This window comes from Tachypleus tridentatus, chromosome 6 (assembly GCF_004210375.1).
Source record: "Tachypleus tridentatus isolate NWPU-2018 chromosome 6, ASM421037v1, whole genome shotgun sequence".
Taxonomy (NCBI): Eukaryota; Metazoa; Arthropoda; class Merostomata; order Xiphosura; family Limulidae; genus Tachypleus; species Tachypleus tridentatus.
Genome location: NC_134830.1, coordinates 148,777,208 through 148,840,440, shown reverse-complemented (window position 1 = coordinate 148,840,440; position 63,233 = coordinate 148,777,208). Strand labels below are relative to the sequence as shown.

Below are 63,233 nucleotides of genomic sequence, written 5' to 3'. Positions count from 1 at the left end.
AAACCGTTACAGATAATATATCTTCATTGTTTACATACCTAAAACCGTTACAGATAATATATCTTCATTGTTTACATACCCAAACCGTTACAGATAATATATCTGCTTCATTTTTATCATACTCAAACCGTTACAGATAATATATCTTCATTGTTTACATACCCAAACCGTTACAGATAATATATCTTCATTGTTTACATACCCAAACCGTTACAGATAATATATCTTCATTGTTTACATACCCAAACCGTTACAGATAATATATCTTCATTATTTACATACTCAAACCGTTACAGATAATATATCTTCATTGTTTACATATATTCCAAACCGTTACAGATAATATATCTTCATTATTTACATACTCAAACCGTTACAGATAATATATCTTCATTGTTTACATACCCAAACCGTTACAGATAATATATCTTCATTGTTTACATACCCAAACCGTTACAGATAATATATCTTCATTGTTTACATACCCAAACCGTTACAGATAATATATCTTCATTGTTTACATACTCCAAACCGTTACAGATAATATATCTTCATTGTTTACATACCCAAACCGTTACAGATAATATATCTTCATTATTTACATACCCAAACCGTTACAGATAATATATCTTCATTATTTACATACCCAAACCGTTACAGATAATATATCTTCATTGTTTACATACCCAAACCGTTACAGATAATATATCTTCATTATTTACATACCCAAACCGTTACAGATAATATATCTTCATTATTTACATACCCAAACCGTTACAGATAATATATCTTCATTATTTACATACCCAAACCGTTACAGATAATATATCTTCATTATTTACATACCCAAACCAAGTTACAGATAATATATCTTCATTATTTACATACCCAAACCGTTACAGATAATATATCTTCATTGTTTACATACCCAAACCGTTACAGATAATATATCTTCATTGTTTACATACCCAAACCGTTACAGATAATATATCTTCATTATTTACATACCCAAACCGTTACAGATAATATATCTTCATTATTTACATACCCAAACCGTTACAGATAATATATCTTCATTATTTACATACCCAAACCGTTACAGATAATATATCTTCATTATTTACATACCCAAACCGTTACAGATAATATATCTTCATTGTTTACATACCCAAACCGTTACAGATAATATATCTTCATTGTTTACATACCCAAACCGTTAAGCAGATAATATATATCTTCATTGTTTACATACCCAAACCGTTACAGATAATATATCTTCATTATTTACATACCCAAACCGTTACAGATAATATATCTTCATTATTTACATACCCAAACCGTTACAGATAATATATCTTCATTATTTACATACCCAAACCGTTACAGATAATATATCTTCATTATTTACATACCCAAACCGTTACAGATAATATATCTTCATTGTTTACATACCCAAACCGTTACAGATAATATATCTTCATTATTTAGATACCCAAACCGTTACAGATAATATATCTTCATTATTTAGATACCCAAACCGTTACAGATAATATATCTTCATTGTTTACATACCCAAACCGTTACAGATAATATATCTTCATTGTTTACATACCCAAACCGTTACAGATAATATATCTTCATTGTTTACATACCCAAACCGTTACAGATAATATATCTTCATTGTTTACATACCCAAACCGTTACAGATAATATATCTTCATTATTTACATACCCAAACCGTTACAGATAATATATCTTCATTATTTAAATACCCAAACCGTTACAGATAATATATCTTCATTATTTACCTACTCAAACCGTTACAGATAATATATCTTCATTATTTAAATACCCAAACCGTTACAGATAATATATCTTCCTTATTTAAATACCCAAACCGTTACAGATAATATATCTTCATTATTTACCTACTCAAACCGTTACAGATAATATATCTTCATTATTTACATACTCAAACCGTTACAGATAATATATATATCTTCATTATTTAGATACCTCAAACCGTTACAGATAATATATCTTCATTATTTACATACCCAAACCGTTACAGATAATATATCTTCATTATTTAGATACCCAAACCGTTACAGATAATATATCTTCATTGTTTACATACCCAAACCGTTACAGATAATATATCTTCATTATTTACATACCCAAACCGTTACAGATAATATATCTTCATTATTTACATACCCAAACCGTTACAGATAATATATCTTCATTATTTACATACCCAAACCGTTACAGATAATATATCTTCATTATTTAGATACCCAAACCGTTACAGATAATATATCTTCATTGTTTACATACCCAAACCGTTACAGATAATATATCTTCATTATTTACATACTCAAACCGTTACAGATAATATATCTTCATTATTTAAATACTCAAACCGTTACAGATAATATATCTTCATTATTTAGATACCCAAACCGTTACAGATAATGTATCTTCCTTATTTACATACCCAAACCGTTACAGATAATATATCTTTCTTATTTACATACCCAAACCGTTACAGATAATATATCTTCCTTATTTAGATACCCAAACCGTTACAGATAATATATCTTCATTATTTAGATACCCAAACCGTTACAGATAATATATCTTCATTATTTAAATACTCAAACCGTTACAGATAATATATCTTCATTATTTACATACTCAAACCGTCACAGATAATATATCTTCATTATTTACATACCCAAACCGTTACAGATAATATATCTTCATTATTTAAATACCCAAACCGTTACAGATAATATATCTTCATTATTTACATACCCAAACCGTTACAGATAATATATCTTCATTCTTTACATACCCAAACCGTTACAGATAATATATCTTCCTTATTTAAATACCCAAACCGTTACAGATAATATATCTTCATTATTTACATACCCAAACCGTTACAGATAATATATCTTCATTATTTAGATACCCAAACCGTTACAGATAATATATCTTCATTATTTACATACCCAAACCGTTACAGATAATATATCTTCATTATTTAGATACCCAAACCGTTACAGATAATATATCTTCCTTATTTAAATACCCAAACCGTTACAGATAATATATCTTCATTATTTACATACCCAAACCGTTACAGATAATATATCTTCATTATTTAGATACCCAAACCGTTACAGATAATATATCTTCATTATTTAGATACCCAAACCGTTACAGATAATATATCTTCATTATTTACATACCCAAACCGTTACAGATAATATATCTTCATTATTTAGATACCCAAACCGTTACAGATAATATATCTTCATTATTTACATACTCAAACCGTTACAGATAATATATCTTAATTGTTTACATACTCAAACCGTTACAGATAATATATCTTCATTATTTACATACTCAAACCGTTACAGATAATATATCTTCATTATTTAGATACTCAAACTGTTACAGATAATATATCTTCATTATTTAGATACCCAAACCGTTACAGATAATATATCTTCATTGTTTACATACCCAAACCGTTACAGATAATATATCTTCATTATTTACATACTCAAACCGTTACAGATAATATATCTTCATTATTTAGATACCGAAACCGTTACAGATAATATATCTTCATTATTTAGATACCCAAACCGTTCCAGATAATATATCTTCATTATTTACATACTCAAACCGTTACAGATAATATATCTTCATTATTTAGATACCGAAACCGTTACAGATAATATATCTTCATTATTTAGATACCCAAACCGTTCCAGATAATATATCTTCATTATTTACATACTCAAACCGTTACAGATAATATATCTTCATTATTTAGATACCGAAACCGTTACAGATAATATATCTTCATTATTTAGATACCCAAACCGTTACAGATAATATATCTTCATTATTTAAATACTCAAACCGTTACCAATATTTCCGGCCTGTTTTTAGGCCTCATTTTACATTTTTTTTATTTAACCTTTTTGGGAACATAAAATTTAGGTTTTGTATTATATTATTTCATTTTTAACTGTTGTTAAACGAAATTTTAGTAAATAAGATGTATGTAAAAATTTGTTATTGATTCTTGAAAGAAGCTGTTACGTCACTATATGGTAAATACGAATGAAGTGCTAACTGAGGGGACACAACCCACGCTATATTTGAACCATCGATTCTTAGTTATACGTTATATTAAAGGTTTGGTAATTGGAATAATTTATTTTCAGATAAGAGTACACCACAAATTGAACCTTTTTTATTTTAAATACGTCTGTCTCTTTGTTACTTTCTTCCAAACTATTAAATCATTAATTACTCGTGAATACTTTACAACATAAAATAGTGGAAGTAATTACAATTATTCTTCTGATTGAACACTGCTTTCTTATTAGAATTTTTTGCACTTTTTAAAAGCGTAATTCCATTATCAATACTTTGTTTTTTCACCACTAGATGGCAGGGTAAAACATTTGTTAACCAATGACCGAATTATTTTATACGTGTGCCACATGCATACAGATATATCAAACAGTTCGTCTGCTATATTATATCAAATAATATATTAGGCACAATGCCATAATATTATTCGTGCGCATAAATTAATTTAGGTTACTATGAGGTGAATTAAAAAGGACTAAAAGAACACAGATCTTATAACGTTCGAACTGGTTTTAAAGGAACTACATATTTCTGTTTCACTAATCATATATTTGACAACTCCTCAAGAAATGGCTTCAAATAACTGTTCATTGTGGACTGTCAGTGGCTGTAGTGTTTTGAATGTATATTTTTAAACTACAGTTCAAGTGCTAGTATATTTTATTCAATAAAGATAATCGTCGCAGTTTTCGTACTCGGAATTTATAGCCACGCCTAATGAGATCACATAGTAGTTCCTGTTGTTAGTTTACAAACACTTGAGATTGCAGCTATTAAAATAGGTGTTGGCTTCACTCAGGGACGTGGATGACGTACTGGTACATGTAGAACTATATTGTTTAACATATTCCCAAAGACGCGTTAGCTCAAACGTTTCTTTGTATCGCACCTAAGCAACGGCCTTTGTGTCGATATAACTCGAACACTGGACACACTTTGTTGAGAAATTTTAAAGAATTGTTTTAAAAGAACTTTCAACAAAGTTATCTGTGTCTTACGCATTTAGATTTGGGTTTCCATGGTTTGTTAGAATTAGATTTATGATTGTTATGGTTTGAGCGAACTGTCTCAATTTGTCACACGAGACTTGTCAAAGACACGAACACTAGAAATAATTTTGTGTTGTTAAAGTGATCCACCTGTGACTCTGCCGTTAACTTTATTGCTTATAACGCTAACATTCGAGGTTTGATCCTTGCGATAATACAGCTCAGGTAGACCTTCTTCGAAGGTGACCGAAGAAGGTCGAAACGTTGTTCGTTCCTCTATATTAAAAAAAAAGTTCTCAACCCAAACGAGCCGTTTTTACATATATATTTTTCTCTACAAGCGGGTTTTCTCGACATCACTAAGTTCTGTAGGTTATTTATACGTTCAACCACTGGTCGTCATTCATATTTTTATGGTTGTTTAAAAAACATCACACAACCTCCAATTTGCCCCTGCTGTTTTCCTGAAACTTAGAGTTATTTGTTTTTACTTTGCTGTTGAGAATTGGTGAAGAGAAAGACAACAAGGTTCGTGTTGAGTCAGACCGGTTACTTGACCAATAGGCGAGTTGATGGGTGGTCTAGTGTCTGCCGCCTGTTTCCTGTTGGTTCATATCCATACGTTTACCTCCAATCAAATCATTGTCAACGATTTGAAATACATAATTACTGAACTAGGAGAGAAAATATATCCAAATGATGATTACTCGTCACATTTCACTGTTTATACAGTCTGTAAAAGTTCCCCCACACCATCAGTAGCAGTTACAAATATGTAACCACAACTAATAGAATAAGTGAGTACTGCCAAAATATAGAATTAATATACACATAACAACAACCCAACTAGTGACTTTCACAAAATTAACAAAATACAAAAAAGAACAGAACACTTCTTCAGACTGCTACATCCGATAAATTACTCGGGTTAACATTTTATTCAAAACTAACCTGGATAAACCACTTAAATAATATTAGAACCCAAATATGGCGAAGAACAAACTATAGTAGTAGTCTAACTGGTAAAAACAATGGAGCAACAGCCGACAACATATTAAAAATCTACAAAACATACATCCAACCTGTAAATAAACATACAGCCCCAGCATTGGTAGACGTAACAAAAAATAGTAAAAACCAAATTACAAAGAACACAAACCACATTACTTACAACAGTCTCCAGAAATTACTTCTTCTGATTTTATACACAAATATTGAAACACAGAAACTGTAACAGATAGACTACATTAAATTATTTCGATAAAAATTGTTGAAAAACTGACTTATTATGTGAACTAGACAAACACGGCATACATAATAAAGGTAATGCTGAGCACTTTTCTCCAGTGAATATATGTACAAGAAATAAAAATAGGCCACCAACGTAGTGAACTAAAGTCCACATTAGTTTTAGACTTAATTAAAAATCATTGTAGGTTATTTATGTAAATGTTCTTGGTTTAAGTCCATAACTACTGAAAGTGTAAAAGATTACGGAACGTTTGAGAGAAGTGATAGCTTTACATAAATGTATATCAAGATAATACATGAAACATGCCCTGAGAGGGGCCTAAGTTAGTGCGGGTTACTCATGCATTATTTATAAATACATTTATCAGAAGCTGTACTAGAGATCAGGTGAACCTGACCCTTTGAGTCTTTATACTGACAAAGATAGCAAGAGAAATTGTTTATGTGAACGATTATATCAGATACAAGCTAACCATACTGACGAGTTGTTTAACATATAGTACAAATAAGTTGTTTAACAGATAGCAGCGACGAGCTGTTTCATTAATACACAGTTGTGGTTAGTTGTTTAACAGACAGTAATGGTAAGTTATTTACCACACAGTAGTGACGAGCTGTTTAATTAATACACAGTTGTGGTTTGTTGTTTACACACAAGTACCACACAGCAGTGACGAGCTGTTTAATTAATACACAGTTGTGGTTTGTTGTTTACCACACAGTAGTGACGAGCTGTTTAATTAATACACAGTTGTGGTTTGTTGTTTACCACACAGTAGTGACGAGCTGTTTAATTAATACACAGTTGTGGTTTGTTGTTTACCACACAGTAGTGACGAGCTGTTTAATTAATACACAGTTGTGGTTTGTTGTTTACCACACAGTAGTGACGAGCTGTTTAATTAATACACAGTTGTGGTTTGTTGTTTACCAGACAGTAGTAACGAGCTGTTTAATTAATAAACAGTTGTGGTTAGTTGTTTAACAGACAGTAATGGTAAGTTGTTTACCACACAGTAGTGACGAGCTGTTTAATTAATAGACGGTTGTGGTTAGTTGTTTAACAGATAATAATCGCCATTGGAAATGGAATACGCTGTTTTTTTCGGCATCTAGAATACATACAAAGTTATATAAATTAATGTAACTGTAATCTATATTTAGAGTGAACATTAAATACATGTTACACATGTTTATTGTTACTCGTACCATGATTTCTCACAGGAATTCTTGGAAACTTTCTATTAGTTACCACATCCACAACACAGTTAATAATGGTTACGTAGACTTGGTTGTCACTTTGTTCCTGTCAGAACTAACTTGCAGAAGACGTTAAAAGGGTTGAGGTTGTTGACAAAAAAAAAATCACTTTTCTACCATCTCAAGGCAAGACTGTTTTGGTAGGTGGGGTGGAGATTATACGAGGGACTACGGGTTGTCTCTGGTAAACGTAGGGTAAAAAAAACAACAACAAAGATCGGTAAGAAGTAAACAGATGCTGTGCTGTTCTTATCCGTCCTGTAAAGAATTCTAAAATATAAAACTAAATATTGAATTCTTACATATTAACACTTAATAACTTTTAAGTAAACACCTAAAAGTTGCCACTAGTTTTACAAATGAGATTATGTTTATTTCATAATAAATTGCAGTTTTGGAATCAGGCGTTTCTTTTAGTGGTTATGAACAGTTTTTATAGTTAAGAAAAGAGGTGCTTTTCGGACATAAGAGCAGAAACACAGAGGCTTGAGCCCAACTCACCCATTCCCTGTGTCTTTCAGTGACGTAAGCATAAATCAGTTTTCTCACGTGAGGACCCCCTGAGTTCTGTCTGTCTATACGTTCGTGTCTACAAATAAAATGTAAGCTAAAAAAAAATTATTACAACTACATGTCGGTGTAAAATAAAGGTATCCAGTAAGTTCTTGTATTACGTGCTATCAAACACAGTAAAAATAAACACACCGATAATAATTACACTTAACTGAAATCAAATACTTGTTTTTGTAGACCATTCAGAAGAGGTATTTTGATAGAAAATTACTTCACTTGTTATGTTATACTGGTCTTTATTTATATTAGACACGAACATGCTGACCTTGTCAACTTGATATTTGTCTCAAACTTCTTGCTATTTGTTTAAAGACTCGATAAAGGACGTTTATCATAATTCAAAAGGTAAAAAAAGACCTTTATTATAATTCATGATTAGGATGCCTTTATTGTACTTTATGTGCTTGTTTTTTAACTGAAATTAAAAAATATGTAACTCACGTCAACGTTCCATGTCTAAGACATTGGAGAAATGTTACGTGGAAACCCTATAATCCATGTACAGTATTACCCTTTAAATGGGTGTCTGTTAGAAAGATAGTTTTGGAATGTAATTCGTGTCTTACGACCCAACGTGGCCTAGTGGTTAGCGTGCCGGGATGAGAATCCCTGAGCATCGCTCCACATTTTTCAGCTGTGGGTTCGTTATAAGAGTGACAGTTATTCGATTCAAAGAGTTTGGATAATGTCCTTTTGGCCATATGTCCGGCTAATCGCCTAGTGGCTACCTTCTCTCCTATCAATAGTCCGGAGTCCAGAGTGTAATCCAGCTTTTAAAATACAAGCATTTTTAGGTTATAAAAAATTTAAAATTACATAAAATTTTCAGGGAGTAGTTGTATTACATACCATTTTCAGGGCTAGCAGTGTGCTTATTTCTCAACTGAATAGCTGTCGTTTGTTATCAACACTTTACAAAAATATGGTGTCGCAATTTGTTTTCTTCAAATACCAGGCTGTTGGCTGAGAAATCAAGATATTGTTTTCGTTTTTCTTTGTGGCTGTGTTGACAGTAACTTTACAACAGAGCAACACGAACTGTTGTTATTGTATACAAGTCGAACAAAGTTCACTGTTCGTACTATGCGCGACAACATGTGCGAAAACATGCGTGACCACAACACCAAAGTGTACAGAGTGAGAGGTGTATGTTCACATTCCGAAACAGGTTCACACCCTGTAGTCTGGATGCCAGGTATTAACTTGTACATTTCTCAAAACTGTCGTCCTGTGTAAGCTTTATTTTTTGGGATTTACTAAATCGAAATGTTTGATTTATAACAATAACTTTTAGCCAACTACCTTTAAAACAAGACACACACGGATAGCAGAAAGTAGGGTTACGATGTTGATACCACACATGCGTAAAAATATGAGAATTTAACCCTAACAATATATACAACAAAGATAGAATATATGGTTTGAAATTTAACATTCCACTTTAGTTAAGGTGTGAAATTCTACACCCTAACAATCTACATACTAAAGAGAGACAGAAAGTAGAATTTCAAGTTTAACACCCTCGAGTTTTGTTTGTTTCTTGTGATAAAAGTTTTATTCCATATTGAAGAGAATAAATATATGTACAAAACTGAAAGAACATTTACGTTCGATCATTTATTAAAACTTCCACAGATCGGAATATAACCAACTGTAATTTGACCCCAATTGGGCCTGGCATGGCCAGATGGGTTAAGACGTTTATCTCGTATTCTGAGGGTCGTGGGTTCGAATCTCTGTCGCAGCAAACATGCTCGCCCTTTCAGTCTTGGGAGCGTTATGAAGTACGACCAATCCCAGTATTCGTTGGTAAAACAGTAGCCCAAGAATTGGCGGTGGGTGGTGATGACTAGCTGCCATCCCTCTGGTCTTACACTGCTAAATTAGGGACGGCTAGCGCAGATAGCCCTCGTGCAACTTTACGCGAAATTCAAAACAAACAATTGACCCCAATTTACTTGCTGTTGTACAGTACGTATCACTCAATAGTTTCCGAATGAATCACAGCTGTCAGCCTCGTGAAGTAGCTGTACGTTTACCGGCACGTGTCGTTTTCTGAAAGTACTTAACTTACCCACTGCCCCACAACTGTGGGCTGCAACTCACGTGGGCTCCATTTAAGGGCGTTTCCGTTCTATTTGGTTTTGTTAGATCTAGTAATTGATTTAATAAATTGCTCAATTATCACCCTACCATTACGACTACGACAGTACATTTATTTTTTGTTACACCAGTTAATTTAATCGACAAGTACTGCTATCAGTGAAGGAATCTTAACTGAGACGTTTTAAAGTCTTCTCCATTTCAGTTATCACATAAACACCAGTTTGAGAACTGAAGACTTACTAGTACCATTGAAACCCCACATGTAGTAGAATGAAAGAAAAAACAACAACAACAACAACAAAAAATCTGAATATGGCTTCCGAGACTGGGACAACGTCACGGTAGGGGTGAGGAGGTAGCATGAGCCACCTCAGCTATTTTGTACCTCCCTTCCAATTTTTCCACTGAAATTTACAACCTACAGAATAGCGTGGCACTGGCGGCATATCACCTGTGGGGTGACATGTGGTCTTTCAGGCGTTTTTGGTACCCCTACCTACTTTTTATAGTCTGGTGATTACAAATATATAGCATACCCTCGGGTACCAGGCAACTGTAGACGAGAGAAAACCCGCACATTGAAATCCATCAATGTGATAACTGCCACGACTTCTATATTGGAGAAACAAGTAGAAAAATGGAAACCAGATTCAAAGAACATAAAAAGTCACCTTCACACGTTTTCGAACACTGCGAGTCAAATAAACACAACATAACCATAGAAAACACTCAAATACTAAATAAAGAAACAAACATAAACAAACGCAAAATTAAAGAAGTCTTACTTATACAACAACTTAAACCCAAAATAAACCAATACAAAGGAACACCTTTATACCTATATTAATATAATAAAATAAATAAAATTATATATTCAAACATCTAATACCGCCCTCTACATTCCGACACTCAGTTACCCAACCACTTTCAAACATGTGGTCAGTTACCAGTCAGTTACCTCTTTCTTTCTTTGTGAACCTGACGATGACCGAAGAAGGTCGAAACGTTGTTCGCTCTTCTATGTAAAATATTTTCTCAACCCAAATGAGCCGATTTTACATATATATTTCTCTACAAGTTGGTTTTCTCGACATCACTGATTATATACTGTTTAGTTCTGTTCTCTTTTGTTTTGTTTTTTATATCAGAGTAAGAACCGAAAATGTTTGAAAGCTGCTTATTGTGAGTGACCATGGTAACATTGAGTGTAATAAAACAACCGAGATCATGAAAATATTCTGAATCAGATAGATATAATAATTTTAGAGATACTTGATTTATCTTTCACGACTATCTGCTTATCACTTTCAAAGTAAAGTCAAGACGTTCATTATCCTCTCCCAGAAACCCGTCCGTCTGTCATCGTTTCCCGCTCCTAGGATGACGTGACGTAAGTGCTAACGAGCATTACGTATAAAATGTGTTAATGCGCATAGTATTACAGTGAGTAATATGTTCGTCTTCAGTTAGTAGGTGGGATATAACAGCTTGGTTATGTTCTCTCTTCCCTCTCTAAAAAGACATGATTCGAAAGTAAAAACAGTAATATCTGCATGTATTTAGTATTGACTAAATCTGCAATAAAAATCGTTTAAGAGTTCTTTAATAACGGCCACAAATCACAAATATTTAGCAGATTGGTGTACGTTTCACAGATCTAGTTACTCCGTAAGAGACTCGTCAAACCACGACATAGCATAAAAATAGGATTGCACCAGAAAATTAGTTTACGTCAAAAGACACTACAATGTTATTGGGTGGGATCACGCTAGAGAGAGGACTAACAAAGACGGGTTGTGAAATAGGCTTAACAATGATGAGTTGTAAAGTAGGTTTAGTGACGACGGGTTGTGAAATAGGCTTAACAATGATGAGTTGTAAAGTAGGTTTAGTGACGACGGGTTGTGAAATAGGCTTAACAATGATGAGTTGTAAAGTAGGTTTAGTGACGACGGGTTGTGAAATAGGCTTAACAATGATGAGTTGTAAAAGCAGGCTTTAGTGACGACGGGTTGTGAAATAGGCTTAGCAGTGATGAGTTGTAAATGAGGCTTAGTGACGACGGGTTGTGAAATAGGCTTAGCAGTGATGAGTTGTAAATGAGGCTTAGAGACGACGGGTTGTGAAGTACACTTAACGAAAACAGGCTATGAAGTAGGATAAGCGGAGATTGGTTATGAAGTAAGATATTTTGAAAGTAAAGATAGTGAAGACATTGTAGAATAGAACTGTTAAGTGGTAAAGCCAGAACTGATGTCTTATATTGCAGTATATTGTCAATAAAGGAATGTGGCAGTGTAGGGCTTTTGAAGTTTTGTCGTTGTTTTATTTTAAATATATATATATAAAACCATAAACTGTGCAATGGGCTGTCTATACTGGGTCCACCACAGAAATCGAAATTAAAGGTTTAGCATTATAAACCTCTCAGCTTACCATTAATCTACCCGGGAAGGACGTGATTTTAAGTTTAAAAATGATAAAAAACATAAATGTTTCCGAACCTTTTACATAAAATGTAATTGTTCACCTGCTTCTTATTTTTAACAGTATTTAACTTAACGATGGTTGGTTTAGAATTGTACTGATTTATTTAATATGGTTGGGAGTTAACATGTTGTAACCGGACTACTGTCCTGCTCTTGGTTGATCATAGACACCGAATTTTTCTGTTTAGAAGCGGGTGAAAAGTATTCAGTTGTAATGCTTTTATTTGTTTTCCGGTTCATCTGGACAACTCTAAATCTTGTGAAATGATGAACTCGTAATAGCACTCGTATTTCATTTACTTAACTAGGCCTACAGTATCTCACTTCCTTTACTAGGGCTACATTCGTGAAGTATCTCGGTTACTTTAGTAGGCCTACATTCGTGAGTATTTCAATTATTTTACTAGGCCTACATTCGTAAGTATTTGAGTTATTTTACTGGGCCTATGTTTGTGAAAGTCTTCCACGTCTAACCTCGCTACCTTTCTCAACAATAAATTTAAGATTAACTTGGAATTTTTTTTTTTATTCTTGTGTTTCTTGAATTTTTTGTCTGCGCCATTTCGTGCGAGTAGTAACATTACTGACTAGTTTATCAAATCTGCTTTAAATTGGTATTGAAAATTTAGTTTATAATCTTATGTTTGTACTTGAACTGATACGTGTGTTTGGATGCTTCAGGTTAGTTTTCTTCCCTTTTCATGGATAGACAAACAGATAGAAAATGAAACGGATGAACTGTGATTGAGGTAGACGTACAAACATATATATAGATGAGTAGGCGAAAGATCACAGACAGACACACGGTAGAAGTAGAACAGGAAAAACAAACATTTCAACAGATATAAAAAAAAAAAGAACAGGTTACACTATGTAAAGGCTTAACCGAACCTCTGTCTTACTGTTACACAACAGGAAATTCAGCATTAATATACGCATATCATTTATGTGGTTTCGATCCCGTCATTATCATCCGTACAAGTTGTTGAAGTTTCGAGTAACTGAGGTATAAAGGTATAAGACAATCCTGAAAATGTAACGTTTCTATTATCGGGTGTTAACCCTTGCCTGGAATAAAACATTCATGTTGCTTTGTAATTCGTGTTGGTGTGATACACGCTAATAATGGTTTGAACGAGCAGAGAAAAGTTGACCTAAAGAGACGCGTATTTGATGTCGCTCTGATATTTCTAATTTACTTTCGATAGATATTTGAAAAGAGAAGTGATACTGGACGTATTGCTTCGTGACGTACGTGGTAAAACGTTGTATTAGACTGTACAGTAACAAAACCTAAACCATGAGCAGGTGAGAACGGATTGATGGCAGAGAGGGCCACCTGGTGGAGTTTTATATTAAATTCGAATTAAAAGAAAATAAAGGTTTGATTTTTTGTCTAAAAACTACATTAAGACTCTTGAGATATATAGCGAGGCAAACATATATATATGTGTGTGTTTATACACAAATGTCGACATGTATACAGTTATATAGAGAGAGCTGATTTAAAACAACTTGTGTCAAAGACTGTTCATGTGGTGGAATACGATACCTTTTGTGGCTATCATCGATTCTATCAACTGTGTTGCTGGGTGTGACCGGTGAGTTTGAACAGAAACGTTGACCGATCTGGTTCAGTTGAGGTCACTTTGATTAAGTAAACATGATCTAATTTATTGACTCTGTTAAGTACTGTTTGTTTAGTTTTAAACTGTAAAAATCAGGGCTATCATATCTTACTTGTTCATAACCAAATATGAAGCTGTCGTAGGAGGACCGAGTACATCGTAGATCATTGGACGAGTTCACCCGAGATAGTCACGACGGCATGTCTCGTCTGACTTTAGTACCTAGGTTTGTTTTGTGATGTCGGCCTGTGTTTGAATGAAGTTTGTACGGAATGAAAGTAGAACAGTCTTGTGTCGATAGGCTTAGCTGTAAACAGGAAACCAGATGGATGTGACATCGTGTTCTGCTGGTGTCAGAGGCCCATCACATTAAACAGAAATATGGCACTCATGACGTCACAATACATTCAGTTGTGGTAGTTAAAACGCGATACTGGTGTGTAGCGGTTATTTCAAAATGACAGACAGAAGTGCCACGCTCGTGACCAAATATGATCATTTGTAATTAGTGATTTAATTAATAGAAGACTGTTAGCTAATGATACGATAATTTAGTCACGTGATCATATTTAGAGAAATTAAATAAAATGTTTGTGGTGGCTACAACCATGCATTGACATTAACTGAAAGTAAGTCGTATTTTGAAAGTGACGTCATTAACCGATGATCCAGTCGTATCTAAATAATGACGTCATTATGTGAGTGTCAAATCATATTTTGGTATTAACATTGTTAAGCCACAGTTGCGCCCAACCTGCACCAAAATGTGTAATATCAAACACTCACCCTTAATTTTAAGTAAAGGTTGTGGAATATTTTTCCAATATTTTTCAAGAAAATAATTATCTCTGTATCCGTCCATTCCTGCCCATCCTTTATCTGTTTCTTTTCATCCATCTCTCCATCTATCAAACCTCTATATCCGTCTATTTCATCCGTGCACCCATATTTTTATCCGTCCATTTATTACTATCCATCTCTGCGCATTAGATGTTCTCAGTATCTCTACATATTTGTCTGTCCGTCTGTAGTAATGGAAGTTACTTGCATATGTGTAGTCACTTAGCAACAGTGTGTAGCATAATGAAACAAACGGTTCCATAAATACAACAGTTTTAACCGTAATTCTTACGTCATCCACGTATAATACCGTGCTATGTGAGACGCTTGGTAATTAACATGCGTGCTAATGATGCTAAAATTATTCGCCTTCTTTCACGGAAGGAAAAAAAAAAGAATCTGAGGTTATTCGTTGAACTCTTTCGTTTTGCACGTGGACGAACATCCGGGAGCTTGGTTAGAAAGTTTTAGCCTTACATGGATAACATGTTTGTTGCGTCATTGTCCTTACGGCTCCCTTCTGCGCTTAAAACTGCAATTCCGCCTACACGAGATGCAGAGCTCGTGCTCTCATTGTCAGTCACTACTACATTTAAGGGTAAAAATAACTAAATATCTTAGCTAACAAGCTGAATTAATTACTGTTGTTACCATGACAACGAGTCAGACATTTAAAAAAATAGGTGGTTTATGTGATTTAGTTAGTTTTTGATGGAGCTTTAGTATATGGTTTACATGATTTCTTTAGCACGAAGCTACACGATTATCTATCTATTTGCACTGTGCCTACTGTGAAAATCGAACTCAGAATTTTATTGTATAAAGTTTTCTGTAAAGCCGTCTTTCTTAAATCACTGAGTTACTGGGGGAGGAGATAGCATAAGGCTTCGTTTGTTTGTGTAACTGGACGTATGAGTTTGAAAATTCCGGGTTCGCGACCCCTTGTCGAAAAAAGAACCGAGATCCATGGGTGCGCTGTTGTATTAATGGTCATTTTCCATTACTTAATCGGACGCCAGTAGCCCAGAAGAGTTGGCAGTGGATGCTATTGACTGGCTAGCTGCTTTCTCTTTTAGTAAAAATTAGAAACGTTCGATAACTGTTATGCAGCCTAGCTCACGAGGTAGAAAACAATATTTCTTTCATTTTGCAAATGTATAGTTTATAAAAAAATCTAGTTTGCCTCCGTACTCTGGCGTTCAGTTTGTGTTTCATTCTATTTATAATAAAGAGCTTTTACAATAAAATATAGAACATAATAAGTAACGAGTACTCATCCAAAGTTATCTTATGTTTGTTGTTGTTTCTCGATAAAGTAAATATTTACATCTTTATAAGTGAAGTGACCAGTAAGGAAGTTCAAACTTTGTAAAGTGTGAGGAACAAAGACTTAATTAGGGTTGACCAGCAAGGTTCGGACATTACGTTCCTCTTCAGGTTATGACCTCTCTCTCACTTTCTTTGTTTCTTTTACTTTTTAAACGGATGCGTAACATTTGACTTAACAGATAAAAAATTTAAACGAAATTAATTGAAATTCCAGACATTTTTGTGTTTGATGTATTAAATTTTTAGTTGTAGTGGTTCGTTCTTTGATATAGTTCAGTACTTGTTATTGGTGGAACTACATTCACTGTACACGGTTAATAACCGTAAAATATTCGGAATATGTGTTCGTCTACATATTAGCTATTGGCTACCACATAGAACTGCTTTTGGGTGTTAGGGTTTGGGTACCAAGCAGAGATCTACTTATGTATAAAGACTTGGCTACTAAACAAACATCTGTTTATGTGTAAAGACTTGGCTATTAAACAGAGATCTGCTGTTTATGAATAAAGACTTGGCTACTAAATAAACATTTGTTTATATGTAAAGACTTGGCTACTAAACAAACATCTGTTTATGTATGAAGACTTGGCTACTAAACAGAGATCTGCTTATGTGTAAAGACTTGGCTACTAAACAAACATCTGTTTATGTATAAAGACTTAGCTACTAAACAAACATCTGTTTATGTATAAAGACTTGGCTACCAAACAAACATCTGTTTATATGTAAAGACTTGGCTACTAAACAGAGATCTGCTTATGTGTAAAGACTTGGCTACTAAACAAACATCTGTTTATGTATAAAGACTTGGCTACTAAACAAACATCTGTTTATGTATAAAGACTTGGCTACCAAACAAACATCTGTTTATATGTAAAGACTTGGCTACTAAACAAACATCTGTTTATGTGTAAAGACTTGGCTACTGAACAAACATCTGTTTATATGTAAAGACTTGGCTACTAAACAAACATCTGTTTATGTATAAAGACTTGGCTACCAAACAAACATCTGTTTATATGTAAAGACTTGGCTACTAAACAAACATCTGTTTATGTGTAAAGACTTGGCTACTAAACAAACATCTGTTTATGTGTAAAGACTTAGCTACTAAACAGAGATCTGTTTATGTATAAAGACTTGGCTACTAAACAAACATCTGTTTATGTGTAAAGACTTGGTTACTAAACAAACATCTGTTTATATGTAAAGACTTGGTTACTAAACAAACATCTGTTTATGTGTAAAGACTTGGCTACTAAACAAACATCTGTTTATGTGTAAAGACTTGGCTACTAAACAAACATCTGTTTATGTGTAAAGACTTGGCTACCAAACAGAGATCTGTTTATGTATAAAGACTTGACTACTAAACAAACATCTGTTTATGTATAAAGACTTGGCTACCAAACAGAGATCTGCTTATGTGTAAAGACTTGGCTACTAAACAAACATCTGTTTATGTGTAAATACTTGGCTACCAAACAAAGATATATTTGTGTATAAAGATTTGAGTTCCATATATAGATATATCAATGTGTTTTTATATGTATTTCATGTGATGTATATCTTATTCCGTACAATTACACGTAAGTACTGAAACTATAGTTCGTATTAGAATCTGTATTTTATTTTCTGGACATAACTACCTATTAGCAGGTTTCACATGTTATTTCCTGCTTTTCTGCAATTGAAAGGCAAAATATTTTTTTGTGTAGACAGAATATTTACCATTTGCTTCTAGTCTACAAAGAGAGCGCCAGTAACAATCAGCTATACGAATGTAGTTTGACCTTGTTGTTGGCTTCTTATTACCCACCCCCTACCCCCACATGCTCCCCCTTATTCTCAAAACTTAGATATGTAAGAGATAATTGCAACACTTTGATTTTCTGTTGTTGTCGGGAGAGAACAGAAACATTTTAAATTTCTTACCAAAGAGTTTGTTTTTCAAATAAAAGTACAGATGACCTTGGATTGAATGATAGCTCCAGTTACCTTTCTCTTACAAGACTCTGTAATGTGTTTCTTCTTCAACCGAGTAAAAAAAACCCAATAAAACGGGGTAATGCCACATGCACAGTCTCTCTTCTTTCCACCCATTATGAGGGGTGAATTTTTTTCTCCAAAATTTAAAACAGGGAGTAGGTTTGATTACTTCGTGGATAGACCATCATGTCCTCACCTGGAGATCATTTTGTGCGTATGAGTTTGTTTGTGTGTGGAGATGATGCCTATAAAACTACCTCCATCCATCCCCCCAAACAACATACGATGTTTACCTGTTTCTGCACTCCGCGTAGTTTACACTCAACGTTTTAAATATTTTCCACGTTTTCTTATATATGCTGCGCAGAGCACAGTAGCCATTTGTGTAACTAATAAACAAAACTTTCTGGAAAACATTAACTCGGAGTTTTTAAAAACTACTATGACGAGGAAACCTGTATTGCAAAAATACAATGTAACAATATAGTAAAATTATAATACTTCTAAATACAATGTAACAATATAGTAAAATTATAATACTTCTAAATACAATGTAACAATATAGTAAAATTATAATACTTCTAAATACAATGTAACAATATAGTAAAATTATAATACTTCTAAATACAATGTAACAATATAGTAAAATTATAATACTTCTAAATACAATGTAACAACATAGTAAAATTATAATACTTCTAAATACAATGTAACAATATAGTAAAATTATAATACTCTAAATACAATGTAACAATATAGTAAAATTATAATACTTCTAAATACAATGTAACAATATAGTAAAATTATAATACTTCTAAATACAATGTAACAACATAGTAAAATTATAATACTTCTAAATACAATGTAACAATATAGTAAAATTATAATACTTCTAAATACAATGTAACAATATAGTAAAATTATAATACTCTAAATACAATGTAACAATATAGTAAAATTATAATACTCTAAAATACAATGTAACAACATAGTAAAATTATAATACTTCTAAATACAATGTAACAATATAGTAAAATTATAATACTTCTAAATACAGTGTAACAATATAGTAAAATTATAATACTTCTAAATACAATGTAACAATATAGTAAAATTATAATACTTCTAAATACAATGTAACAATATAGTAAAATTATAATACTTCTAAATACAGTGTAACAATATAGTAAAATTATAATACTTCTAAATACAATGTAACAATATAGTAAAATTATAATACTCCTAAATACATTATAACAACATAGTAAAAGTACAGTGACAAGTTTAGTCTCAGCTACAAACAGAAACACACTTTATATTGTATTGGTACAGTTACAAGTTTAGTCTCAGCTACAAACAGAAACACACTTTATATTGTATTGGTACAGTGACAAGTTTAGTCTCAGCTACAAACAGAAACACACCTTATATTGTATTGGTACAGTTACAAGTTTAGTCTCAGCTACAAACAGAAACACACTTTATATTGTATTGGTACAGTGACAAGTTTAGACTCAGCTACAGACAGAAACACACTTTATATTGTATTGGTACAGTGACAAGTTTAGTCTCAGCTACAAACAGAAATACACTTTATATTGTATTGGTACAGTGACAAGTTTAGTCTCAGCTACAAACAGAAATACACTTTATATTGTATTGGTACAGTGACAAGTTTAGTCTCAGCTACAAACAGAAACACACTTTATATTATATTTATACAGTTACAAGTTTAGTCTCAGCTACAGACAGAAACACACTTTATATTGTATTGGTACAGTGACAAGTTTAGTCTTAGCTACAGACAGAAACACACTTTATATTGTATTGGTACAGTTACAAGTTTAGTCTTAGCTACAAACAGAAACACACTTTATATTGTATTGGTACAGTTACAAGTTTAGTCTCAGCTACAAACAGAAACACACTTTATCTTGTATTGGTACAGTGACAAGTTTAGACTCAGCTACAAACAGAAACACACTTTATATTGTATTGGTACAGTTACAAGTTTAGTCTCAGCTACAAACAGAAACACACTTTATATTGTATTGGTACAGTGACAAGTTTAGTCTCAGCTACAAACAGAAACACACTTTATATTGTATTGGTACAGTGACAAGTTTAGTCTCAGCTACAAACAGAAACACACTTTATATTGTATTGGTACAGTTACAAGTTTAGACTCAGCTACAAACAGAAACACACTTTATATTGTATTGGTACAGTGACAAGTTTAGTCTCAGCTACAAACAGAAACACACTTTATATTGTATTGGTACAGTGACAAGTTTAGTCTCAGCTACAAACAGAAACACACTTTATCTTGTATTGATACAGTTACAAGTTTAGTCTTAGCTACAGACAGAAACACACTTTATATTGTATTGGTACAGTGACAAGTTTAGTCTCAGCTACAGACAGAAACACACTTTATATTGTATTGGTACAGTGACAAGTTTAGTCTTAGCTACAGACAGAAATACACTTTATATTGTATTGGTACAGTTACAAGTTTAGTCTTAGCTACAAAGAGAAACACACTTTATATTGTATTGGTACAGTGCCAAGTTTAGTCTCAGCTACAAACAGAAACACACTTTATATTGTATTGGTACAGTTACAAGTTTAGTCTTAGCTACAAACAGAAACACACTTTATATTGTATTGGTACAGTGCCAAGTTTAGTCTCAGCTACAGACAGAAACACACTTTATATTGTATTGGTACAGTGACAAGTTTAGTCTCAGCTACAGACAGAAACACACTTTATATTGTATTGGTACAGTGACAAGTTTAGTCTTAGCTACAGACAGAAACACACTTTATATTGTATTGGTACAGTTACAAGTTTAGTCTTAGCTACAAACAGAAACACACTTTATATTGTATTGGTACAGTGCCAAGTTTAGTCTCAGCTACAGACAGAAACACACTTTATATTGTATTGGTACAGTTACAAGTTTAGTCTCAGCTACAGACAGAAACACACTTTATATTGTATTGGTACAGTTACAAGTTTAGTCTCAGCTACAAACAGAAACACACTTTATATTGTATTGGTACAGTGACAAGTTTAGTCTCAGCTACAAACAGAAACACATTTTGTATTGTATTGGTACAGTGACAAGTTTAGTCTTAGCTACAAACAGAAACACACTTTATATTGTATTGGTACAGTGCCAAGTTTAGTCTCAGCTACAGACAGAAACACACTTTATATTGTATTGGTACAGTGACAAGTTTAGTCTTAGCTACAGACAGAAACACACTTTATATTGTATTGGTACAGTGACAAGTTTAGTCTCAGCTACAAACAGAAACACACTTTATATTGTATTGGTAGAGTTACAAGTTTAATCTCAGCTACAAACAGAAACACACTTTATATTGTATTGGTACAGTGACAAGTTTAGTCTCAGCTACAAACAGAAACACACTTTATATTGTATTGGTACAGTGCCAAGTTTAGTCTCAGCTACAAACAGAAACACACTTTATATTGTATTGGTACAGTGACAAGTTTAGTCTTAGCTACAGATAGAAACACACTTTATATTGTATTGGTACAGTGACAAGTTTAGTCTTAGCTACAGACAGAAACACACTTTATATTGTATTGGTACAGTGCCAAGTTTAGTCTCAGCTACAAACAGAAACACACTTTATATTGTATTGGTACAGTGCCAAGTTTAGTCTCAGCTACAAACAGAAACACACTTTATATTGTATTGGTACAGTGACAAGTCTAGACTCAGCTATAAACAGAAACACACTTTATATTGTATTGGTACAGTGACAAGTTTAGTCTCAACTACAAACAGAAACACACTTTATATTGTATTGATACAGTAACAAGTTTAGTCTCAGCTACAGACAGAAACACACTTTATATTGTATTGATACAGTTACATGTTTAGTCTCAGCTACAGACAGAAACACACTTTATATTGTATTGATACAGTTACAAGTTTAGTCTCAGCTACAAACAGAAACACACTTTATATTGTATTGATACAGTTACAAGTTTAGTCTCAGCTACAAACAGAAACACACTTTATATTGTATTGATACAGTGACAAGTTTAGTCTCAGCTACAGACAGAAACACACTTTATATTGTATTGATACAGTTACAAGTTTAGTCTCAGCTACAAACAGAAACACACTTTATATTGTATTGGTACAGTTACAAGTTTAGTCTCAGCTACAAACAGAAACACACTTTATATTGTATTGGTACAATGACAAGTTTAGACTCAGCTACAAACAGAAACACACTTTATATTGTATTGGTACAGTGACAAGTTTAGACTCAGCTACAAACAGAAACACACTTTATATTGTATTGGTACAGTGACAAGTTTAGTCTTAGCTACAAACAGTAACACACTTTATATTGTATTGGTACAGTGACAAGTTTAGTCTTAGCTACAAACAGAAACACACTTTATATTGTATTGGTACAGTGACAAGTTTAGTCTCAGCTACAAACAGAAACACATTTTGTATTGTATTGGTACAGTGACAAGTTTAGTCTTAGCTACAAACAGAAACACACTTTATATTGTATTGGTACAGTGCCAAGTTTAGTCTCAGCTACAGACAGAAACACACTTTATATTGTATTGGTACAGTGACAAGTTTAGTCTTAGCTACAGACAGAAACACACTTTATATTGTATTGGTACAGTGACAAGTTTAGTCTCAGCTACAAACAGAAACACACTTTATATTGTATTGGTAGAGTTACAAGTTTAATCTCAGCTACAAACAGAAACACACTTTATATTGTATTGGTACAGTGACAAGTTTAGTCTCAGCTACAAACAGAAACACACTTTATATTGTATTGGTACAGTGCCAAGTTTAGTCTCAGCTACAAACAGAAACACACTTTATATTGTATTGGTACAGTGACAAGTTTAGTCTTAGCTACAGATAGAAACACACTTTATATTGTATTGGTACAGTGACAAGTTTAGTCTTAGCTACAGACAGAAACACACTTTATATTGTATTGGTACAGTGCCAAGTTTAGTCTCAGCTACAAACAGAAACACACTTTATATTGTATTGGTACAGTGCCAAGTTTAGTCTCAGCTACAAACAGAAACACACTTTATATTGTATTGGTACAGTGACAAGTCTAGACTCAGCTATAAACAGAAACACACTTTATATTGTATTGGTACAGTGACAAGTTTAGTCTCAACTACAAACAGAAACACACTTTATATTGTATTGATACAGTAACAAGTTTAGTCTCAGCTACAGACAGAAACACACTTTATATTGTATTGATACAGTTACATGTTTAGTCTCAGCTACAGACAGAAACACACTTTATATTGTATTGATACAGTTACAAGTTTAGTCTCAGCTACAAACAGAAACACACTTTATATTGTATTGATACAGTTACAAGTTTAGTCTCAGCTACAAACAGAAACACACTTTATATTGTATTGATACAGTGACAAGTTTAGTCTCAGCTACAGACAGAAACACACTTTATATTGTATTGATACAGTTACAAGTTTAGTCTCAGCTACAAACAGAAACACACTTTATATTGTATTGGTACAGTTACAAGTTTAGTCTCAGCTACAAACAGAAACACACTTTATATTGTATTGGTACAATGACAAGTTTAGACTCAGCTACAAACAGAAACACACTTTATATTGTATTGGTACAGTGACAAGTTTAGACTCAGCTACAAACAGAAACACACTTTATATTGTATTGGTACAGTGACAAGTTTAGTCTTAGCTACAAACAGTAACACACTTTATATTGTATTGGTACAGTGACAAGTTTAGTCTTAGCTACAAACAGTAACACACTTTATATTGTATTGGTACAGTGACAAGTTTAGTCTCAGCTACAAACAGAAACACACTTTATATTGTATTGGTACAGTGACAAGTTTAGTCTGAGCTACAGACAGAAACACACTTTATATTGTATTGGTACAGTGACAAGTTTAGTCTCAGCTACAAACAGAAACACACTTTATATTGTATTGGTACAGTGACAAGTTTAGTCTCAGCTACAAACAGAAACACACTTTGTATTATATTGGTACAGTGACAAGTTTAGTCTCAGCTACAAACAGAAACACACTTTATATTGTATTGGTACAGTTACAAGTTTAGTCTCAGCTACAAACAGAAACACACTTTATATTATATTGGTACAGTGACAAGTTTAGTCTTAGCTACAAACAGAAACACACTTTATATTGTATTGGTAGAGTTACAAGTTTAGTCTCAGCTACAAACAGAAACACAATTTATATTGTATTGGTACAGTGACAAGTTTAGTCTCAGCTACAGACAGAAACACACTTTATATTGTATTGGTACAGTGACAAGTTTAGTCTCAGCTACAGACAGAAACACACTTTATATTGTATTGGTACAGTTACAAGTTTAGTCTCAGCTACAAACAGAAATACACTTTATATTATATTGGTACAGTGACAAGTTTAGTCTTAGCTACAGACAGAAACACACTTTATATTGTATTGGTACAGTGACAAGTTTAGTCTCAGCTACAAACAGAAACACACTTTATATTGTATTGGTACAGTTACAAGTTTAGTCTCAGCTACAAACAGAAACACACTTTATATTATATTGGTACAGTTACAAGTTTAGTCTCAGCTACAAACAGAAACACACTTTATATTGTATTGGTACAGTGACAAGTTTAGACTCAGCTACAAACAGAAACACACTTTATATTTTATTGGTACAGTGACAAGTTTAGTCTCAGCTACAAACAGAAACACACTTTATATTATATTGGTACAGTGACAAGTTTAGTCTCAGCTACAAACAGAAACACACTTTATATTATATTGGTACAGTGACAAGTTTAGTCTCAGCTACAAACAGAAACACACTTTATATTATATTGGTACAGTGACAAGTTTAGTCTCAGCTACAAACAGTAACACACTTTATATTGTATTGGTACAGTGACAAGTTTAGTCTGAGCTACAAACAGAAACACACTTTATATTGTATTGGTACAGTGACAAGTTTAGTCTCAGCTACAAACAGAAACACACTTTATATTGTATTGGTACAGTGACAAGTTTAGTCTCAGCTACAAACAGAAACACACTTTATATTGTATTGGTACAGTGACAAGTTTAGTCTCAGCTACAAACAGAAACACACTTTATATTGTATTGGTACAGTGACAAGTTTAGTCTCAGCTACAAACAGAAACACACTTTATATTATATTGGTACAGTGACAAGTTTAGTCTTAGCTACAAACAGAAACACACTTTATATTGTATTGGTACAGTTACAAGTTTAGTCTCAGCTACAAATAGAAACACACTTTATATTATATTGGTACAGTGACAAGTTTATTCTTAGCTACAGACAGAAATACACCTGATGTGTTATTATTACTTATGCATTTGTTACTACTTGTCGTATCAACGTGACATTTTTGTCAATATAATTATTCATGCATTTATTTTCGAAATTTCAAAACGACGTCACGATAGACGTTAACTTCGGCACTAGTAACTTTTGAAGTTGCCCTGTTTGCGAAAGACATTAATAAGGACGTTAATTTAGGCAGTAGGAACGTTTCAAGTTGCACAGTTTCTGAAGGACGTTAATTTAGGCAGTAGGAACGTTTCAAGTTGCACAGTTTCTGAAGGACGTTAATTTAGGCAGTAGGAATGTTTCAAGTTGCACAGTTTCTAAGGACGTTAATTTAGGCAGTAGGAACGTTTCAAGTTGCACAGTTTCTGAAGGACGTTAATTTAGGCAGTAGGAACGTTTCAAGTTGCACAGTTTCTAAGGACGTTAATTTAGGCAGTAGGAACGTTTAAAGTTGCACAGTTTCTGTAGGACGTTAATTTAGGCAGTAGGAACGTTTAAAGTTGCACAGTTTCTGAAGGACGTTAATTTAGGCTGTAGGAACGTTTCAAGTTGCACAGTTTCTGAAGGACGTTAATTTAGGCTGTAGGAACGTTTCAAGTTGCACAGTTTCTGAAGGACGTTAATTTAGGCAGTAGGAACGTTTCAAGTTGCACAGTTTCTGAAGGACGTTATTTTAGGAAGTAGTGATGTTCAGGTCACAAACAACATGATACGACTCGTTCCTAGTGTACTTGTAACGTGGGCTATGACACAAAGATATGTATTGATAAGAAGAACGAAGTACACGTACCCGTATGTTACCATGAGCAGCTACTGCTGTTTATCACACAAATTATACAGACTTCAGGTTTGTACCTGTAATTACATATTCAGTCAAATGTGGTAAGTTAGGAATATACTAGGATTCAAGTCAAATGATCAACATTTAAGGCTTGTTGAAACGTTGAAAGAATGTTTGTTTGTTTTGTTTTGAATTTCGCGCAAAGCTGCACGAGAGCTATCTGTGCTAGCCGTCCCTAATTTAGCAGTGTAAGACTAGAGGGTAGGCAGCTAGTCATCATCACCCACCGCCAACTCTTGGGCTACTATTTTACCAACGAATAGTGGGATTGACCATCATATTATAACGCCCACATGGCTGAAAGGGCGAGCATGTTTGGTGTGATGTGGAAAGAAACGTGGTCAAGTGGGGAGCCGAAATTCTTCCATATAATGAGAACCACGGAACACGGACTTTTCTTGCATATAGTAAGAACCACTGAACATGGACTTTTCTTGCATATAGTAAGAACCACAGAACGTAGACTTTTCTTCCATATAATGAGAACCACGGAACATGGACTTTTCTTGCATATAGTAAGAACCAAAGAACATGCACTTTTCTCACTCAAGCAACCTTTAAAATAAGAACCATTACAGCACTGTTTACGGTGTAACGCACACGCACACACATTTATTTACTGAGTTCTTTTATCTGAAAATAAAGACAAGCAAAATTCTGTACATTACTATGTTATTGCATTACGTTGTTGAAACGTTTTCACGTATCTATCTGTTAAACTGCCTGTCACGCTTTTGAAACGTTTTCACATATCTGTGTGTTAAATATTTACTGCTTTTACACTCTCGAAACTTTTTCACATATCTGTGTGTTAAACATCTGCCTGTCACGCTCTTGAAACGTTTTCACTTATTTGCGTGTTAAACCGTGAACTGTCAGTAGGACGTAATTTAGTCCTCGATACACTGGCGTCTTACCAGTTGGTGTTGACGAACTGAGAAATTATTCATTACCAGATGAGAAGTTAGTCGAACTTCATGTTACACATGTGTGAAATGTTACGTGCAATAGGAGTTTCCAAGTATTAGTGGTAAGGGGAGAGATGACTAATTTAAACAATATCCGCATTTGGCACCACCTGGTGATATCATAGTGAACTATGTTGCAAAGCATCTGTCCCTCTCTCCAGTTGTTTGGGTATATAAATTTGTATACCCGGGAGGGACAGGTACACTGGACGTCTTCCTCCTTCCTTTACATTGTTAGAGTGGACTTGTTAGTATATTTAAAGTAAATACATGAGAGCCAGAGTGAGGAACATAACTTAGGCCATTTTGAGGGCAATGTCCATGTATATTGTACTTTCAGATTTTCTAAGTATAGAACATAGGTGGCCTGTTTTATTTTAGCACTAGTATATATATATATATTATTTGTTACTTTTTTTATTTTTAATACTTAAGTTTAACTTAAGGATCTGATGTACAAGTTTAACGGTGAAAGGTGTTTAGGTCTCTCTTCATCATATATGCAATATCTTCTAGTTCACATAACAACTCGTTTTTTCTCCAATTTTTATCAAAATATTTTATTGTACTATGTAGAAGTCTATCTGTATTGTTTGTGTATTAGAGTATTTGTGCATGAACATTGAGGAAGTGGTTTTGGGTACTTTGTATGTTGATGTGATTAGTGTATTCTGTAAGGTTTGGAGTTTGGTTTGTATTTGTTTTTTACTTACGTTAATCCATGCAGGAGCTGCATAGTCTATTGCTGGTCTTATATGTGTTTTGTATATTTTAAGGATGGTTTCAAAGCATCTGTCGCTGCCCTTCACACATATCCATCAAATATGTGAACCCGACCGCAGATTATTTTGATTGTATGCTGATGCTGCCCCCTACCGGACGTTACTGAAAGTGTGTATTATTTATAGACGTGACTTAAATCTTGGTGGATACTTAATTAGGCTTATCTTAAACTCTTAACTTTTCACCTTTTCACTGATTTCATAACTAATAGTAAGTAATTCAAGATGATTAGCAAAGCGAACTACAACTGTAATTATTGGTTCTTGTTTATGTCAATGTGTGGCTAGTCATATTTTGATTTGGACAGGGAACCAAATTAATACATATTTTTAATTTTACACCAGTTTATTTGGGAGGTAGGAAAACGACGTACAGCGCACTCACTTTATTTATTTTTACTTTACGTGCAAATTTAGCTTTCCATAAATAAATATCTAATATTAGGATCTGGACCGGTGAAAACTGTAGGGTTAGGAAGCGATGGTGATAACTTAAAGATACAAACTCGTGAACTGTTGGTTTAAAACTCGTACAAACTCAAGTACCACAGTTAACAAGTTCCACTCGGAGATAGGAACAACCTTGGACTTTGGGAGGACTCTACCTGGCCTGCATGGAACAGGCCACGTGATATCGATTTTACAATGCCTGCTTCGTTACCGCATAGTTCATCGCGAGATTAATACCCTGGTGGTGGCTTTTTCCGCATAACGTAACATTGCAGTAGCCTTTGTAGCAAAGGGTTATTTCGTCACGTTCTCTGTATAGACTCAAAGCTAGCATACAACGTCTCTCTGAAAGTGGGTGTTAATGGGTGACGACAGTTGACTAGGATTATGAAACTCGTGTGTGTTCAAGGTTGAAGATTTTTTCCCGAGATCCTTTGAGACTAGTGACTGGAAGATCCTTAACTTAGAGGTAGGATCGTGAACAATGTGTCCATAGTCTCCTGAGGAAGAATTATTTCCATCAGGAGATAAGATGTTGATTTTTAACGCTTCGATTTAATAACGTATATCAGGCATGAAAAACCGACCTTGAAAAAAAGGGTGTAACGTAGTGTTAGCCGCTGAGTTACGTAGTGTTAGCTGCTACACGTAGAAACAGTTAAAGTTGAGGCGGTGCTGACATTAGTAGACTTTATTCTACAGTGTCTGCCTGTCTGACTATCCTTTTTTATGTTTGTTTTGGTGCTTGTTTTCTGTGTAGAATAAGCGTCAGCTAGGTTGGATTTCACTGTTCTAAAACAACAAGGCCTTCTGTTTTTCCTGTAAAAAATCTCGAGTGTGGAGAAACTTTAACTTAGAATTATCGGTGTAGGAAGGTTTAGATGACTACACGCGAATATGAGGAATGTTGTGAGATGCTCTGTAACGCAAATACTTTAAAACATTAGCTATTATCTTTGCTGCTCCAACTCGAAACATGCAGCGCTCATCAGAGCCTCCATTCCTGGAGCGAGACGACACGTCTGTATCCCCTACCGGTCAGGCTGGTGTTAGGAAGGAAAAGGCCCCGTCCGTGCTGGGAGGGTCGAGACCGGCTCTATTACCAGACAACAAGTGGGAACTTGTCATTCCAGCTTTGAAAGTGGCGTCTATAACGTCGATCGTGCTGGCCCTCTCGGCTAGCTTCACAGGTGTATATCTGTTCATTAACAGTGGGACCTCTCAGCCGAAGGAGCTGCACTGCTCGCCTTTCCAGGCTCCTCTCGCTGGCCACCAGTTTACCTGTGGACCCAATGAGACTGGACACTGTCCAGTGGACTGGGTCGCAAGTCTTGCGGGCATTGTTACTTTAGTGAACTTCTTTTTCGCTGCCCTCTTTTGGGGCTTGCTCTTGTGTAGTAGCCCCAACATGTTTACTCAACACCACACTATGGGGTCTCGGCAACCCCAGGATCCGGATACCCTGGTCGAAACGACTTCTTCTTCGTCCTGTCAGGAGTTCCAGTCATCATTCAGCACAAGTGAAGTACGGACCGTCCAAACCTCGCAGGTTATCCGCAAGACCACGATACTGTCACAAGGAGATGGCAAGCAGACAGCCACTACGAGCAAAGTGACCACCCCCGGTCGAACGGTCACAACACACCACGTGATCAAACAAGAATCTTCTTCCACGGGTCACACTGACAACGGCGACAAAAAAAGCAAAGTCCAGCATCTCAAGAAGACCCAAAGAGATGACCAGCAAACAGCCACCACCAGCAAAGTGACCACCCCCGGACGAACGGTCACAACACATTACGTGGTCAAACAAGAATCTTCTTCCACGAGTTATACTAACCGCGGCGACAAAAAAAGCAAAGTCCAGCATCCCAAGAAGACTCGGGGAATGACCCAAGGAGATGACCAGCGGACAGTCACTGCCAGTGAGGTGACCCCAGGAGAAACGGTATCAACCCAGTACGTGGTTAGACAGGAATCTTCTTCCACAGGTCACACTGACCACGGGGACAAAAAAACCAAAGTCAAACGTGGAAGAAAAGCCAAGGGAACGAATCAGGTCACCAAAACACCAGCGGAAATTACTCAAGTGAAACAGGTGGGCTTATTTAAACTTTTTTTTTTTTTGGGGGGGGGGGTCGAACTGTGGGATTGGTATAGAAATAAACTTGTAATATGGTAAAGTATAATTTTGGAAATTCACTTGATTTCTAATAAAACAGTTAGTTACATTACACTATATAACACAAATTTGTTCCTGGATAGTATGTGTTATTTCTTAATTGCTTATGTTGTAAAAGTACAGAAAATGACCATTATTCCCTTCAAACTTTCCTTTTGTGACCTGGATAATGAAATTTAGAAATTAACCTATTTTCTATGTAAAAAACGGGCAAATCTGCACATTTTCATTTACATGAGGTCTGAATAAAACAACTCATGAATCAAGATTTACATGTATTTATACTAAAGTTATACAAAACTGTTTAGAAGTGAGTAGTTTTTCGAGATTTGCGACCGTAATGTAAATCACTTTCACCTATCAGTCCCCAGATATGGTCTTCTATGGTGTTTTCGTTATACGCTCCCAGGTTACAAAAGCAGAGTTTGAAGAGAAAAAATAGGTCTTTTCCATTTACTTTAGCAGTTGGAAAATAACACTTTCTGTCCAGGAAAAAGAAAAAATAAAACTTTTGTTATATAGTGTTATTTAAGGGAAACCTACCGTCTCTTAAACGCTAATGGTGTTTGGTTTAGGTTTTGATTTTTGTTTGTTTCGTAGCCTAACCCCATAGTAACACAGTATTTACTTCTTGGTGCTCGTAACGTTGCGTGACATGAAAACTAAGGGAGAATCGTCATATCGATGTGTCAATTAATTCTTTAATATCGCTTATCGAAGTTGTTCTGCGGAACAACACAGAATCAAGTATCTGCGCTGTGCCCACCACGGGTATCGAAACACGGGTTTTAGCGTTTAAGCCATCAGACTTACTGCTGAGCTGTTGGGGAATGGAGATGTTTAACTTGTGATTCTGTGATGCAGCTCGTGCTGATTTCAGAACATCGTCTTGTGGCTCAGTCGATCAACTTTATGAATTTGTGATTCTGTGATGCAGCTCGTGCTGATTTCAGAACATCGGCTTGTTGCTCAGTCGATCAACTTTATTAATTTGTGATTCTGTGATGTAGCTCGTGCTGGTTTCAGAACATCGGCTTGTGGCTCAGTCGATCAACTTTATTAACTTGTGATTCTGTGATGTAGCTCGTGCTGATTTCAGAACATCGGCTTGTGGCTCAGTCGATCAACTTTATTTCAGTTAATTGGTAAATCTGTTTTTTTTTTCTTAGCTATATATTGTGTTAAAGAACTGGTTGGAAAATCTGATTTATTGTGTGGTTAAAGAAGTGGTTGGTAAATCCGGTGTGTTGTCTTAACCAAGTTAAGAATCGAAAACTGAGGGTCGAGGGTTCGAATCCAGCTTACACCAAATATGTTCGCTCTTTCAGCCGCGTGGGCGTTATAAAGTTATGGTCAATCACACTATTCGTTGGTAAAAGAGTAGCCCAAGAGTTGGCGGTGGGTGGTGATGACTAGCTGCCTTCCCTCTAGTCTTACACTGCTAAATTAGGGACGGCTAGCACAGATAGCCCTCGTGTAGCTTTGCGCGAAATTCAAAAGAAATCTTAAGTCCATCGTTTCAAAATTAGTGACGGCTAGCCCAGAGCGCTGTCAAGTAGCTTTCTACGACATTCAACAAACAAACAAAAACTGGTTATGTTACTCAGTCATCACATGTAGGGTTCACTAAATATTATTGAACATTTATCTGATACCTGGGCCCTGAAATAAATCTGATGTCTTAGTTTCACCGAAAGGAAACGACCATATTTAAGCGCCCGAACATGTCATCTGTTACCAATTGACATTCGATCATTTCTCTCTGGGATATTCACATCAGGCAGCTGAGAATACCCACATCCAATGGAAAATTACTTAAATAACTAAACCAACAAAATACATCGATTTTCGCTTTTATTTTAGTTATTTTACATTAATGGTGATTACTATTAATTTGTTTACAGTTCATAGGTTTATAGTCGTTTCTAAATGGTGATTACTATTAGTGTGTTTACAGCTCATAGGTTTATAGTCGTTTATAAATGGTGATTACTATTTGTGTGTTTACAGTTCATAGGTTTATAGTCGTTTATAAATGGTGATTACTATTAGTGTGTTTACAGCTCATAGGTTTATAGTCGTTTCCAAATGATGATTACTATTAGTGTGTTTACAGCTCATAGGTTTATAGTCGTTTATAAATGGTGATTACTATTTGTGTGTTTACAGTTCATAGGTTTATAGTCGTTTATAAATGGTGATTACTATTAGTGTGTTTACAGCTCATAGGTTTATAGTCGTTTCTAAATGGTGATTACTATTAGTGTGTTTACAGCTCATAGGTTTATAGTCGTTTCTAAATGGTGATTACTATTAGTGTGTTTACAGCTCATAGGTTTATAGTCGTTTCTAAATGGTGATTACTATTAGTGTGTTTACAGCTCATAGGTTTATAGTCGTTTCCAAATGGTGATTACTATTAGTGTGTTTACAGCTCATAGGTTTATATTCGTTTCCAAATGGTGATTACTATTAGTGTGTTTACAGCTCATAGGTTTATAGTCGTTTCTAAATGGTGATTACTATTAGTGTGTTTACAGCTCATAGGTTTATAGTCGTTTATAAATGGTGATTACTATTAATGTGTTTACAGTTCATAGGTTTATAGTAGTTTCTAAATGGTGATTACTATTAGTGTGTTTACAGCTCATAGGTTTATAGTCGTTTCTAAATGGTGATTACTATTAGTGTGTTTACAGTTCATAGGTTTATAGTCGTTTCTAAATGGTGATTACTATTAATTTGTTTACAGTTCATAGGTTTATAGTCGTTTCTAAATGGTGATTACTATTAGTGTGTTTACAGCTCATAGGTTTATAGTCGTTTCTAAATGGTGATTACTATTAGTGTGTTTACAGTTCATAGGTTTATAGTCGTTTCTAAATGGTGATTACTATTAATTTGTTTACAGTTCATAGTTTTATAGTCGTTTCTAAATGGTGATTACTATTAATTTGTTTACAGTTCATAGGTTTATAGTCGTTTCTAAATGGTGATTACTATTAGTGTGTTTACAGCTTATAGGTTTATAGTCGTTTCTAAATGGTAATTACTATTAATGTGTTTACAGCTCATATGTTTATAGTCGTTTCTAAATGGTGATTACTATTAGTGTGTTTACAGCTTATAGGTTTATAGTCGTTTCTAAATGGTGATTACTATTAATGTGTTTACAGCTCATAGGTTTATAGTCGTTTCTAAATGGTGATTACTATTTGTGTGTTTACAGCTCATAGGTTTATAGTCGTTTCTAGATGGTGATTACTATTAGTGTGTTTACAGCTCATAGGTTTATAGTCGTTTCTAAATGGTGATTACTATTAGTGTGTTTACAGTTCATAGGTTTATAGTTGTTTCTAAGTGGTTATTACTATTTGTGTGTTTACAGCTTATAAGTTTATAGTCGTTTCTAAATGATGATTACTATTAGTGTGTTTACAGCTCATAGATTTATAGTCGTTTCTAAATGGTGATTACTATTAGTGTGTTTACAGTTTATAGGTTTATAGTCGTTTCTGAATGGTGATTACTATTAGTTTGTTTACACTTCATAGGTTTATAGTCGTTTCTAAATGGTGATTACTGTTAGTGTGTTTACAGCTCATAGGTTTATAGTCATTTCTAAATAGTGATTACTATTAGTGTGTTTACAGCTCATAGGTTTATAGTCGTTTCTAAATGGTGATTACTATTGGTGTGTTTACAGTTCATAGGTTTATAGTCGTTTATAAATGGTGATTACTATTAGTGTGTTTACAGCTCATAGGTTTATAGTCGTTTCTAAATGGTGATTACTATTAGTGTGTTTACAGCTCATAGGTTTATAGTCGTTTCTAAATGGTGATTACTATTAGTGTGTTTACAGCTCATAGGTTTATAGTCGTTTCTAAATGGTGATTACTATTAGTGTGTTTACAGTTCATAGGTATATAGTCGTTTCTAAATGGTGATTACTATTGGTGTGTTTACAGTTCATAGGTTTATAGTCGTTTCTAAATGGTGATTACTATTAGTGTGTTTACAGCTCATAGGTTTATAGTCGTTTCTAAATGGTGATTACTATTAATGTGTTTACAACTCATAGGTTTATAGTCGTTACTAAATGGTGATTACTATTGAGGTGTTTACACTACATAGGTTTATAGTCGTTTCTAAATGGTTGATTACTATTAGTGTGTTTACAGCTCATAGGTTTATAGTCGTTTCTAAATGGTTGATTACTATTAGTGTGTTTACAGCTCATAGGTTTATAGTCGTTTATAAATGGTGATTACTATTTGTGTGTTTACAGTTCATAGGTTTATAGTCGTTTCTAAATGGTGATTACTATTAGTGTGTTTACAGCTTATAGGTTTATAGTCGTTTCTAAATGGTGATTACTATTAGTGTGTTTACAGTTTATAGGTTTATAGTCGTTTCTGAATGGTGATTACTATTAGTTTGTTTACACTTCATAGGTTTATAGTCGTTTCTAAATGGTGATTACTGTTAGTGTGTTTACAGCTCATAGGTTTATAGTCATTTCTAAATAGTGATTACTATTAGTGTGTTTACAGCTCATAGGTTTATAGTCGTTTATAAATGGTGATTACTATTAGTGTGTTTACAGCTCATAGGTTTATAGTCGTTTCTAAATGGTGATTACTATTAGTGTGTTTACAGCTCATAGGTTTATAGTCGTTTCTAAATGGTGATTACTATTAGTGTGTTTACAGCTCATAGGTTTATAGTCGTTTCTAAATGGTGATTACTATTAGTGTGTTTACAGTTCATAGGTATATAGTCGTTTCTAAATGGTGATTACTATTGGTGTGTTTACAGTTCATAGGTTTATAGTCGTTTCTAAATGGTGATTACTATTAGTGTGTTTACAGCTCATAGGTTTATAGTCGTTTCTAAATGGTGATTACTATTAATGTGTTTACAGCTCATAGGTTTATAGTCGTTACTAAATGGTGATTACTATTGAGGTGTTTACACTACATAGGTTTATAGTCGTTTCTAAATGGTTGATTACTATTAGTGTGTTTACAGCTCATAGGTTTATAGTCGTTTCTAAATGGTTGATTACTATTAGTGTGTTTACAGCTCATAGGTTTATAGTCGTTTATAAATGGTGATTACTATTTGTGTGTTTACAGTTCATAGGTTTATAGTCGTTTATAAATGGTGATTACTATTAGTGTGTTTACAGCTCATAGGTTTATAGTCGTTTCTAAATGATGATTACTATTAGTGTGTTTACAGTTCATAGGTATATAGTCGTTTCTAAATGGTGATTACTATTGGTGTGTTTACAGTTCATAGGTTTATAGTCATTTCTAAATAGTGATTACTATTAGTGTGTTTACAGCTCATAGGTTTATAGTCGTTTCTAAATGGTGATTACTATTGGTGTGTTTACAGTTCATAGGTTTATAGTCGTTTATAAATGGTGATTACTATTAGTGTGTTTACAGCTCATAGGTTTATAGTCGTTTCTAAATGGTGATTACTATTAGTGTGTTTACAGCTCATAGGTTTATAGTCGTTTCTAAATGGTGATTACTATTAGTGTGTTTACAGCTCATAGGTTTATAGTCGTTTCTAAATGGTGATTACTATTAGTGTGTTTACAGTTCATAGGTATATAGTCGTTTCTAAATGGTGATTACTATTGGTGTGTTTACAGTTCATAGGTTTATAGTCGTTTCTAAATGGTGATTACTATTAGTGTGTTTACAGCTCATAGGTTTATAGTCGTTTCTAAATGGTGATTACTATTAATGTGTTTACAGCTCATAGGTTTATAGTCGTTACTAAATGGTGATTACTATTGAGGTGTTTACACTACATAGGTTTATAGTCGTTTCTAAATGGTTGATTACTATTAGTGTGTTTACAGCTCATAGGTTTATAGTCGTTTCTAAATGGTTGATTACTATTAGTGTGTTTACAGCTCATAGGTTTATAGTCGTTTATAAATGGTGATTACTATTTGTGTGTTTACAGTTCATAGGTTTATAGTCGTTTCTAAATGGTGATTACTATTAGTGTGTTTACAGCTCATAGGTTATAGTCGTTTCTAAATGGTGATTACTATTAGTGTGTTTACAGTTCATAGGTATATAGTCGTTTCTAAATGGTGATTACTATTGGTGTGTTTACAGCTCATAGGTTTATAGTCGTTTCTAGATGGTGATTACTATTAGTGTGTTTACAGCTCATAGGTTTATAGTCGTTTATAAATGGTGATTACTATTAGTTTGTTTACAGCTCATAGGTTTATAGTCGTTTCTAAATGGTGATTACTATTAGTTTGTTTACACTTCATAGGTTTATAGTCGTTTCTAAATGGTGATTACTATTAGTGTGTTTACAGCTCATAGGTTTATAGTCGTTTCTAAATGGTGATTACTATTAGTGTGTTTACAGCTCATAGGTTTATAGTCGTTTCTAAATGGTGATTACTATTAGTGTGTTTACAGCTCATAGGTTTATAGTCGTTTCTAAATGGTGATTACTATTAATTTGTTTACAGTTCATAGGTTTATAGTCGTTTCTAAATGGTGATTACTATTAGTGTGTTTACAGCTCATAGGTTTATAGTCGTTTATAAATGGTGATTACTATTTGTGTGTTTACAGTTCATAGGTTTATAGTCGTTTATAAATGGTGATTACTATTAGTGTGTTTACAGCTCATAGGTTTATAGTCGTTTCTAAATGGTGATTACTATTAGTGTGTTTACAGCTCATAGGTTTATAGTCGTTTTTAAATGGTGATTACTATTGAGGTATTTACAGCTCATAGGTTTATAGTCGTTTCTAAATGGTGATTACTATTAGTGTGTTTACAGCTCATAGGTTTATAGTCGTTTCCAAATGGTGATTACTATTAGTGTGTTTACAGCTCATAGGTTTATATTCGTTTCCAAATGGTGATTACTATTAGTGTGTTTACAGCTCATAGGTTTATAGTCGTTTCTAAATGGTGATTACTATTAGTGTGTTTACAGCTCATAGGTTTATAGTCGTTTCTAAATGGTGATTATTATTAGTGTGTTTACAGCTCATAGGTTTATAGTCGTTTCTAAATGGTGATTACTATTAGTGTGTTTACAGTTCATAGGTTTATAGTCGTTTCTAAATGGTGATTACTATTAATTTGTTTACAGTTCATAGGTTTATAGTCGTTTCTAAATGGTGATTACTATTAGTGTGTTTACAGCTCAGGTTTATAGTCGTTTCTAAATGGTGATTACTATTAGTGTGTTTACAGTTCATAGGTTTATAGTCGTTTCTAAATGGTGATTACTATTAATTTGTTTACAGTTCATAGGTTTATAGTCGTTTCTAAATGGTGATTACTATTAATTTGTTTACAGTTCATAGGTTTATAGTCGTTTCTAAATGGTGATTACTATTAGTGTGTTTACAGCTTATAGGTTTATAGTCGTTTCTAAATGGTGATTACTATTAATGTGTTTACAGCTCATATGTTTATAGTCGTTTCTAAATGGTGATTACTATTAATGTGTTTACAGCTCATAGGTTTATAGTCGTTACTAAATGGTGATTACTATTGAGGTGTTTACACTACATAGGTTTATAGTCGTTTCTAAATGGTTGATTACTATTAGTGTGTTTACAGCTCATAGGTTTATAGTCGTTTATAAATGGTGATTACTATTAGTGTTTACAGCTCATAAGTTTATAGTCGTTTATAAATGGTGATTACTATTGGTGTGTTTACAGCTCATAGGTTTATAGTCGTTTCTAGATGGTGATTACTATTAGTGTGTTTACAGCTCATAGGCTTATAGTCGTTTATAAATGGTGATTACTCTTAGTGTGTTTACAGCTCATAGGTTTATAGTCGTTTCTAAATGGTGATTACTATTAGTTTGTTTACACTTCATAGGTTTATAGTCGTTTCTAAATGGTGATTACTATTAGTGTGTTTACAGCTCATAGGTTTATAGTCGTTTCTAAATGGTGATTACTATTAGTGTGTTTACAGCTCATAGGTTTATAGTCGTTTCTAAATGGTGATTACTATTACTTTGTTTACAGTTCATAGGTTTATAGTCGTTTCTAAATGGTTATTACTATTTGTGTGTTTACAGCTCATAGGTTTATAGTCGTTTCTAAATGGTGATTACTATTAGTGTGTTTACAGCTCATAGGTTTATAGTCGTTTCTAAATGGTGATTACTATTAGTGTGTTTACAGTTTATAGGTTTATAGTCGTTTCTAAATGGTGATTACTATTAATGTGTTTACAGCTCATAGGTTTATAGTCGTTTCTAAATGGTGATTACTATTTGTATGTTTACAGCTCATAGGTTTATAGTCGTTTCTAAATGATGGTTACTATTATTGTGTTTATAGTTCATAGGTTTATAGTCGTTTCTAAATGGTTATTACTATTTGTGTGTTTACAGTTCATAGGTTTATAGTCGTTTCTAAATGATGGTTACTATTATTGTGTTTATAGTTCATAGGTTTATAGTCGTTTCTAAATGGTTATTACTATTTGTGTGTTTACAGTTCATAGGTTTATAGTAGTTTCTAAATGATGGTTACTATTATTGTGTTTATAGTTCATAGGTTTATAGTCGTTTCTAAATGGTTATTACTATTTGTGTGTTTACAGCTCATAGGTTTATAGTCGTTTCTAAATGGTGATTACTATTAGTGTGTTTACAGCTCATAGGTTTATAGTCGTTTCTAAATGGTGATTACTATTTGTGTGTTTACAGTTCATAGGTTTATAATCGTTTTTAAATGGTGATTACTATTGAGGTATTTACAGCTCATAGGTTTATAGTCGTTTCTAAATGGTGATTACTATTAGTGTGTTTACAGCTCATAGGTTTATAGTCGTTTCCAAATGGTGATTACTATTAGTGTGTTTACAGCTCATAGGTTTATATTCGTTTCCAAATGGTGATTACTATTGGTGTGTTTACAGCTCATAGGTTTATAGTCGTTTCTAAATGGTGATTACTATTAGTGTGTTTACAGTTTATAGTTTTATAGTCGTTTCTAAGACAATGTTAGTGATCTTGTTAGATAAACAGTGTCAGTTCTAAGACAATCTTGGTGATTTTGTTACATAAACAGTGTCAGTTCTAAGAGAGTTTTTTTTGGGCTACTCTTTTACAACAACTAGAGAAATTGGTCATCACATTATAATCTGAAATAGGGAATATACTGAGTGACGAAGGTTGATCCCACGAACCATCGAATGCGAATAGAGTGCCCTAACCACCAAGTCTTAAGAGAATGTAACGATGTTCATTTATAATGAGATTTGAATAAATTAACAACAGTACGAGTTAGTTATTGTTTTTATCGTACCGTTAATTTAGCCTCTGCTGCCACTCAGATGTCACAGGGCGTGATTGTAAATCCGAAGGCTTATGGCTGGCGTCTCGACGCAGCAAAAGTATGATCTTTACTTTGGGATTGTGGATGCTTTATAGGTGTGATGGGCAAATCCGACTGTTGGATTAGTATAGTGTAAGAGATGGCAGTGGGTGTTATTCACTTGCTCTCTTTACTTTCGTCTGTCACTTTAAAATTAGAAATTGCTAGTGTACATTGCCCTTCTGTTAGGGATTGTTAGTGTGCATAACCCTTGTATAAGGGACTTCTAGCGTATATAATACTTTCACATTAAGGCGATTAGTTATACTGGTAAACCGTGGTGTGTAGAGGCTAGAATTGCAGTTTACCATTACGTGGTTAGCGTTCGTGGATTTTGAATAGAATGGCATATATTTCAAGCGAACTGTAGTCAGTAACACATCGCTGAGATTCCAGTTTTGGTAGGATACGTGACACGATGTAAGACCTAAATACTCTAAATTTGAAACTTTTTTTACATCTCACTTGGTGATAGCGGAGGTGATAACAGAATTTAGTTTGTGATTAGAAGTATGAGAAGATGAACGTAACTAGTTAACACATATTTTATTTCCTCAGGATTTTATACAACGCTTAACACATATTTTATTTCCTCAGGATTTTATATAACACTTAACATATTTTATTTCCTCAGGATTTTATATAACACTTAACACATATTTTATTTCCTCAGGATTTTATATAACACTTAACACATTTTATTTTCTCAGGATTTTATATAACACTTAACATTTTATTTCCTCAGGATTTTATATAATACTTAACACATATTTTATTTCCTCAGGATTTTATATAATACTTGACACATATTTTATTTCCTCAGGATTTTATATAAGACTTAACACATTTTATTTCCTCAGGACTTTATACAACACTTAACATATTTTATTTCCTCAGGGTTTTATATAACACTTAACATATTTTATTTTCTCAGGGTTTTATATAACACCAGTCTCTGTGGCATCTATTACGGTGTTGCTTTCAGTTTCTGATTAAAGTGTGCATTTTCAACATACAGTATGGAGCGAACATTTACGAGGCAAAAAGACAGAGAAAGATACAACACACTGCGCCCTCTGTGTTATTACAATATCTTTAGAATATTTTCACATGTTAATCGGACTTTGGTTTAGTTTAATAACTTGTTGTGGTGGTTCGTTCTTCATGTATTCTTTGGTAACGAAGTAACGTATTAATTCACTGAAAGTAGAGGTTTGTTTTTATAAACCTACAAACAGAACACTTTCAAGGGTTAGACATTTCTTTACCAAGAACAAACTTGGTGCTTGTATCTATGTTTGTGTCTTCAGTTAACATGTTTTCCGTTATCCATACCTTATATGGTCTATGTTTATGGTCACGTTAACTTAGGCATGAACAAATGAATAACACAGGTTGTTTGTGTAGACGTATAACGTGCTTTTGATTGGATACATTAACTTCATGTAAGGTACTAAAACAATAGTGAGCTGAGCGAGGTGGAGTGTATACCTTTTCAGGCTTACTAGTTGCGATGAGCAAGGTTCATGTGATAAATAATTTGACACCAGGGGTCATTTAAGGTGGATGGGAAAGGTAGTCGCTGTTGCTGTTGTTGTTTTAGCGTAGATATAAACAGTGAACTCTCTGTGCTCTGTTCGAAAGGATAAAAACAGTTACTATACGTGTCTACACAGGAATATGAAGTAATACAGAGCCGTTTTAGGCCATTAGATTGCTGTACTTTTTTGTGGGCGTGATCAAGGCATATAGGTTTTGGTTTTGTTTACTCGTTTTGTATGAAGTGTTTTTAATACACGTCGAAAAGAAAGTTTTTAAATAAATGGCATTCAGAAGAAGGATATAAACAATAAATCATTGACTTGTGTAAATTTAAGCTAAAAATCTTAGACTTCTCAGACTCTTAATAATAATTGTTTCAATCTCAAGAAGTCTGCTGGCTTGTGACGCTAAATATCGAGTTTTGATACCTGTATTGTTTATTTTGTTTTGCGCTTAACACCAACCAAACCAAATCACAGGAAGAATAAAGATACACGTACATGCATTCCATATATAATAGCCTGAATACCAGGCACGAATACCAACGCCATAAAAGAGTGACGTGAAACTAGATGTGCAGAGTTGCGCCTTAACAAGAAACAATTTGAAGAAGCCAAATTTGTGTCAAATATAAACACTAAAAAACATAGTATTTTGGAGAATAATTACTTTTAATATCGTTGAAGGTACCTCATCTCTCCAATTATCCAGGTTTGCGCCTCACTGCTGAATTTGTTTTTGAATTTCGCGCAAAACTGCTCAAGGGCTATCTGCGCTAGCCATCCCTAATTTAGCAGTGTAAGGCGAGAGGGAAGGCAGCTAGTCATCACAACCCACCGCCAACTCTTGGGCTACTTTTTTACGAAGGAATAGTGGGATTGACCGTAGAATTATAACGCCCCTCCCCCCGACTGAAAAGGCGAGCATGTTTGGTGCGACGGGAATTCGAACCCGCAATCCTCAGATTACTCACTGCTGATAAAAAACAAGAACGCGTTCCGCACTTTGTTGTCATATGATACAAGATTAACCGTAAAATCTTAATCAGACAAAAGTTGCTGTTAACTGGCTACCTTTCCTTTAATCTGTTGGTTGAAAATGAAGAACATGCGCAGATACCTCTCGGTGTTGATTTGCGCATGAATTCGAAACAAGAATCAGCTAACCAGATAAAAACTAACAACAATAAACCAGTTAGATTTTCTAGCATCTATAGTCCACCTGTGCATTTACATTTTTTCGGCCAGTCCATATCATTAGTATAGAAATATAATACCTAATAATATAGTTCATAATATAATTACCCCCCATTAGGGGCTCAGCAGCACGTCTAAAGGCTTATAACATTAAAGGTTAGGTTTCAATACCCGTATTGGGCTCAGCACGGATAACCCATTGTGTAACTTTGCGTTCAACAACAGTCTTCGCCCAATTTAATAAAAGTTGGAGTGGAATCTAGAAAGTCGGTCACCAGATTTCTGCACATTAAATTATAAATATTATCAAAATAAGTTAAGTTGTAGGCGTATGTAGTATGTTTATATAGAGTCTAAGTTACAGTGATAGTAAACTGCAAGTTTTGTTAACCACAGAAACAAAGATCGTGCTCCCAATGAATGATGGGAGTTGAGGAGTCTTTCAGAGCATGAGACATTTGTTAATTACTATGAACGTTAGTTGAACAGGTCGGGTTTCTAGTACATATAGAAACCATTCGTTTGTAATTTACGTCTGATTTGTATAAAGTATCCAACTGTCACCAGCGTAGCGAGGTATATAGGCCAACGGGTCATTTCGCCCTTCCTTTTCTCTGCCCTGTATGATACCTCAGCCTGATTCCTTTTAAAGGATTCTTTAAATATTTTATTGTTAAAAAACATGTGATACTAGACACGCTTACCTGCATCAAAAGTAGTTTAGTCAAGTGAACCTAATATCTAAACCCTGTTACCTCATTCTATCAGTTATAAACATTACCGGCCCACCTGTCAAAGTTACCCAAAGATGGACTGTTGGAGTTATGCCGGTTAGGCTTCTAGACACATGCTTCACACACACTAATACTGTGTTATGGTGGTCAAGTTACTTGACACATGGTTTACACACTAACACTGTGTTATGGTGGTCAAGTTACTAGACACATGGTTCATACACTAACATTGTGTTTTGGTGGTCAAGTTATTAGACACGGCTCACACACTAACACTGTGTTATGGTGGTCAAGTTACTAGACACATGGTTTACACACTAACACTGTGTTATGGTGGTCAAGTTACTAGACACATGGCTCACACTAACACTGTGTTATGGTGGTCAAGTTACTAGACACATGGTTCACGCACTAACACTGTGTTATGGTGGTCAAGTTACTAGACACATGGTTCATACACTAACATTGTGTTATGGTGGTCAAGTTACTTGACACATGGTTTACACACTAACACTGTGTTTTGGTGGTCAAGTTATTAGACACGGCTCACACACTAACACTGTGTTATGGTGGTCAAGTTACTAGACACATGGTTTACACACTAACACTGTGTTATGGTGGTCAAGTTACTAGACACATGGCTCACACACTAACACTGTGTTATGGTGGTCAAGTTACTAGACACATGCTTCACACACTAACACTGTGTTGTGGTGGTCAAGTTACTAGACACATAATTCACACACTAACACTGTGTTATGGTGGTCAAGTTACTAGACACATGCTTCACGCACTAACACTGTGTTGTGGTGGTCAAGTTACTAGACACATGATTCACACACTAACACTGTGTTATGGTGGTCAAGTTACTAAACACATGGTTTACACACTTATAGCGCATAAATATCACTTCCTTCAGTACCCCAATTCTACTTGATCCAGTTTATCGGAATGGCCTTAGGACGTATATGCACGACATATAGTTCACCTTTCTTGTTTTGTGACCCGATACAAGGAAATACATCAAGCCTATGTAATTTATTATTAATCTATTAATCATCAGTCACGTTTCTTTCTCCTCAAGTTACATTTCTTTCATTAAATCCTCACGTATCTTGATAGTGGATTACTAGGTGAACGTTCTCACCTTTGTGTTTTATTATTTCTCTATATTTATTTGGGTACAAGAGTTTAACACCAGTAAGAGTAATTGGTTCTTTGGGTACAAGAGTTTAACACCAGTAACAGTAATTGGTTCTTTGGGTGCAAGAGTTTAACACCAGTAAGAGTAATTGGTTCTTTGGGTACAAGAGTTTAACACCAGTAAGAGTAATTGGTTCTTTGGGTACAAGAGTTTAACACCAGTAAGAGTAATTGGTTCTTTGGGTACAAGAGCTTAACACCAGTAAGAGTAATTGGTTCTTTGGGTACAAGAGGTTAACACCAGTAAGAGTAATTGGTTCTTTGGGTACAAGAGCTTAACACCAGTAGGAGTAATTGGTTCTTTGGGTACAAGAGTTTAACACCAGTAAGAGTAATTGGTTCTTTGGGTACAAGTGTTTAACAACAGTAAGAGTAATTGGTTCTTTGTGTATAAGAGTTTAACACCAGTAAGAGTAATTGGTTCTTTGAGTACAAGAGTTTAACACCAGTAACAGTAATTGGTTCTTTGGGTACAAGAGTTTAACACCAGTAACAGTAATTGGTTCTTTGGGTACAAGAGTTTAACACCAGTAACAGTAATTGTTTCTTTGGGTACAATATTTTAACAGCAGTAACAGTAATTGGTTCTTTGGGTACAAGAGTACAGCATTAATGTTGAGCAGCGACTGAGGGACAATAAAATTAAACCATTCTCCCATGTTGCTAATTTTGGGTGAAACTATTCACCCATGTTATTAAGTTAAATTCTGATTATGGGTCAAATTGCCCTGGTTTGTCACTTCCTTATTTTTTATCTCTATAAGTCGTTTCGTTTGAAAGAATCTAAAGTAATGTGTGGCACATTAGTGGCACGTAATTATCCTCTTGTCTGTGCGTTACGTATACACTCTCAATTGCAGCAGTGTGTAGAAACCTAAATATCTCAATTAAGAGTTAATTAAACCATAAGAAACCTACCAACTCCGAGCGATTTTGTCTTTTTTCTTCGGTGCCAAACTTTACGTTTATATTCCATGTTTCTGTCCTCGTTTCCCATTTCTCTCTAGAAAAACCATAATTTATTTTGAATTGTCTAAATTTCTCTGCTGTAATGTGTAATTTGTCTACAACGTCAGTGATGTAATGAAAAACTTAAAATTAATCTTGTAACATTCACTTTCTAGACATTTCTATAGCTGCTTCGCTCTATCTACGTTCTGTATATGTATATGTTTCAAGAGCACGTCTCTCCCCGGGGTGTTGAACATGTGTATAAATTTCGTGTTAAAGAGCAGGTAATAAGAGGACGCATAAAAAACGAAGACTGTTAGGGTTAGCACTGTGATATAAACATGGTTAAATTGGTCATTTCCTTGTTCACTCTGCTGCTTACTCTTCTGCTGCGTTTCTCGATGTCACGTGAATTTTAATTTAGTAAAATGGAGTGACTTATGGATCTATAGCTTTCATTAAAACCAAGAGCTTGGTGTTCTAAACTAACACTTCTGTGAATTTTAATTTATTAAAATGGAGTGACTTATGGATCTATAGCTTTCATTAAAACCAAGAGCTTGGTGTTCTAAACTAACACTTCTGTTTGCTGCATGTTCAACTTCAAACAAAACCCAGTATTATATGTCTAACGAAGCCTAGCTCCAAGAAAGATACTACTGTTAGGATATATCTTTAAACACAATAAATATCATTAAGTTCCGTGGACTAGTGGTTTCCAAACTCTTTTTAAGTCTGAGGCTCCCTTGATGTGAATAAAAAAGTTTGAGACTCTCCCAAACATATAACTCTAGTATGGTGATTGAAAAACAGTGACGTAATAAAAAACAATATCTCCTTTCGACGTACTGCATCACTTAATTAACTCAACTGGTTTTTATCGGTTTATCGTTTATTTAGAATTAAAATTAATTCAGCAATTTCGTTTTCGCCCAGTTTGTTTGGCTTTGGGGAACACTACCTTAGAATACTACGTAGTACAACAAATACTAACATTGTAACAAGATAAAACAGGTAATGTGAACCAATATCACGTGATAAATCAGATACTGTAAGCTGCAATACCGGATACAACAAATATTGTAAACTGTTTCAAGGTATGTAGAAATATCCCGAACAACTGTTACGAGATATAATGTTCCAGGTGTTCCTGGTGTATCCCTAACGTACGATCAAGGATTATTGTGGAAGTAATATTAACTAGTAACATGTTGATGCTTCGAAATTCAGTTCAATGTTTCAGTAGAATTGTTGTGTTTAATACTGTTGTTTACTAAATGTAGAATGCTCAGGTCATTGGGTCGAAAGTTTGTGTATTGAAAGATAAAATAAAATAACCTGATGGTCCAAATAACTTACTAAATACAAACGTCACTATAGGCGTTTTACATATTTTACTAGACTGTCCTTCACACGTGTGTTATAAAAGAAACGTCAGTGTTGTTGTTCTACGCGAGTTTTAATGAACTGTCTTTCACACGTGTGTTATAGATTGTTTATTTGTTTGTTTTTCTGAAATTTCGCGCAAAGCCACACGAGGGCTATCTACGCTAGCCGTCCCTAATTTTGCAGCGTAAGACTAGAGGGAAGGCAGCTAGTCATCACCACCCACCGCCGACTCTTGGGCTACTCTTTTACCAACGAATAGTGGGATTGACCGTAACATTATAACGCCCCCACAGCTGAAAGGGCGAGCATGTTTGGCGCGAAGGGGATGCGAACCAGCGACCCTCAGATTACGAGTCGCACGCCTTAACACGCATGGTCATGCCGGGCCAAACTCAAACTGAATGTCTAACTTTTATTTTAAGGGTTGTTGTTGTTTTTAATTAATCGCAAAGATACACAATGGGCTATCTGTGCTCTGCCCACCACGGGTATCGAAAACTTGTTTTTAGCGTTGTAAGTCCGCAGACATACCGCTGAGCCACTGGGGGGTGTTATAGATGAAACGTCAGTATTGTAGCTCTAGATGAGTTTTAATGAACTTTCACACGTGTGTTATAGAAGAAATGTCAGTATTGTAGTTCTAAGTGAGTTTCAATGAACTGTCTTTCACACGTGTGTTATAGAAGAAATGTCAGTATTGTAGTTCTAAGTGAGTTTTAATGAACTTTCACACGTGTGTTATAGAAGAAATGTCAGTATTGTAGTTTTAAGTGAGTTTTAATGAACTGTCTTTCACACGTGTGCTATAGAAGAAATGTTAGTATTGTAGTTCTAAGTGAGTTTTAATGAACTTTCACACGTGTGTTATAGAAGAAATGTCCGTATTGTAGTTTTATGACAGTATTTCAGACTTCAGATAGTGAGATCAGACGGAACGTGTTGTGGATTCTAAAGATAAGCGGATATTGTCCATTTACCACTAGAAAAACTTTAATTTCAATAGTAGAAGAAAAAAAAACGGACGAGCTTCTGTGTTGATTTCTTTCATTTTTACCCTATGATCTAGGACTAGTCTGTTGTAGGACTTCTTGCTGTTGTTCACACGTATTATATTTCTTGTTCTACGTGAACTTTAATGAACTATCCTTCTAACTGTTTTCCAAACTCTGGCACTTTGTTGGTTGAGTTCAGAAAGGTTGGTAACACCTGTATTAGTACGACAGTTTGTGTAAATTACGCCTGAAAGGAAAGTTACATCTTCTGGAAGTAAAATTAAAGAGAATTACTTCCCCTTCAGAAGGATCATATTTACCGGACTATTTTGTTAAAGAAGACAAATTGTTTTCGAAAAGGAGACGTTTCAGTAATGAAGGTTTTAAAGGTTTCCAGTTCAATGAAGTATATATATTGTTTTCATTGCGCAGCAGACGTAGGTGCTGATTCGGGGAGAGACCCCCATGCGCTGGCAGTAGTGAAAGACAGTATATTTATGTGCTTCTCACACTTTAAATACTTTTTAAACATATACGGTCCTCTCCCCTACCTTATAGTCATCATCGGAGCTCTTTTGTTAAAATCAAACTCTTTCCACCGACTTTTGTTTGTAATCTTACTCTCTTACATAGCACGTGTGCTTCATACTGTTTATACATCGCATATATTCATGATATGAATATTGCCCCTCCCACATCTTTTAGGTTAAATAATCGAGGTATATGTAAGCAGGAAAACATGAATGTTTCGTCAGCTTTCAACAAATACATTATTTTATTTTATTTTTGTAAAGGTCACACAAGTACCGCGTGTCACAGCTGAAACAACTGTGGACTGTATGACGCACAGTAGAGGTTTCAAATATAATACTTACCGTCTCACGCCTACAAAAACTTTTCATACAACAAATACAAAGAGAATATAAATGGTTTATACAAACGAAATTTGCCAGTATGATAATTTTTAGTGTCCTAATCATTCCATAGAAATGTTTTTCATCCAGAGACAAGTTTCCTTTATTGAGTTGATGACACTATGTAACACAAATTTTGTTCCTAGATAGTACGTGTTATTTCTTAATTGCTTATGTTGTAAAAGTACAGAAAATGGCCATTATTCCCTTCAAACTTTGCTTTTGTGGCCTGGATAATGAAATTTATAAATTAACCTATTTTCGATGTAAAAAGGGGCAAATTTGCACATTTTCATTTACATAAGATCTGAATAAAACAACATATGAATCAAGATTTACATGTATTTATACTAAAGTTATACAAAAATGTTTAGAAGTGAGTAGTTTTTCGAGACTTGCGACTGTAATGTAAATCACTTTCACGTATCAGTCCCCAGATATAGTCTCCCATCATCATATAGTCTCTCATCACACACAAAAAATTTTGTTACATAGTGTAATTTGTTTTTATTACAAACGATATGTATATATAATTATTGTACATTAGAACATAATAAATCTCATACATAGCATGTACGTATGTATGTATGCAGAAAAACATGTCATAACGTATTTCTATGAACATGAGTGAAAGCAAAGAAGAATACATAATGACCTGTCAAACACTGTATATTTGCAATATTAAATGCCGTCAGGGCCTTTCGCCAATGCCAATACTCATCAGGCCGGCTGGAATACGACAGATATGGTCCGGCATGGCCAAGTGGTTAGGGCGCTAGATTCGTAATCTGAGGGTAGCGGGTTGGAATTCCCCTCACACTAAACATGCTCGCCCTTTCAGCCGTTGGGGCGTTATAATGTGACGGTCCCACTATTCGTTGGTAAAAGAGTAGCCCAAGAGTCGGCGGTCGGTGGTTATGACTACCTGCCTTCCCTCTAGTCTTACACTGCTAAATTAGGGACGGCTAGCACAGATAGCCCTTGAGTAGCTTTGTGGGAAATTCAAAACAAACCAATCGAATACTATTTTGGGCAGCGTAAGAACAAGACAATACTTTTTGTTGAAATGACGTCACACAAGGGACCCTTAACATTGGAGTCTGTACCGTCGTGAGGTCGGTAAAACGTGCGCGTGTTATGAATCATGAGAAGAACTATGTACTCTGTAGGTTACAACACAGCGTAACATTTAAAATTAAAAGGCAAGAAATGCATATGTTTGTTAATTCTGGTTTTGTTTATTCTTGAAACAGAACGTTTTCGAAGACTGGGCAAATACGTCTCGTGCCTTATGTATTGAGACTGGTGTGCTCGTGCAGTTTGTGAAATAAATAGCGTCTCGTTCAATGTTATGTCTGTCGTGTGTTTGTTATTCATCACCACCCACAGCCAACCTTTGGACTACTCTTTTACCAACGAATAATGGGATTGATCGTAACTTATAATGTCCCGACGGCTGAAAGGGGGTACGTGTTTGGTGTGACGGAGATTCAAACCCGCGACCCTTGGATTACGAGTCGAGTGCCTTAACCATCTGGCCATGCTGGGCAAAATAATATTAATTACTCAATATTCTAAGTCGAACCTGATATATATCAGAGTTTAATGTACGAGGTATGTGGTTGAAATATAAAAGAAAAGAAAAAATAAATGAACAGTACAGGTTCGCCCGATAATAACACAACATGCAGGTTATATAAGTAATTTCATAAATCTCGTTGACGAAATGCACGAGGAACACGTTACACGAACATAGCTTGCATTCCACCCCCCTTTCCCGTTCTAATTAGCCAGAGGGTTTTATTTGTGCGTCTGGAAACGAGAGAGGAAGAATGCTACTTCGTGAGAACAGGATTGGTCACCTTTTGTAGATACACGTGGAGTAGGACCAGAGTTGTTTGAGACTGTTAGGGTTAGGTATGATAATACACAGGTGTTATCGTCTGGTTACCAACGGAAACTTGTAGCTCAGGTCTGTATGAAAACTGGTTCATTTTTCATCGGTACTTGTACCATTAATCGTACATAAACTACATGATGAAGAAGCAGTTTTAGGAAAACATGAGTTGTTAAATAAAACAAATATTGGAAATCATATCTGTTACTAATAATATACTACTGGGAAATTTTGTCATTTGTGACTTAGTTGATGTAGCAGCTTCTTAACGTCAAGTTGTCTTTTAATGTTTGTTATCACCCCCTGTGGATAATTTTGAGTTGCTAGGAATACCCAGAAGTATTTTCCAGTAACCAGACTGTGACTGGTTGTTACATGGCTATCATAATAACAACTTGTATCCATGTTACAACAGAAGCAACCAATAAATCAACATGCTATCCTGGTCATTGTTTTAGGTGCTTACCTGAAACCTATTAGTTACTGAAGAAATCAACGAACCATTTGTCACAACTTCTCTGTGTTACAGAAGTGGTATGTGTTGTGAGCAGTGGCTTGTTGACATTCTTATTATAAAAATGTAAAAACTTGTGTTTGTAATGTTGTACTGAATATAGGCTGGTATAAAATACAGTATTGGTACAAAACAAGAAGTGACCAGTTATTGTTCTGTGTAAATCAAAGCACATGTGTTTTTATATAAAACAATAAGGACCAGTTATTGGTCTATGTAAATTAAAGCATATGTTATATTTATATAAAACAGTAAGAACTGACCAGTAATTGGTCTACATAAATTAAGGCACATGTTATATATATATAAAACAATAAGAACTGACCAGTTATTGGTCTTTGTAAATTAAAGCACATGTTATATTTATTTAAAGCACAAAAAACAGACTACTTGCTGGTGTGTGTGTAGCACATATATTCATTTAAAGCAGAAAGAAGTGACTAAGTTATGTAATGTATTTTTGATTTATCTCCAGTTACTTTAGGTGAAAAGTCAAGAAATTTGACAATATGAATGTACCTTTTCTTGTTCATTCATCAGTGTTGCTCTTTATTTTCTCCAGTTTTACTGATTTTGTTAATTTAGACATGAAAAAGTTACTTGTGGATAAAAGTGTTACATTTTAAAGTAACTGTTCTTTACTGTAAAAAATTTACAAATAAATTGATTTTGTGAAATAATTTATAACATTATACATTTTAGAATAATATATATATTTCAATGGCAGATAAAAATATGAAGGTGAGAGGTTTTTTTTCTATCAAAAACTGATGGAGTCCAGTTATTGTTTTCTTTATCTAAAAAAAACAACTAATTCTATATTATGTGATATTGTAGATATCAGATATAATTGGACAAACTGATAAAGTGTTAACAGCCAGAGAGGCACTTCTGCTCTGGGCACAGCGTACTACTGACCAGTATCCAGGGGTTAAAGTTACTGACCTCACAAAAAGTTGGAAGGATGGACTTGCCTTCAATGCCATAATTCATAGGAACAGGTGAGGGTTTTACAGGTTATATATTTCTATAATCATTAAGACACTTCTACTCTGGACACAGTGTATTACTGACCACTGTTTATGAGTTAAAGTTAAGGACATTACAAATTATTGGAAGGGACAGTCTTATCATCAGTACTAGAGTTTACAAGAACAGATTGAGGTAGAAGCTCATGTGACATCCATCATCTAGACACTGCATAATACTGACAAGGGGTCAGAGTTAGGTACTCTGCAAGTACTTGGAAGAGCAGACTTACTTTAGTCCTACAATTCAATAGTTGGGTGGAGATCAAGGCTGTGTCTGATTGAAAAGGCAACCTTTCTCTGGACACATTGGACTACTGACCACTGTTTTGGACTTTACAAGTGATTAGAAGGACAGTCTTACTTTTAATGTTATAATTAACATGTTAGTTGTTTGTTTAACATGTTTAACTCTATTGCATGCCTAATATAGAAATTAAAGTAACAAGGTTTGTTTAATGATCTTAATGTGTAACAAGGTTTGTTTAATGTTCTTAATGTGTAACAAGGTTTGTTTAATGTTCTTAATGTGTAACAAGGTTTTTTTAATGTTTTTAAAGTGTAACAAGAATTGCTTCTGTAATAGAAGTTTAATGTTCTTAAAGTGTAACAAAGTTTGCTTCTCTAATAGAAGTTTAATGTTCTTAAAGTGTAACAAGGTTTGTTTAATGTTCTTAAAGTGTAACAAAGTTTGCTTCTCTAATAGAAGTTTAATGTTCTTAAAGTGTAACAAGGTTTGTTTTATGTTCTTAAAGTGTAACAAGGTTTGTTTAATGTTCTTAAAGTGTAACAAGGTTTGTTTAATGTTCTTAAAGTATAACAAGGTTTGTTTAATGTTCTTAAAGTGTAACAAGGTTTGTTTAATGTTCTTAAAGTGTAACAAGGTTTGTTTAATGTTCTTAAAGTGTTTTGTAATCAAGATACATTAACAATATTTAATTTAAACAATAAAAACTTTTTTTAAAAGCTAATTTTATTTCTTCACCAATTTTAATTTTTGAGATAATTTTAATTCTTTTGTGGGGTGTTTGAAATTTCTAAAGGGAAACAATTTTGTTATTAGGCATCAAGCAACATAATACATAAACAAGACTGTTGTTATTTTGTTAATTAAAGAATAATATTCTGGATTAAGAACAAAAGAGATAGAAGTTAGATTAATAAAAGATTTTCATATTTTAGGGTAATTATTATATCACCAGAAACATTAAAGTTCTAGTGTTTTTAAATAATGATGCTACACAAATACTTTTCTAGACCTGATCTTATTGACTGGACAACACTGAGAGCAAAGCCTCCTCGTGATAATCTAGAACTAGCATTTTCCATATTGGAGAAGGAGTGTGGAGTTACCAGACTTCTTGACCCAGAAGGTGCCCTTGTTATTACTTTATGTATGGCAGTAAATGACCGTTCTGCCATTTAAACAACATCTAAAGTTCAGATCCAATGATGAAATTTGATTTTTTAAGATTTAATTTATGCATTACAATTCGGTATGTAAAGTTTCATCATAAGAGTGTAAATTAAAGTAACTCTTTGTTTTCTCAATGAGTCCTGTAGTTAGTCATATTTTTCAATGAGTCCTGTAGTTAGTCATATTTTTCTTTGAATGCCATGAATCTAGTCATATTTGTGTAACACTGCACAACAAAGTTTTTGCTTCTTGAACACTGTTGGGTGTTCCTTATAGATTTTTGGCTGCTGATCACGAAAATCTCATCCAAATTTGCCCAACACGTACCGTTTCATTGAAATCTTCAGTTTTGCTACAGTGGAAAAACGATATCAGGGCAACTGGAATCCGTCAATGCTTGCTGACTACTGTTGGACACTGCAACGTGATGCACCGGACATTGAATACAAACGAAAATCAGGAGCAAAACACTTTTAATTACGTTGAACTTAATAGTGTATTATAAACATAAACACAATTAAATACATTATTGCCGTAAACAGTTAACTGTCTATTTCTCAGAGTTCCTACAGGATGAGGCAAAACCTAAACTATATTTGTGCATACCCACCAGGTACTTGTCACAATCAGCAAAACCTTTTCAGGAAGCAAATCTTTTCAAAAATTGTTGTGCAGTGTAATTAGTCATGTTTTTCTCTTAGACTTCTGTATTGAGTCATTGTTTTTTCTCAGAATTTTGAAACTAGTCATGTTTTTCTCTGAAAGTTCTGCAACTAGTCATGATTTTTCTGAGACTTCTGTAATTAGTCATGTTTTTCTCTGAGAGTCCTGAAGCTAGTCATGCTTTTCTCTCATGGTCCTGAAATTAGTGATTTGTTCTAACAAAGTCCTTGACCTTTGGGTCACCTTTTTAGTGCCTGGGAAAATAGCTGTCTGCTCTGACTGTGAACAAAGAAAGGAAAAGTGAATACATCTAGTGGTACCAGTCAGAAAAAACTGGTTTACCCTGGAAGTACTTGTCTCTAAATGAATCTCTATCTTAGTTCATGGTGGTCAATAAAACTTGTGATGCAGGTTTTGTTCTTTATAATTTAAGGACGGCTTTTGGGTTCTGTCAGATTGTAGACATGAGGAAATGTTAATTTAACCATGTTATAACTTGTTTTAACCTTGCATTATTTTGTTTTACTAACAGTCTAAAAAGTAAATCACCAACCGTTTATAAGTGATCTACATATAATCACATGAATAACGTCTTTTTTTTTTTTAAGCTGTGAATAAAGTTTTGTAGGTATATACTTTAAGTTCATGAGACTTTTACCTCATGTAAAGTAGAAACACTTTTACTTATGTTTATTTCTTGTTCAACTTCCTTTTCAACCTTAAACTGATAAAGTATTTCTCCTTTTTAAAAATATTTATCTGGATTACTGTTTTATTTTATTTCATTATTCTGTGTTTATTTTCCAAACTCCAGTTTCAGTTGCCCCAAACACCCTTTTTCTTGCTAATTTTCCTACTGCTTATTTAAAACATTCAACAGTGTTGTTTGTTTCAAGTAGTAGCTATGTTAACATGCTCCAACTAGAACACAAGTTGTTAGAACCTCTTATTCTAACCCTTCAATGGTTCTTTGTAGCCTAGTTTCTATCTTACATGATATTTACTGCCTGATGACGTGCATTTGCTACAATGCAAATAAACAACCTTTTTATTTAGACATATTAACTTATATTAAGTTTTATCCATTTAAACTTAAAGTCATTAGTGAAAAGTAAAGTATAAGTTCTCTAAAAGTTAGTCATGCTTTTGTCTGGGAGTCCTGAAGGTAGTCATGTTTCTATCTGAGAGTCCTGAAATTAGTCATGCTTTTGTCTGGGAGTCCTGAAATTAGTCATGTTTCTCTCTGAGAGTCCTGAAATTAGTCATGCTTTTGTCTGGGAGTCCTGAAGGTAGTCATGTTTCTCTCTGAGAGTCCTGAAATTAGTTATGCTTTTCTATTGGAGTCATGAAACTGGTCATGCTTTCCTCACAGAGTTCTGAATACTATTTTCTCAAATATAGAAATGAAACAAGAAGCCTTTTATACCAAAGTGAAATGTTTAGGTATAGATAGTTAAGTATTTTTAAGTTAATGACTTCAAATAGAAGACCCATGTTCCGCGAAAATGTCCTGGTGTTATTTTTTGAGTTGAATAGAAGAGCAATGTATTTTTTGTAAATATTCAGTTTTTTTTATCTTTACACAAATATTCAGCAGTTTTTGTTTAGTGTATAAAAAATATTGTAATGGATTTAGAATCAGTTAATGTTTTCATGGTGATTCAGCTGAAAATCAGATAAATTAACTGTAGGACTGAAAATAATGTTTTAACTTAGATGTTGAAATATTAAAATATTATTTTCTACCTGTTGGATTCAATATTTTTACTTTTTTTTTGTTACAGTTTGTTGTGTGAGAAGTTTCTGTATAGAACAGTGTCAACCGTATTCTCCTAATTTTTCTTTCACTCTTATGTATGTTTTTCAGTTGATAGTTTTATTCTTTCCCCGCCCTAAACTACATAAGTTCTCCCACTGTCTGTAGTTTTTTTACATTTTATTTAACAAGATATCTTCAATATGATGCCCAGAAAACTTTTTTGAAACTAAATTGTATGTTTTGCCATGAATGTTTAGATGTTGACACCCCAGATCCTGATGAAAGGTCTCTCATTACCTATATATCCTCTCTCTATGATGTATTTTCCGAACCTCCAGACTATCACCCACTTGCAGACAGTGTAAGTAATTGTTACAACTGGGTATAGTTTTTCGTGAATTTATTAAGTAGGCTTAACAAGCACTCTTAAGAATGTGTTGGTTTTTGTGAAACAATTTTAGAAGATAGAAATGTCTTTTAAAGATTTTATTTTAATTAAGATGACAAAAGCATTTATGTAGAATTTATGTGACTACTTACTAAGCTGTTTTAAATCATGTGTACATTGATTTTGTAGTCTATAGATAAATTAATTATTCAAAAACATTTGGGCAAGAAATCATACATACTGAAGAGCTATTATAATAAGTAAAAATAGAATGTATCACATATTGTTGTGAGAAAAAATATGAAAATAGAAGAATATATGTTTTGTGAAACTAAACAGTGTTTTGTGTTGCATTGTTAAGGAGAATGGATTATTGTAATTTTATTGATGAATCCACTTGTTGTGTCACTCATTTGTTTTTTATTAGTTTTTATAGGAAAGAATATTAATTTATAAATGTATTTTGAAGAATTGAATGTTACATCTTGAGTAGTTTGTGGAATTAAACATTCAGCAATATATTCAACATTACATTCACCTTTATATTCGGCAATATATTCAACATTATATTGTTATATGGACATCTACCGTATTTTGGATGGTGTTTATCTGAAAGATTAATGTCCTAGAAAAGTTGGGCTTTTGCTCTTTGGTGTGTTTTTTGTTTTGAGCTTTTTTATAGTTTTATTTAAATATCTTAAAATCAGTGTTTTCCAGGGTTTTTAGTTTTATGTATATACTTTAACATTGGTGTTTTTCAGAGTTCTCACTTCTAATGCTAATTAATAAGTTTACTAATATACTGTATATTTTCTACACTCCAGTTTCTCTTATGGTAGTAATAGCATGTACTAAAGATAGTCCTATTTATGTTGAAGCTTTGTTAGAACAATTGATATTTTATACAAACTTATAAAAAACAACTTACCACTAACAAACAAAACACATTTCTTTTCTCATTGGGAAAGGGTTAAGCCTAACAAGTACTGTGATTAAGGAAAGTGGGAACACTAGTAAACTGAATGTCCATTTCTGGTGTTTATTGGAAAGTGAGATTTTTTTTTTCATATTGGAAATGTTTTATTGGTGTTTATTAATTAAAACAGAAAATCAGGACCCCTAGATATATAATTTGGTAAATTAATAAAATTTAAAGTTTATTAAAACTATTAAGTTGTTAGTAGTTTCTAGGTGCATTAAAAACTCTCTTTAATTACTAGGGAGAAGCTTTTCATATCTCCTGAAAACTGTATAGTGTAGTCCTTCATGAATGAATAAAACTAAGAATACATTGTCCAGTTTTCTGAGATTAAGAGTACAATGTCCAGTTTTCTGAAACTAAGAATACAATGCCCAGTTTTCTGAAGGATATACAACAGTACTTTATTTCTTGAACAACAGGAGAAACTACGAAAGGTTGAAGACTACAAGGAACTGGCCAGTACACTCAAACTTTGGATACAAGGAATGATAACGGTCCTACAAGATCACACTTTTCCATGTACATTGGTGGAAATGAAAGTAAGTTTTTTAATTGGTATAAAATCTAAATTAATAGATCTTATCTCATTTAACGACTGCTGTTCATACAAAATATTAGAAAGTTTTATGGTTTCTAATATTTTACACAGTTGATTTCGTCATAACTTTTATTGCACCAAGAGAGCAGCTGCTGTTGTCACTTCACACTAAATGTTATTAAGAAGCTTGTTGTTTAAAGAGTGAAACAGTAACTCATTCAGTAAGCGAAGTTTGAACACAGTTACCTTTTGCTCAGAGTAAGTTGCTAGTGTAAGTTGTTTTTGGTGTAAGAATAACATCATAAAATACTTTATTAATGTTCTTCCATCAATTTTTGTACTGGTAATTCTACAGGTTTTTTGTTTCCTAAGCTTTTGATGAACAGTTAGCTTGATTTTTGTAATTTACAGGCTCTATTAGTAGAGAATAACAAACTTAGGGTTGCACACATCCCATCGAAACTTCACGAGAAACAAAAATTGTTCCATCTCTATACGTTACTACAGGTAGGCCTTCTTGTGACTATGTAATGTTAAAAATCACATTTTTATTCACACATCTGTGTGATTTTAGCATCTTTAAAGAATATAAACTTATATTTATTAATAGTGATTAATCTGTTTTAAATAGAACAATTCCTAAAGACTGTTCCAACCAGTTTTGACAATGATTGACAGTTTTTTATAATATTTTCATTGGAGATTTCTGTTTGTACTGAACTATAAATATTTCTTTCAAAAGCAAGATTGTGTAAATTAAGTATCACAGTTGTTTGTTAATTTGAAAAGTGTTTTGAATATTAAGTTTACTGACAGCAAAACATTAAGTAAGAAGCTATTTCAATTGATTCTGTATTATTGTCTATTTTGAAACTGTAATGAAGTTATTACTTATTTTTTTTCAGAAAACGTTTAGAGAAACTGGTTCTGTAGACATAGAAACGGAACTTCAATTTGACACGATTGAGGAAAACTGGAATCAACTTATGTTGGCTCTACAAAGTAGGGACCAAGCGATTCGTGATGAAATTAGCAGGTATGTGAAACAGGAAGAAAAGATATCAAATTATAGATCAGTTGTTTATTTTTATGTCTAGAACAGCTTATGGAAAAACAAAGTCAGTCCAGAAATGGATAGGTAAAAACTAACTAGTTTGTCAGTCCAAAAATTGATAGGTAATAGTTATGTGTTTTTTGAAATCTGGATCCTTAAGAATGTTTATTTTTTATTGTGATTAATAATTAAGAATTGTCTGATATGTATATATAGCATTAAGTGTAAACATTGTTTTAATGCTGTTTTATGAACTGCAAGATATTAAATACATTTATACATCATACAATAATGAAACTCTTGCTTCTGTATATGATACTGGAAAAACTTTTATCACACAATGTACAACCTCCAACTTCACATAAAATTTTTATCCTGTGTGCATGTAGATTTGCAATAGGGGTCATGATTTTCCCGTTTTGCCTCTGTTTCCCTTCAAGGAAAACTTAATTTTTCTCCATTCTTAGGGTGCAGATATGGCATCATGAATAAGTCACACATGGATTTAATGCACTGGTGCCAAGGATAATCAGCTAGTGTGTATAATTAGGTACTTAGCAGTTGATCACTAGATGCAGTTTATACACTTAACAGCAAATATTTCACTGCCACTTTTTTTAAATTTATTTTTATAATAAAATAGAGATAGGTAGCTTTTACAAGGTAAGCACAGAATTACCACCATATTTTACTTGTTGGAGATAAATAGTTTCTGGATTGTTGTATAATTAATGTGTAGGAAGCATTCGGGCAGTAATATTAGTTAAAAAACAACTTTTATTCTCCCAGTAACAATAAAAAATATACTTTACTTTAGCCATTGTTTTACATTTCTAGCTTCATCAGGGCTAGTAGTATGATAACTGTATGATATTGAAACATGTGAAATATAAAAATGAAATCCAAACTACCTGCTAACCCAATAGATCTGTGAAGAAACCTTTTTAATATTTGTTTGGTAAACTGACTATTTTGCACTTTTATTCTAGACAAGAGAAGCTTCAGAGACTTGCAGAGAAGATTCACAGGGAAGCCAAACAGTGTGACAGAAGAATTGACGACATAGAGAAAAAAGTGATAGAGGTAGGTGTTGGTGATAGCTTATTAATGTATACATTGCATTATACTGTTGTTACTATGACAACATCATAATTGTCCTTTGACAATTGACAGGAATTCCTGCCAATGATCCTATTGGGTTCTTATTTATAATGACAAAGAAAAGTTATACTCCACAGCTTAGTGTTAAACTTGAAGGTTTGTACATTGAAATTTGGATCTTTGTCCCTTTATACAGTGTTGTTTATCAGTAAACAAACACAATTAAACGGAAAAAAATGATACAGTTATGAGCTCTTGTAAACTTCCAAGCCCGGTTCTACATATATATCTAAAAGCATTATTTTTGTATGTGTTTTAGGAAGAAGTGAGAGCCACCGACTTCATCCAGTGAATGCTGTAGAAAACTGTGATCAGATTGAAGCTGAACTAACTTCCATTGATGAAAACATCCAAACAATGTTCAAGGAAGTAGAGTCACTTCAAGATGGAAGTTACCACCAAACACATGAAGTTTGTAAGAGGTAAATATTACTGTTGATTGTCATGCACCAGAGCTCTGATTTTTACCTTTAGTTAGAGATGTGGATATTTATAACATAGATATTATTACAGATAAACCATTAGTTAGAGATGTGGATATTTATAACACAGATATTACTACAGATAAACCATTAATTAGAAATGTGGATATTTATAACACAGATACTAATAAAGATAAACCATTAATTAGAAATGTGGGTATTTATAACATAGATACTAATAACGATAAACCATTAATTAGAAATGTGGGTATTTATAACATAGATACTGATAAAGATAAACCATTAATTAGAAATGTGGGTATGTATAACATAGATAGTAATAAAGATAAACCATTAATTAGAAATGTAGGTATTTATGGCATACTACTAATAAACCTTTATTTAGAGATGTGGATATTTATGGCATAGATACTAATAAGTTATGAATTAGAGCTGTGAACTGAATGGTCATAGCACAAACTAAATCAGTTGAAAAGAAGTGATAATGAAATATGACCTCTTAACTACTACCTATCTTTGAGTAATTAGAAATGTGAAGTATCATGCTTTAGCAGTTAGATGTATCTTCCTTCAAGTCGTGATGTGGACCTTGGAAGTAGAATTTCTTCAACCATCAGATATAACCTGCTGCTGGTTGTTGAACTGACCTAGAACACTGTAAGTACTGTGACTTCAACCATTGGACATAGTCTGTTCCTGGTTGTGGAGCCAGTCTTAATATAGTTCAGTGTTGTCTATCTTTGTATATCTTAATATGTCTATGTCCTCTTCATGGAGAGGTACTGTCATTATATCACCTTTCTTCTGTTGGTCATACAGGTGTGTTTTTAGAAATTTGTATGTCATGAAACACCTGTGTTCTAAGTTAGTACACAATATTCCTTGTCCTTGGAATTGATTCCTTATGTTGCAAGACCATATATTTGTTGTAAGGAAACTTGGCTTTAGCATTGTTTCAGTTCTCATATAGTTGTGGAACACTTGAAGTTAGAAATGGGAAGTCATATTTCAGTACCATTCCTTTTATCTTGTCCAATTTGTCTTCCAGCTGTTCAGTTTGCAGTTATAAATTATAGTTTTTCTTTATTAGAACCTCTGTTATTGAGCACAAATTTGTATTTATTAGAATACAGATCTTCAACTAAGTTTATTAGTGTCTTTATAAGTTATATAGCACTATGTTTTTGTTTATAAGGGTCCAAAACCTTCATCATGGTGGACCACAGTCCACACTACTTTCACAACCAAATTATTAAACCCACTGTCAACTCAGTACTGTGAAATCTGAAGAAAGACAGGTTACCAAACAGAGACAAGTTGTGTATGAACAATACTTAGTTGATACCAACGAAGCCTTCAAATTTTTGCAGGAATGTTTGGACTGGGTGAATGGTAAATTGGTATGTAACCTTAAATGTGTTTAAATAGGAAAACAGATTATAAGAAATAAGAATAATATTTAAGATTAAACTAATTCTTCATTTTGCTGTTTAACAATAAGTGACCAGAACTTTACCAGGAGTATTTGATGTTTGATTAACGGTACAGTTTTAAACAGCATATTAAAACTTAACATATTTAACTTGTCTTGTGTTCTTTTATATTTTAGAAATTTCTTCATTCTGCTGAATATGGCAGTGACCTTCCAAGTGTGAAATCAATACTAGAACAGCACCAAACAGAACACCAGGCAATCAGTCAGTTCCATAGAAATATCGATCAGTGTGGAACTAAAAGGTAAGGTTCATTTGTACTGTCATATATCTATATTATTAAA

General features: G+C 33.8%; 1 protein-coding gene across 1 annotated transcript; it reads left to right on the top strand.

Annotated features, from left to right (window-relative positions):
• The first annotated feature begins 29,545 nt into the window (after positions 1–29,545).
• LOC143251769 (uncharacterized) lies at positions 29,546–59,329 on the top strand. Its single transcript, XM_076503012.1, has 6 exons — positions 29,546–31,194; positions 52,861–53,024; positions 54,309–54,424; positions 57,148–57,251; positions 58,680–58,799; positions 59,210–59,329. Exons 1-6 carry the CDS (start codon positions 30,073–30,075, stop codon positions 59,327–59,329), a joined length of 1,746 nt encoding a protein of 581 aa, XP_076359127.1. The 5' UTR covers positions 29,546–30,072.
• The last annotated feature ends 3,904 nt before the right edge of the window (positions 59,330–63,233 follow it).

Coding starts and splice junctions, on each gene's coding strand:
- LOC143251769 (XM_076503012.1), top strand. CDS start 30,073: ATGCAGCGCTCATCAGAGCCTCCATTCCTGGAGCGAGACGACACGTCT. Junction 31,195..52,860: donor AAATTACTCAAGTGAAACAG/GTGGGCTTATTT, acceptor GTGATATTGTAG/ATATCAGATATAATTGGACA. Junction 58,800..59,209: donor GTACATTGGTGGAAATGAAA/GTAAGTTTTTTA, acceptor TGTAATTTACAG/GCTCTATTAGTAGAGAATAA.